The sequence below is a fragment of the Coptis chinensis genome, chromosome 9, assembly GCF_015680905.1.
Source record: "Coptis chinensis isolate HL-2020 chromosome 9, ASM1568090v1, whole genome shotgun sequence".
Classification (NCBI taxonomy): domain Eukaryota; kingdom Viridiplantae; phylum Streptophyta; class Magnoliopsida; order Ranunculales; family Ranunculaceae; genus Coptis; species Coptis chinensis.
This window is the reverse complement of record NC_141464.1, coordinates 39,205,554-39,277,642: the sequence shown is the minus strand read 5'-3', so window position 1 is coordinate 39,277,642 and position 72,089 is coordinate 39,205,554. Positions and strand designations below refer to the sequence as shown.

General features: G+C 37.6%; 2 protein-coding genes and 1 pseudogene across 2 annotated transcripts; all 3 read right to left on the bottom strand.

Annotated features, from left to right (window-relative positions):
* Positions 1 to 27,974: 27,974 nt before the first annotated feature.
* LOC147475928 (phosphoinositide phosphatase SAC8-like) lies at positions 27,975 to 36,643 on the bottom strand (annotated as a pseudogene).
* A 12,761-nt stretch (positions 36,644 to 49,404) lies between these two features.
* LOC147475927 (uncharacterized) lies at positions 49,405 to 49,812 on the bottom strand. The gene has a single exon (XM_086585580.1). It carries the CDS (start codon positions 49,810 to 49,812, stop codon positions 49,405 to 49,407), a length of 408 nt encoding a protein of 135 aa, XP_086441706.1.
* A 2,903-nt stretch (positions 49,813 to 52,715) lies between these two features.
* On the bottom strand, positions 52,716 to 54,242 carry LOC147475926 (uncharacterized). Its single transcript, XM_086585579.1, has 2 exons — positions 53,443 to 54,242; positions 52,716 to 53,358 (listed from the first exon to the last, which is right to left on the bottom strand). The coding sequence occupies exons 1-2, from the start codon at positions 54,240 to 54,242 to the stop codon at positions 52,716 to 52,718; spliced, it is 1,443 nt and encodes a 480-aa protein (XP_086441705.1).
* Positions 54,243 to 72,089: the final 17,847 nt, after the last annotated feature.

Below are 72,089 nucleotides of genomic sequence, written 5' to 3'. Positions count from 1 at the left end.
TTAGCTGATATATTATTTCAAGAAAATGAGGTAACAATTAATGTTTATTAATCTGATTTGCTATCAAATTTCAAAATATACATCTTTATTATCTAAGTTTATCCTAAATTTATTGTTCTATAACAGGGTAAATCATACATGTGCAATTCAAAGGTTTCGAAAGTTTTCAATAATGAAAGAATGCCATGTTACTATAAAGGTTGCCCAAGTTGTAAAAATAAGCTTGAAAAAATCAATTCAAGATATTGGTGCAAAAAGTGCAAAAACCATTCAGAATCTAAGCTCAGGTATCAATAAGGACAAATTTTACAAATATATCATATAAGGGATATGCAATCTTACATGTTTTTCTTTAATATGGAATGTACAGATACAAGTTAAACTTTGAAATCTCCGATGGCTTAAATTATGCAAGCACAATAGCATTTGGGAAAATTGCAGAAGTAATGATCAAACATACTGAAAAAGAAATTGCTGCCATCAAAGATAAAGTACAATGGCAAATGAGAAATCTACTATTTTTACAATTATATATTGTTGACTTTCAAATTTGCAACAGGACAATGGAAACGAATTGGTTAATTAGATTTTACAGAGTATAGTTGGAAAAGAATATTGCTTTCGCATTCTGAGAATCTGCAAATACTTGGTAACTATAGTAGAAAAGCGTACAATATTTTGTATGCGTCTCTACCATGAACACCAATGAAGAAGTAAGTATACTTAAAGTTAAAGTGATATTTCAATTTTATAAATTTACATACTACTACTTCCAAACAAATTTTCAGGTATTGCAGCAGACTATACAATCAACAATAAAGGAATCACAAATAGAAGAGTTTATACAAAATGTACAATTAAAAATACATATAAATATAATTCTATACATTTAAAATTCAATTCATAATATAAAATTCTAATAATTTTGTTTCTTAATACCAGGAAGCAAGTATAGAGAAATGTGTTACAGCTATATCAACACCAAGTGATCTAACAGAAAAGGTATATTTCTTACTTCACAATAATAAATACACATTAAAAAACATTTTTGTAATACTAAGGTACTGCTACTATTCATCTATACAGGAATATACATCCAAAATAAAAAAGAATCACAGCAACACCAATCTTTCAAATGAATCTCCAAAAGCCAAAAAAGCTTGCAAAAGTTTACATTTGAAGGTAACTTTTCAATTTCCCATCATTAAAAAAAAACCATTATTGGTGACATACATTGTTTATAGATGATACTAGGTACTAATGCTATTCCTTTTTCAATACAAGACAATGACTCTGAAGCATGATGCATTGGTTACGAAACTACTGTGGAAATTACCCAATTCTTAATAAATGGAAACTGTCGTTTTTAATATTAAAATTGCAAAGTCTACTTTCATTGTTTTCAATAGTTGGTTGGTTAACATTTTATCTATATAATTAAAAATTCAATGGTCTTTCATCTTAGCATAAAAATGAAACCACTAGGTATTAGCAGTTGCGTGTATTGATTTTACATTATATTGTCCACGTCATAGACTAGGCGACGTAATCAAATATTGATTGTGGATTGTGTTTTTCATACCGGACCGTTGGGGGCTGTTTTTAGCTAAATAAGGATTTGTGAGTTTGACACATAGAATGAGTGTCTGGAATTGCTGTGGCAGGAGTTATATGAGCTGGTGTTACTTGATGGGATGAGATTGATTTTGTAGGATAGGAGTTGTATGTTCATTTTGAGAAGTACTTATTTGCCTGAGTACTAGGAAGTTGTGCAGATTAGATATGTTGTTGATTATGAATATGAGATTATGATTGGGAGTGCGGAATGACATTAGAATGTGTGTCATGGAATCTGTCAGAATAATAAGGTTGAGAAGGTGTTAGAAAAGTATTATGAGTTTCAATGATAGGAGTTTGTTAAGTATTTGAAGTCTGAGGAATGTTGTTTTAATGTGAAAAAGTATGGGAAAAAGTGTTAGAGTTGAATGATGGTGGAAACAGAGGTATAGAAGTATTAGGTGTCGAAGACATGTCAGAGATGGGTGTTGTATGATGGTTGTTGGTTTGAGACTTTAATAGAAAATCTTTCTCATCAAATATGACATGCCTAAAGATATAAACTCTTCATGTTGTGATGTCTAAGCATATGTCCTTTAAAGGATGTACTATAACCAATAAAGTTGCAGGGCTTACTTACTAAACTCAAGTTTGTTCTTTGTATAGGGTTTCAACTTTCAACCATAGATAGTAAATGCATCCAAAAGCTTTTAAGAATGGATAGTCAAGTTTTTGTGCATTCAATCTCTAACTAGAGTGTCTTTATAGTTTATACCCTAAAAGACTAAGAAAATAGTTAATTAACATAGTTACAACTCCTTGATATGCCACTTTCATGGTTATTTATTAGTAAGGAGGCGTTTTGTAAGGTCTTGAGCCCAAGAATTAGTTGTGTAATTAAGGAATAGTACTATGTTTATTTTTAAATAGCTATGTCCCCGTGTCCTACTTATATAGGTCCCCGTGTAGGACACTCCGTATATGCGTCAGACACCTACATGCATATCAGAGTCAATGTGGCTTAGAGTAGGTGTAATATGTTATGGAACAGTGATTGTCTGTGACCAATTTGTGTACAGATAAAAGTTAATGAGCTATATGTGAAACATGTAAAACATCTTTTCACAGTTGTGTTGCTGAGGATGATGGTGTAGAATCTTTGGAAAGCATTTTCAAAGGGACTTGAGGAAGTAATTGATTGGGGTGGGAAGATTCAACGAGAAGGAAGGGAAAGTGATCTTTGAGAGAAATAGGAGAACCGATAGGGCTGGTAGATGATGGGTCCTACAGTGTTGTCTTTGGGTTAGAAATGGAAGTGTGTAGTACGGCAAGAAGGGGCAAGATGGTGGAGGTGGAAGGCAGATTGAGGAAGAATAAACTAAAGGAGGTGGAAGTAACGACACGTCCACTTCTTTGTGGAAAAAGGCAGTGATTACACAGGTTTCCACAGAAGTGCAAGGATGGGGTTGGGTTGTTGATTGGATAGCTAAGACACTTATCTTTGGCATTGCACCTTAACTGAGACCTTACGTTATAACTAAGGTTTAAGGCCATTTTTTCTCATCAATGACCAGAGTTAGAGAGAAACAATATGGATGAACAATACAGTTTATACCCAGATGGCTGCGATAGTCTACTTGGTGAATAATTTGAGATAAAAAAGAGATAGGTTCATAAACAAGCACCAAGGGACCACCTCACTCAGACTCGACAAATATTGATCGAGATACAACTCCCCACTAATCTTCAGAATTCTATTACAGTATTACGAGAAGAATCTCATAAACCTTCTTAGTATCCATATTCAGATAAAATTTAGCGAAAATATTGATCGGTCTTAACCAAATTTCTGCCTCCTCCAAAACACCAACAAGCAAAGCTACATTATAAAACCTCAAGCTATAAGACCGAACTTACCTGGACAAGAAGAGTAATCAAGCCACCCAAACAAACACCAGCGAAAAAGCAGTCATCAGATATCCCCTGCATAGATAAACTCATCCGTTTCAGCAGAAATGATTGATAGGACAAACATAGATGCCATAAGTCCACAACTCCAATAAAAATAGAACTAAAATAATCCAGAAGGGTATTAAAGGGAAAAGGAATATGTTTACGTAAAAGTTTGCTATGTGCTCTGATAAACTAATTTCGTCATTTTAGTGTAATGCAGATCATGTAACTTTACTGCAGTATGTGAACTCATCATTCGGTAACAAAAGTTCTTTTCCCATGTGAGCATAACTTACCAATGATCGTGCCAAGAACGCCGTTGGATTTCTCACTCAAATAGAAAACCGTTCCACTGCATGAGACGGTGAAATAAAAATCATCAACAAGCAATATCATAATGACGTCAACAAGTCAGATGTACAAATCACAAATAGTAACAAAAATTACTACCTTATTCACAAATAGCACAAACAAAAGGTAAAAACTGTACAAGACATCCCTTATTCACAAAGTGATCATAGCAACTCCAAACAAAATCTCCAACCTCTGACTTCAACCCATACTTTCACTTGAACCCAAAAGCTTTGTACGAGGGACTAGCAGTCGCATAATAGTAATAATTCTTCATCTTTACACTACCAGGCCCATCATGAACAACCAACCCAGACACCAGACCAAGTGAGGCATGAGCCGACTCTAGCGTCAACCACCCCATAAGTAGTCTTTCATTTTTGCCACCAGTGGAACTATAATATTATGTACAGTTTTTCTTAGGAGTCCTTATTATGGTTTCGTGATTGCTACTTGATTGCCAAATATTCTGATGTCCAAAGTCTTTTTTGTGTTCTAGATATCATGCAGAGGAAGGGGTTCCTATCCTGAAGATGAGTCTGTAAATGACTTCATGTATGAGGTTAGTTTCTTTTGCCTCATTGCGATGAGCTACTCATCATTTTCAAAGTTTTACATAGTCAGCATCCATATTCAGATAAAATTTAGCGAAAATATTGATCGGTCTTAACCAAATTTCTACCTCCTCCAAAACACCAACAAACAAAGCTACATTATAAAACCTCAAGCTATAAGACCGAACTTACCTGGACAGGAAGAGTAATCAACCCACCCAAACAAACACCAGCGAAAAAGCAGTCAGCAAATATCCCCTGCATAGATAAACTCATCCGTTTAAGCAAAAATGATTGATAGGACAAACATAGATGCCACAAGTCCACAACTCCAATAAAAATAGAACTAAAATAATCCAGAAGTGTATTAAAGGGAAAAGGAATCTGTATAAGTAAAAGTTTTGCTATGTGCTCTGATAAACTAATTTTGTCATTTTACTGCAATGCAGATCATGTAACTTTACTGCAGTATGTGAACTCAGAATTCGGCAACAGAAGTTCTTACCCCACGTGAGCATAACTTACCAATGATCCGGCCAAGAACGCCGTTAGGTTTCTCACTCTAATAGAAAACCGTTCCACTGCATGAGACGGTGAAATAAAAATCATCAACAAGCAATATCATAATGACGTCAACAAGTCAGATGTACAAATCACAAATAATAACAAAAATTACTACCTTATTCACAAATAGCACAAACAAAAGGTAAAAACTGTACAAGACCTCCCTTATTCACAAAGTGATCATAGCAACTCCAAACAAGTCTTCAACCTCTGACTTCAACCCATACTTTCACTAGACCACAAAAGCTCTGTACAAGGGACTAGCAGTCACATAATGGTTATAATTCTTCATCTTTACACTACCAGGCCCATTAAGAATAGCCAACCCAGACCCCAGACCAAGTGAGACATGAGCCGACTCTAGCGTGAAACACCCCATAAGTAGTCTTCATGAAGTCTTCACCCCAGCTCCTAATTCCTAACCTCGCCTCCCTCTATTACCTTGAGAGTGGCCTCACACCACTTCCTACTGATACAACTTGATAAAGATAGTATGCCACAGGAAGCAAATACACTATTCCACAGACATGATGATTAAGACTTCTTTCATCCCGTTTAACCTATCATTCATATCAATCCAACTCATTCCAACACTACCCACAACAAGTCCCGTACTGGAAGATTGTTGTAAGTCATATAGCCCCCGGTATAAAGAAATGCTAGGGAAAATCTCCATAACAATAACCGAGCTTCCTAAGAAACAGAGTACAATGTAGTACAAAACATTATATGTAAAACTATTTAACTAGATGAAGACTGATATAAGAACTTCTATTACCGAATGCTGAGTTCACATACTGCAGTACATTGCAGTAAAATGACGAAATCAGTTTATGAGAGCACATAGCAAACTTTTACGTATTTTTCTAAATAAGTAACTTGATTGCTTGATAGTCTATTAAAGTGGATAAGGAAGTTATAGGTTTTAAACTGTTCCCCTTTAATGATATAAAGAAGCTCACTTAAGATGTGCTTAGTTTATCACTATCTTTTTAGCACTTTAATACATTCTATTGTAGTCCTTAGACTTAGCATTTTCTATGAAAATTGAACCTTACACCTCGAACTACCCCAATATCCCTCACAAAGCCAAACTACCTTAGATACGAGTACGACTTAGGGGTCGAAACAACCTTTGCCTTGGAGTTATCTAAAAGAAATGGTGAGGGTGAAATTTAAAAAGAAACATTTACATTGCAACAACTATTTTCTCTTGATCTCTAACAACTACAAAGGCTTGATCCCCACTTCGTCGAATGGTTTATAGGACCTGAAACCAGTCTCTCTGCTGAAGCGTGCCCTGGAAATAATGGTTGACAAAACATTGTCAAGAGGATACCTGAAACACTGCTCGAGAGCATGCTCCCAAGAGATTTCCCCTATCTAATCTTCCGCCACGCCTTATCCAAACTCAACAACTTAGTGCGACACCCTAACCTTACACAAACGAAAGGTAAAAATTGTACAAGACCTCCCTTATTCACAAAGTGATCATAGCAACTCCAAAGAAAATCCTCAACCTCCGACTTCAACCTATACTTTAAATTGACCCCAAAAGCTCTGTACAAGGGACTAGCAGTCACATAATGGTTATAATTCTTCATCTTTACATTACCAGGCCCATTAGGAACAGCCAACTGATAAGATCCCAAAATTGTAGTTTTAACCCTGTAACAGACATACTTTTAGACCAATTATGTGAGTAATAATTAAGAGTTAACACTGATTACGTGTTTTTAGGCATTTCAGGCTTCAAAGTCCATTATTTGCAGAAATGTGCCACTTTAGCGAGATAAAGGAGCAAAGGTCGGTTACTAAGGAGTTCCGTGATTAAAGGCCAAGATTCAAGAAGACAAAGCCTTTCTAAAGCCCGGTCAAAAGCTGAAAAGTCGACGCGGGCAGAAACATCACACAAAGTTAGCAGAACTTCCGAAAGCCATATCTTTGGACTCAGACCTTGGAATGGGGCCTACCTTATGTCAAAACGACCGGCTCGGAAAGAGCTTTCCAATGGTCTAAGCTGTGATCTAATCAGAGGAGCAAAAGTGGACGAAAAGTTTGTTGAAGCCAACTACAGCTGAAGAGGCCTTTTTGGACTGAAAGAATTGGGTTTTAGGCCTGATTCTCTGGCCCAAAACATGGCTCCAAGCCCATGCACGATTTTTGGATCTGAAAGTATAAAAACAAAAGCTTACCTCTTTGTTAATGGTAGATTTTTTGGTAGAGAATAGTAGATTTTTAGGTTAGAAAATAAAGGAGCTTAGAATAGAAAGTAGCCATTAGAATAGCTTCTAGATCTAGATTTAATTGTTTTAATTAAGCTAATTTCAAATCCAATTCTTGTTTTAGATTAAAATATTAGAATCATTACTCTTAATTAGTTTGATTAATAAAATAGCTAGTTGTTAAATTTCGATTCTTGTCATTTACATTTGTGTTAGATCTGATTCATTTATTACTTGTTATTCAATTATTAGTTATTAATTAGATTTTAATTATTGTTTAATTTAGATTAGTAAATTTCAATTCTTTATATCATGTTTAGTTTAAATTTAATCGGAAATGATTGAGTAATAATTCTCGGCTAAACCTCCATTAGAGGGGGTTGAGAAGCCTTGATGAAAGCTTGGTTCCGACTATTGTAGAATCGTCGTAATTTCCTTTCCACTCTAGAAACGATTAGTTCACCATGAGAATAGGTTTAATCGTTGACATGCTAGTTATGAATTGGTAGGAATGCCATGTGTAATTAGGGATTAGGAAGAACCAATTGTTCTGCGAAGCAGTTCAATTCGGATTATGACGATTCGTCGTTAATAGGATTAAGTCGAGTTGAGGTGGAATCAATCCCCCTCTAACTCCTTATCATAGAATCAACGTAGCATTCTCTTAGTTGTTCTGATAGTTGACTAGTGCATCTTGTGGGTAGTTGCATCGTAGTCTAGTTGCCTTTTCTTAAATCTCTCATTAGACTTTAGAGTTAGAATACTTATACTTAGAGAACATTAACATGCGGAAGGACTAGGAGTGGAACGAATCACTCTACTCCACTATATCTCATAGGATTGAGAGTAGAATTCTTTGATAAAATATAGGCACGTAAATTATAGTTTTAGTTTACTTACGTTTTGAGTTTATCGTTCATTTCGTAGGTAAACTATTTCATTTTATGGTTTATCAAATGGCGCCGCTGCCATCTTAGTTTCACTTTCGCATTATTTTCATAGTGTAAGTACTTTTTTTTTAAAGTCCCATTAAACCCACCCACCCTTGTTTGATTCATACTGTGGTTTTTCGATTGAGAGTTGAAAAGTTCCGAAAAAATACATCGAAGCGACCGCCTATAAGAGCGCACACTGCCTCTATAGCCTGAACTTCGGCATGGAGACCGCGACCTAAAAACACTGTAATTTGAAAATTACTCGGAGCGCGACCGCGCCCTATGAGAGCGCACCCGCGCCCTTTGCTAATTTTTTCAGAATTCTACAGTTTTAACTCGAACTTTGATTTTTCAAGTTTTTCAGTGTTCTAACTTGTTATATACATTGAACACGCGTAAACAAGATACTATTCATAAGCGAAGCAAGGACGCAATCAGGTATTCCTTTCTTCCATACCTCGCATCTCCTGTTAGAGGTTTATACTAGTATATCAGAATTATTTGGAGTGTTGATGTGTTTAGCTAAATTTGGTTTTAGCCTTGTATGAGATTAAGGTGCGGCGAACAAAAACACCGAGCGTAATTACACAATAACGCGTCAACAAACAAGTCTATCTAGTATACCACCCACTACACCTCTAGCTACTATTTCACACACATCACGACCAATGCCCGACCGAAGAAGAGACTCCTCTCTCGACTTCTACAAAGCCTTGGCGATAGCCCCAAATTTTGCATCGTTCTAGCGGACCCGGTGGGGATTTCGAATCCCCCAAATATTTTAATTTGTTACGTTTTTTTCATGAAAAACCTTATCGGCACATCGTGGGATTGAACAAGTCCTAACAACATTCCACCATCCTACGGTTGGTGCGGAACAAATTAAACTCGTGGTATTCCCTTTCACCTTAACCCGATAAAGGCGTCTTGGTTAAGCGCCCAAACGCCTAATTCGTGGACTCGTGGGCAAAACTTGTTCAAATTGTTTATGGAACATTTTTACCCACCCCTAAAGACGGATGAGATGCTTTCCAAGATTCATTTCTTTTCGACAAAATCCTCATGAATCATTTCGAGAGGCTTGGAATCGTTTCACCAATCTCCTTATAGAGTGTCCACATCATAATTTAGCTTAAAGACACGTTAGTTCGTGCCTTTTTCAAAGGACTTCTACACCACCATAAAGAAGTCCTAGACATGATGAATGGGGGTAGTTTCTTAAGCAAAGGAGCCCCGGAGGCTTATAAATTTTTTAGAGGATCAAACTAAGCAAAATAACAATTTGGGGGTAGTGATGATATCCACCGCTCCGGCTAGTTCATCAAATACTGATTAAGGCGCATTTGGTATGTTTGAAATTAAACACGATGCCGAGCTTAAAACTCTAATCGAATCACTCACTAAAAGGTAGAGGCCATTTCTGTTCAACAAAAGCCTATCCCCGTCATGAATGTAAATTCAAATCCATGTAGTTTTTGTTGGAGCCACGAGCATCCCGACTCCCATCGTCCTATAGCCTATGAACAGGCTTGTTCCATTAATAGTGAACCTAACGCCCTTGGAGACAAAATCCCAACCGGTTGGAGAAATAACCAACACGCCACACCTCCGTGGTACAATAATCAATATGTTAGGCCAACACAAAGTTTTAACCAAGCTCCACCACGACAAGGGACGGTCGGGGTAATTTTAATAATTATAACAACCAAGTGCAACCTCGACAAGGTCAAGCACAAGGTCAAGGTAGTTATAATAATTATAATGCTAATAGAGGTATCATTAGATAAATAATAATTATCAAAATCCACCCATAAATAATTCCGTGAAATAGTTCAGTCCACACCACCCGTGACTACTACACCCACACAACCGGATCGTCTTGACACCTTCATACAAGTGAGCCAAAAACTTTTCCAAACCATGGCTCAATCTAACCAACGGCTTTTACAATCCGTTAATAATTTAACCCAACAGGTTGGCCCAAGATAAAGCCCAACCCAAAGGTGTGTTTCCAAGTCACGAAAAATACCTACTCCTAAAACAACAAAACACAGCCTTTGAGGTAACCGATAATACTAGTAATGAATATGAAAATGTAGGTGAGCTAAAGGCCATCACCCACTCCGATTCCGGCAGAGTGGTTGATAAAAAGTAACTATGCCTATAGTTACCCCACGATCCCCTACACCGCTATTTTACTAGATGCGAAATAGAAACCAAGAGCCTACAACTGTAGAGGTACCGGTTACAACACAACCTAAGAAACGAAAGCCACGGTTAAACATCCGGTGATACCATTGCTAAATATAAACGAAACCGCCGTTTCCACAAAAATTAGCCGTGTTAACTAGGGATACAAATTATGAGGAGATTAGAGATGTTTTCAAGAATCTAACTATAAACCTTCTCTTCCTCGAAGCTATTAAAAGCTACCACACCATGCTAAGTTTCTTAAGGAGTTGTGTAGTACTAGGCGTAAGACAAATATACCAAAAGATTTTTTTTTACGAGAACAATTCCCAACTCTATCGAACATAATGGAATTGTTAAGTACAAGGACCACGGTCGTCCCATCGCACAATGCACCTTAGGAGATTCCTATCTGACGACGGCGTTATTAGACTTGGGGGCTAGTGTTAACTTACTCCCGTTTTATTTGTATAGACAAATAGGTCTAGACGAGATGCAACCCACTAAAATGACGTTGCAATTAGCTGATTGGTCTATTAAGTATCCTAAGGGTGTCGTCAAAAATGTTCTGGTAAAAGTTTAGGATTTTTACTATCCGGCTGATTTTGTCATCCTCGACACAGAAGTCGACCAAGTGGATTAACGACTCGTCGATCATCTTAGGGCGTCCTTTCCTGGCAACTGCCAATGCGCTCATTAATTGCCGTGATGGTTCAATGTCCATGTCTTTTGGCCATCTTGCTGTTGAAGTCAATGTTTTTAAAACAAAGACACAGTTACCCGATTCGCCTATGGATGGAGAGGTTAGCATGATCGAGAGCTTTGCTCGAGATTATTTCAACAACACGTTCTCTGATAATCATATGCCCAAATTTCTTTCCTTTGGAAGTTCAGACTCCAACATTTCCATCCCTACACTAGTCGATACACATATTACGGATGAGGATGAGATAGATGACTTTCTCAAAGATGTAGAGGACTATCATAGTAACGAGGATATGACCAATCTAGATGAGCATTTCGATAAGTTTCTTAAAGCAGGTGATGATTCACCCTATCAAGAACTACTTTGCACAACATCCACTTCGACTCCCCTCCTTCCACCCTTTCAAAGGAATCTCGAGTTTGCACTCGATCCTGTTGTTTCATCTCTGCTTCATAATTTTTTAAATTCACCTAGTAAACAAATACTTCAGGAGACAAAAGAGTTTGACACCTTCATTTTCAGACTTGAGACAGTCCCTAACTACACCATGAATGAGTTTTGTGCTAAACCCACATCCTCATTGTTTACATGCTTTCCTTCTACAACTTACCCATATCCACCATATTCTCCACAACCATTCACTCTTCCACACTTATTCACTAGGACACTCTCTCGTTCAAAAATGAAAAAGAAGGTGCATGCTACGTTATGTACTAGGGTTATCTGACTTCGCTTTCATTTCACTAGGTTGCGTCATAGGAAATCTTGGTGATTGATTGTGTTTGGATATATTTTCTGTGATATTTATTTATGGAATGATCCACAATTATTTTGGTTGTTGATATATGATAAACTGCATGTTCATACATATGTTTAGATAAATTCTTGAGTATCTGACTATAAACGACTCAACTTTTGTGTTTGGTGCATTTCCTTTCATTTTCATATATTGGTGAGTGCACCATTAAGGTAACCGGACCCTCCCTACGGAGTGTGTGGCTGTAAGTACCGGATCCTAAGTCCACGTTTAACATAATTCACGTTTTCCACTCTTGCATATTTTCTCGGATTTTTGAGTCATGTTTCTCTACGGGGTGAATCATGTCTTTCTTGCTCATTGTTTTTCCTTAGAAAAGTAAAAAAATATTAAATAATAAACATAGTAAACTAGGAAGTCTCGAGAATCTGACTTTAAAAGACCCACTGCTAAAAACAAATTTTCTAAGCTTCGTTGTAAAAAATTTGTTTGGGGGTGGGGTGTTCGTGTTTTCGTCCTAAAATGTTTTATGTCCCTTTAGAATTGCTTAGGCCGTTTAATTGTATTCCGATTTGGGTTGACACAATCTATGAATTTAGAGTTCAGTCGTTCGCATAACGTACGTTATGCACGCACTTCAAGGCATTTTACACTATCTTATATGTCATCCACGGTTGGAATAGAGTGTTTTATGGATCATTGGATTGGAAATTCTCTCCTGATCATTTCCATATCTCATTCGCAAAAATCGGACCGGTAACGAAGCGGATTTTGATTTGAAGTTTCGCGAAAAAAAACCGCAAAAATTCACAAATTTCGATTTGGGCTTGGGCCCAACCCGTGCCCATAGGCAGCGCACCCACGCCCTTACCTTAGCCCAATAGTCGCGATCATCTTCCACAAACTGCCATTAACGCCAAAGCTTCAAACAAAACCTAAAAAAATTAAAAAAAATAAAAACAAAACCAAATTAACCCACGCCCCAGTTCAAATCGATTTCAAATCTAATCTAAAAGCTTTCCACCACCACCTCCACCAAATTAAATAAGCAAAAACCACCGAAAATTCCAAATTTTGGTGCTGCTGCGCCACCACGCCACCACCACCACTGTTTGCTTCAGTCGGTTGATTCAAATCCCACCACCACATCCCATTTAAACCCCACTACATTCCAAACTTCCAATGGCTCAACAACGCCAAATTTTACCAGAGCAAGCTTTTATAGGCGACCACTTCGCGCTGTTTTACGGTGACGAAATGATCAGTCGAGACTGGAATAGCTTGTGGTACTCGACTGAAGCCTATTACCACGAGGACTTAGTCCGACGGTTCTACAATACGAGGGAGTTGGAAGGGACTAGGATTTTGTTGTGGTGGCGAAGAGGAGGAAGGAAGTGACGATCGGGTTGTTGGTCGAGATTCTAGGCATTCCGCCTAGAATCCATCCGAATCACGCGTTGCAGGAGTCCCAACATAACGGGTAGAGCCATTGATGAGCGAGAGGCGATTCGAAGGGAACTACAATGCGAGGTCGCATTGTGTTCGTCAGGCTTCCCTTAGAACCAACCAGCTGGCTACAGCTCAGTGGATTGGTCGGAACGTCCTGGGGAAGGAGAAGGTCAGCGACATCGGCCTGAACTGCCTCCACATCTTATGGATACTCCAGGAGCAGAAGTATGAGTTCTGCATCTTGGAGATTTTACTTAGCATGATTAGGGGAGTAGGGAAGTCTGTTGCACCTCTCCCTGTGTTGATAACCAAGATCATGCTGAAGTTGAGAGCAGCTCAGGCGTCTGATAGGTCGTACATCACCCTACACCGAAACCCACGCATCTATAGGGAGTGTGTCCAACGAGTTTGGAGGTTGGCTGAGGATAGAGAAGAAGAAGAGGAGGACGGTGGAAATGAGAATGCCGAGGAGGATGGGGGAAATCAGAATGCCTCGGAGGATGAGGAGGATTTGACTTGTTTTGATGCGGATGCCTTGGAGAGGTGTTGGTCAGACGCAGAACGCATGGCTGTGATTCATCGTGGCATGCGTTCGCTCAACACTATCTGCGAAGACCTCCGGACTCGACAGGCAACGATTCATCATAACTTCGAGGTCCGTACCCAGAGAGAGGACGAGAGGTGGGAACAGATGAGGGCCGAGCTAGAAGCTCAGCGCCAGTTCCGGGCCGAGATGCTTACACGATTCCCACCTCACGGGGATTCCCCTTCTGAGGATACACCCTCGAGACACGAGCGCCGTCGCCGAAAGACGAATGGTGCTGGTCCATCAGGAGCTCAGGAGTAGTCTCCGGACCGTGTGCCCTCCGCTACCAGTACCGGAGTTGTTAGGGATAACATCATTTGATGTTCTATGTTTATTTGTAGTTTCATTACTGTCATTTATTTTAATGTAAGTTTTATTTCCGTAATTTGAATTTTGTAGTGAAATGTACTTCGAATGAAATTTTTAATATAATGCGGTTATTTTCATTATGGTGGTTGTTTAATATTGATCCCACCTTCCCAAATTGTTTGGGGGTGGTTTTATCTATTCCAGCATGATTTTTATATGACCCTCGTCTTAGAATTTATTGCGGAGTGAAGGTGAAAATATGGCCGTTTAGGCATATCTATGAATAAGTATCATGGTAGGATGAAATATCGATTAAATAGGTAGATTCTATCATAAATTCAACCTAAAAGATACTAGGTTTGATTTAGAATCAAGAAAATGATTTGTTTCCGTTTTCGGGTTTGGAAATTTTAGGATTTCCGGAAACTGCCGTAAATACTTTTTGGCAACTTCCCGATCCGTTTTTAGCAACTTAAAACCTATATAAACTTCATACATTCTACACTCACAACTCACACTACACCTAACCTCCATCACTCACCTTTCACTCCCCGTGATTCCCTCGTTTCGCTCATTTTCCGAAGTTTCAAGAACTCCGAAGCTTTTCGCCCTCTCTCGCAATTTTTTCTGATTTTTGTCGAGCCTTTCTTTTCAAGCTGGCGCGAGCGACCAGCGCTCAAACACTGGAATTTAAAACTTCCAGAGCGCGCGCGCTTCTAAGAGAGCGCTTTTCGGCATACGACTTCCACTGGACCAGAAAAATTCCGGTTTTTGCGGGTAGTTTTCGGATTATTCGTAGCTATTCCAGGCGTAATTTTGAGATGACATCTCCAACATTGATACCGAACAGTCTTTCGAAGATTTGTTCCAAAGCACTACTTATGGTGCTTGGTTTTGTGGCGATCACATACGTTGGTTGGGAGCCACTTATGGTAAGACTGATGCACTTTATTCTCCAACACTAGCATCTTATTTTACGATAACTGCATTTTCTTTGAAAGACCGGATGGAGAACAAATGTTCTCCATCAACATTGATAATGAACCAATGGAAATTACCAGGTTCTTGCTAGCATTTGTTCTTGGACTTGCTATGCCCGCTGAAATACAAGACCCATGGTGTTATTGGGTAGATAATATGTATGTCTACACTTATGAGTTTTTGCATGAGTCGTATGGGGCGGGCATTTTCCGTATCGAGGACCAAGGGGACTATAACGTCGCTTTTGGTAGCTTGTCCATGAACATAGGAACTGTTATGTTTTGGATCATGCTAAACATTTTAGGGGAATGGCGTTTTTCTTCTGTGAATGATGCCACTTGCAGCGTTTTCCTTGCTTTAGCCACGGGACGTATGTGTCATGACCTTCCCCAAACCTTGATGTCTAGTTTAGCTCGATCCCATAGCATGAGGCATAAGTTCCTTCTTATGCCTGTTCTAGTTCCCCGTATTATGCTATGTTTCTTTCTTGTTTTTTGTACACGTTTCACGGATTGGATTACGGTCGACACTGTACGACCCACCAATAGTATTATTCGATCCTTCCGTGCCATGACTTGGCAAGGGTGGAGGATACAACCTCATCAGGTGGCACCCTACAGCCCGTCAGACCAAATGGCTCTTAATAGGTTAGCAATAATAGATGATAAATGGCGGGAAGCCTGGCAAATTATCATGGCATGGCAGGACGCAAAGGAACCTCACTTCTTTATGGAAGAAGAGGATGAGGAAGATGATGTGTAATGCAGGAGATAAGGTAAGTTTTCATTCTAGTTAGTGTAATGCGCTTATGTCCCAAGCAATTTCATTCTTGTTAACCCCATAATGGGTAGAACTTCATTATAGAGTTCGTCGGTTTTATTTCCTTTATTAGATGCGTTCTAACTTTGTTTTGCAGATGTTCTGAATTTCACACGCGTTTCAATGGTATTTTTCCTACCCTCTTTATTTACAATGCTTTGAGGACAAAACATGCTTCTTTGTTTGGGGGCATAGAAACACATGTAATTAAGGCATCTGTTAGGATATAGATATGTATAATATGCATTTGTTTTCTAGTTAAAATTTCAAAAATTCAAAAATATAAATAAATAAGTTATGCTATACACTTAGGAATATTGGTATTGTTTTCCTTCTCTATGCTCTTAACAATCTAGAAGTCTCATGTAGCTGTTGCATCAGAATAATTGTTAGAAACTTAGGTTAATATATAGGTAATAATCTTTGCATCTATCTATAAATATATTACATGAGTATCTATGATTGTTAGTAGTAAGTTTCTGAAATCTAGGCTAGAGTACTTATTCTACAAATCCTGTGAGAATATAGCCTAAAGCCTTATATGAAAGTTTAAACATTTGAGAAATGACACAAGGGAGAAGTAAAATCCGGATAGAGAAATCACACGTCTACTTGCTTGATCATTATGCCATATCCTAAGCGAGAATTTAGGCCCTCTTTGGATCGATATAGCCAGAAATTCAAACCTATGAATTATTTTCCGCTAGTAAGCCCTCGTGGAACCTTTCTTTAGCCTTTCATAAACCACAAAACCCTTACCCCCTGTTACAAAACAAAACAAAATAAAAGAAATTCAACCTACCCAAATTAGATAAGTCTGAGAATAGAATGAGGAAGAAAGAAGAAGAGAAAACCTATGTATACAAAAGTTAGTTACTTGCTTCAGAAAATAAAGAGAAGAAGTTTCCATCCAAAGAAAAGAAAAATAAAAATAGAAATAAAATAAAAAATCCAAAAATAGAATAAAAGGGAGTTAAAAGCCGAAGAAAAGAAAAAATAAATATGGCTAAGGATGGAAACAAAGTATAGAAGCAAAAGAAAATAACAAGGTTTTCTCTAAGTTACATAATATGAAGACTCTATTATCTCAGACTTGTCCTTTTTGAATATCAATTTTTTTCCTTCTTAAACCATCTCCTAATCTCCGAAATACCTAATAAAGACCTCAAGCTCAACTAGGAATAGGTTAGTGTGATAGTAAGTGGCAGATGTGTTTGATCGACTCCGGCTTCCTTGTTGTTATTGAGATTTGTAAGGTAAAGTGTGCCCACTGCACACTGGAGTAGCGGAACTTGAATGGAAAAATCAGAGTGTTGTATCTTGACTATTATTGTGAGAACCTATTTAAGGACGCTATCCCGAGTTTCAGAAATGAACCTGCTAGGCATTTCATAGTATTACTCATTGTATATATGTTTATTATAGATGATTGAGTATTATGCATATATTAGCTTAGGTGTCGACTTGATTACTCTATATGCATTGCTAGTGAGAGGTATAGTATATTTAGAGCATGGATAAGGAAACAATAGTTTTATTTCTTAGTCGTTGTAGTATAGATGAAGTTTGTGAGTACCTTCACTGGAAAACTCTCACGAGGCTATAACTCGTCCACTAGGGAATTCATAGTGGTTTAAGGCCTTGTTGCATATGGTCAATGCAATCGCACTCAGTGAAACGAGAGTAGTTAGAACTCCATTTTTGGTCACTTATTCTAATTTCTCATCTTTGCTTGAGGACAAGCAAAATGCTGTTTGGGGGTGGTTTGATAAGAGCCCAAAACTATAGTTTTAACCCTCAGAATGGACATACTTTTAGACCAATTATGTGAGTAATAATTAAGAGTTAACACTGATTACGTGTTTTTATGCATTTCAGGCTTCAAAGTCCATTATGTGCAGAAATGTGCCACTTTAGTGAGATAAAGGAGCAAAGGTCGGTTACTAAGGAGTTCCATGATTAAAGGCCAAGATTAAAGAAGACAAAGCCTTTCTAAAGCCCGGTCAAAAGCTGAAAAGTCGACGGAAAAACAAAGACACAAAGTCAGCAGAACTTCCGAAGGCCATATCTTTGGACTCAGACCTCGGAATGGGGCCTACCTTATGTCAAAACGACCGGCTCAGAAAGAGATTTTCAATGGTTTAAGCCGTGATCCAATCAGAGGAGCAGAAGTGGACGAAAAGTCTGTTGAAGCCAACTGCAGCTGGAGAGGCCATTTTGGACTGAAAGAATTGGGTTTTGGGCCTGATTCTGGCCCAAAACATGGCTCCAAGCCCATGCACGATTTTTGGATCTAAAAGTATAAAAACAAAAGCTTAGCTCTTTGTTAATGGTAGATTTTTTGGTAGAGAATAGTAGATTTTTAGGTTAGAAAATAAAGGAGCTTAGAATAGAAAGTAGCCATTAGAATAGCTTCTAGATCTAGATTTAATTGTTTTAATTAAGTTAATTTCAAATCCAATTCTTGTTTTAGATTAAACTATTAGAATCATTACTCTTAATTAGTTTGATTAATAAAATAGCTAGTTGTTAAATTTCGATTCTTGTCATTTACATTTGTGTTAGATCTGATTCATTTATTACTTGTTATTCAATTCTTAGTTATTAATTAGATTTTAATTATTGTTTAATTTAGATTAGTAAATTTCAATTCTTTATATCATGTTTAGTTTAAACTTAATCGGAAATAATTGCATAATGATTCTCGGCTAAACCTCCATTAGAGGGAGTTGAGAAGCCTTGATGAAAGTTTGATTCCGACTATCGTAGAATCGTCGTAATTTCCTTTCCACTCTAGAAACGATTAGTTCACCATGAGAATGGGTTTAATCGTTCACATGCTAGTTATGAATTGGTAGGAATGCCATGTGTAATTAGGGATTAGGAAGAACCAATTGTTTTGAAGCGGATTCATTCGGATTCTGACGATTAAATCGTTAATAGGATTAAGTCGAGTTGAGGTGGAATCAATCCCCCTCTAACTCCTTATCATAGAATCAACGTAGCATTCCCTTAGTTGTTCTGATAGTTGACTAGTGCATCTTGTGGGTAGTTGCATCGTAGTCTAGTTGCCTTTTCGTAAATCTCTCATTAGGCTTTAGAGTTAGAATATTTATACTTAGAGAACATTAACATGCGGAAAGACTAGGAGTGGAACGAATCACTCTACTCCACTATATCTCATAGGATTGAGAGTAGAATTCTTTGATAAAATATAGGCAGCATAAGATAGTTTTAGTTTACTTACGTTTTGAGTTCATCGATCATTTCGTAGGTAAACTATTCAATTTTTATGGTTTATCACCAACCTAGACAGCGGACCAAGTGAGGCATGACCAGACTCTAGCATGAAGCACCCCATAAGTAGTCTTCATGGAGTCCTCATGCTAGCTCCTAATTCCTAACCTTGCTGTTTCGACCAGATATGATCAAAACATCAAGTGTTGATAAAAGAGACGAAGAACGTAGAAAAGTAATTAGAAAAATGATGGTGATCGGGGGAATGATGAGACTGTACCTTGCGGTTGCCTACGTCTATTTTATCATTGCGAGCCGCATATTATCATTCAAATTGGCTAACGACTAGCTTAGAATAATTAATCGTAACTTAGTCGCCTCCAGCTGAAGAGTTGTGCGTATACCACAAAAATGCAGTTCGGACTTCGGCCATATTATTTGACGCGTCGAATCCCCAATGTAGAGACCTCTCAATTATGTCTTCATTCAACTTCAAGATGACACAAACAAGACCGGAGGTAGACTTATTATGCAAACTATCGGTGTAAATCTAGCAAGTAGCTGATATATCCGATAAATATTTCAAGTCATTGCCCCTGGGAGGTAATGACAATTAGAGATCGACGTTTTCCTCATCGAGTAATGCTTTCGACATAGGAATATCATCAATAAGAAAATCAGTCATTAGCGAAACCAAAGTTTGTCTCTGTTTAATTGTATGAGTGTCAGAGACAATGTTGTAAACGCTAAGGTAACTTTTCCATTCTGCGACTCGATCTGTAGACGTTGCGAAAAAACTTGCGCAGCGGATATTCGACAAGTATAAACTTCGACTATTCCTTCTTTGAAATAAGCTTAAGACGTCTGACAGCATGAAACAAGGCCAGTGTAATATTTTCAATACAAGAATGCCTCAAGACATATGACAGACATTATCCACAACAAATGACAAAGAATCGTCAGAGGCAATAACTTCGTGCGTTGAATAATTTGGCGCATCGGTGGAACGGTAGCCGGGTCGTATGCAATCGGATGTTGAAAAGGAATAGGAAGGAGTAGTTTGATACCGCCAGGTTGACCTAGAACCGCACATTCGTGATGATCGTCAGTAAGTGCATCGAGAACTTAGGCTCGTCGAGTATTCGTCATAACTTTTAACCACGTGGTCGTGGGTTTTGAATAAGAACCGCAGACGGCGCCAATTATGTTTCGACCAGATATGATCAAAACATCAAGTGTTGATAAAAGAGACGAAGAATGTAGAAAAGTAATTGGAAAAATGATGGTGATCGGGGGAGTGATGAGACTGTACCTTGCGGTTGCCTACGTACCCAAATTATCAATGGGATCAAGTCTCAAGAACATAGTTCTGTATGAAAAATAGCTTGGTATTTATATAGGTATAGTAGAGAGTCCTTGTAGCTCAAGTAATCATGTAGTTTGAGTAATTGTGATAGACTATAACTTTCAACTGATAATTATCTCTTTGATAAGAAATGAATCTGTACATAAATCAATGTACATTAGTGGCAAGCCATGTGGCTAAGGTTCAGCCTTAGACACATGAGTTAATAGGCCTGTACATTGATCCATGGTATTGCAAATTAGGCTTTAGCCCTGTCGATTAAATGAATAAAATAGAGACTCCTACCAATGGACATTTGCCACATAGGTGGGGGTCGAAACACCGCCCCCTCTTTGGCATGTGAACGAAGTTCATATGGCAAAGAAGGTAAAAGAAAATCAATGAGGAAAAATAATGAGAAAAGAATAAGCGGAATGAATAACAAGGAAGTGTGTGACTTTAAGCGAATAATTATATGTAAAAATGTAATATCAATAAATATGCGTGAATCAGATGAATTATTGCAGCGATAGGATAATGATAAAAGAAAGTGTATTGATATATAGAAATGGAAAAGAAAATGACGTAGAACCGTGCATGTACACTAAATTAAGAGGTATTAGAAATTTAAAATGAATTGTACTTGCTTGGGAATAATGGGAGTTGGAAATAAACGAGGACTCCAGAAGAATTAGATGGTATTTGTGTGTCGACTTCGGTGTTATTATAACGCGCCTTTAGATAAGGGAGCTGCTATTGCTAACAAGCAAATAGTGTAATAAAAGGACTTGGACGTATTTGGTGAAAGAAAAGTCAACAAGGATACAAAGGAATGAAAGTAGGAATTAAAGTTGAACTTAACAGTATCGGTGAGCACATGCACGTCAACTAAAAGTCTAAAACAAGTACACCTCCAAAACAAGGTATGACTTGGAGTCTTGGACTACTAATAGGAATTCGATAGACAGAATAGGAACTTATTTGAATAAGTTCCAAAACGCATCCTGAACCACAAAAAACATGAGTGAAACAAAAAATAAAAAAACCAATTAGGAAGGAAGTTGCGAGAAAGTTACCGAACAATACACGAAGTACAGAAAAGAAACAAGTGAATGGGATGACAATCCTGGAATTTAAGACAGAAAAGCAGAAAAACAGATCTTGGGGGAGGTAGAAACTCGAGTTAGCACCGGCGGAATTGAAGCTTGGGCAAACCGAATTGGGAGAAGACGACATCACTGCTGGACTACAGTTTTATCTCTTCTTTTAACTTCGTTTTTCCCTTCATTGATATTGTTATGTGTAACTATACATCTGGATCACTAGCTCATGGTACTTGGTTCCTACAATCAAGAGTAAGGACTCGAAATCGAGTGGATTTATGAAAAATAAGACGATGCAAGAAGGTTGAGATCGAAAAAGATGAATTTAGTGATCGATTTAACCACGTAGATGAAACAAAGCGTGGTTGTACAATTAAGTCTATACTGAAATCTCACCCTATTACGAGATGGCGGTAATTTTGAATTGGATAGGAAGCTAAAGATTGACCGGCATAATCAAGCTCAGGATCGATCAGTTTCAAATTGGATTTGCGAGGCTATTTAAGCTCAAATTGTTTGGTTTCGATCAAAATTAAATTTGGCCTGCCGAAGAAGATGGAGAAAAGTTTAGAGAATATGACAAAGCGGTGTCAAAGATTTTTGACAGCATAAAACAGGTATGTTAGTATTTTTTATTTATTTTATTTTTATCAGTTATGATCAAATTTTGGTTAAGTCTGAAAGACTAACGAAAAGATTTGTATTTTTGTCACAGGTTGAAACGGCGGAATTACGAGCAAAAGATATTAACGAAAAGTTTCGAGTGAAAAGATCACAATGCCTTAGAAAAAATAAAGAAGCTGAAGAAAGTTTTCGATGAAAAAGTTGACATAATGCGAATTTTTGCCGCACGGAGAAACGGCGGTAGTTCGAGCAAAATATATTCATAAAGAGTTGACGGAGAAAAGTTTAGCGCAACAAGGTGTCAATGAATGCCATAGACGAATTAAAGAAGCTGACAGAAGTTTCGTTAAAATAATAATAATAATAATGAAGCTGACGGAAAGTTTAACTCGGAAAGTTATGCTCAGAAAGATTGGCTTAATCTTTGAAAAAAATAATGAAGTTTTGTCGAGAAAGTGTAACTTTCAGAAAGTTGTGCTCAGAAAGATTGGCTTAATGCCTTAGAAAAAAGAATGAAGCTGACGGAAAGTATTACTCGGAAAATTTCTCTTAGAAAGATCGACACAATACCTTAGAAAAAATAACGAAACTGTCAAAAAATTTCGGTCGGAAAATTTCGTGAAGAAAGATCAGCACAATGCCTTAGAAAAAATAATGAAACTGACGAAAATTTTCGCTCAGAAAATTTCTCGTAGAAAGACCGGCATAATGCCGTAAAAAAAATAATTGAGCTGTCAAAGATCTTCGCTTGGAAAATTTCTCGTAGAAAGATCGGCACAATGCCTTAGAAAAAATAATGAAACTGACGAAAATTTTAGCTCTGAAAATTTCTCGTAGAAAGATCGGCACAATGCCTTAGAAAATATAATGAAGTTGTCGGAAAGTTTCAATTCGCTCAGAAAAAGTGGCTCAATGCCTTAGAAAAAATAATGAAACTGCCGGAAATATTTTGCTCGAAAAATTTCTCGTAGAAAGATCGGCACAATGCCTTAGAAAAAATAATTAAGCTGGCCGATAGTGTCACTTGAAACGGAAATAGTTGCATGAGTTGTATAAGCAAAAAACTGATAAGGAACCATTGGAATTTCCCAAACCAATGATTATGTGATTGTGTGAACGTAATACCATAGAGTTAAAAATTCTTGTGATGAAAATAAAAATAAAGTATGGGCTTGCTATTAAATATTGTTGTTGTGTCAGAGAACGTACCTGCGGAAAACTGACAGTGTTGTTGATTTATATAATTGAAATGAAATAGAATGAGACGCCCCCATGTAGAGAAAAACCCCCCCAATGCTAACTTAACTTTGTAAAATTAGAGTAAGCGAAAAAATGCTCCGACGCAGAACTGACGAAACGAAATGGGGTAACTTCATCAGATATTGACATAGTGCGAGTAACCGACTAAGCGAGCGTAAAATCGTTCAATTTAGACTGACGAAATTAAATGTGGTAAGTTCGTCAGATTTTGTCGTAGCGATAATACGACTACGCCGAAACGCAACATTCAACTTAGACTACGAAATTAAACGTGGTAATTTCGTCGATTTTGTCTCGGGCGATATTAACGACTAAGCGGCGTAAAAGCGTTCAACTTAGGACTCCATCGAAATTAAATGTGGTAATTTCGCCAGATTTTGTTGTAGCAATAGTAACGACTAAGCGAGCGTAAAAGCGTTCAACTTAGACTGACGAAATTAAACGTAGTAATTTCGTCAGATTTTGTCGGAGCGATAGTAACGACTAAGCGAGCGTAAAAGCGTTCAACTTAGACTGACGAAATTAAACGTGGTAATTTCACCAGATTTTGTTATAATGATAGTAACGACTAAGCGAGGGTAAAAACGTTCAACTTAGACTGACGAAATTAAACGTGGTAATTTCGTCAGATTTTGTCGGAGTAATAGTAACAACTAAGCGAGCGTAAAAGCATTCAACTTAGACTGACGAAATTAAACGTGGTAATTTCATCAGATTTTGTCGGAGCGATAGTAACGACTAAGTGAGCGTAAAAGCGTTCAACTTAGACTGATGAAATTAAACGTGGTAATTTCGCCAGATTTTGTTGTAGTGATAGTAACGACTAAGCGAGCGTAAAAGCGTTCAACTTAGACCGACGAAATTAAACGTGGTAATTTCGTCAGATTTTGTCGGAGCGATAGTAACAACTAAGCGAGCGTAAAAGTGTTCAACTTAGACTGGCGAAATTAAATGTGGTAATTTCGTCAGATTTTGTCGTAGCGATAGTAACGAACTAAGTGAGCGTAACAGCGTTCAACTTAGACTGACGAAACTAAACGCGGTAACTTCGTCAGATTATGTCATAGCGATAATAATGTTGCGATGAAAACATAATTATACCATTATAACTAAAGTGAAAGAAAGACTGTATTGATCACCAAATCTTGAAAAGTGCAAAGATAATAACAGAAAAGAAACAATTGAATTGGAAACATACTAACAAATTTTTGTCCGGTATTTCGTTCAACTTGTTAATTTTGTCCGCTCACTTAATAAAATAATTTGTTGCGACAAGCAAGAAATGAACACTGTCAAAGGCTGTCAGAAATAAACCAAAAATGTCAAGGCCCCATTTTGCAAATGACCAAGGTTTATGGATTGGATGACGCTTCATCGCAAGAAGTTGACCCATATCATATATCATGTGTTTGACAAGGCACACACTTCTCGGACAAACGCTTAACATCCTTTGGCATGTATGGCCACCAATACCATTGGGTCATTGCTATGTGAGTGGGACTTCACCCCCGGGAATTCCTGAGCATCGTCAGCTGCATGATCATCGTCGGTAGATACCGAGACATTATCAGTGGCAAGCTCGTTGGAATCATCTGACAGCATAAGTGGTTAATCCAGTGTTGTCGTTACAGTGATGACTTGATTTTCCACGGATAAGTATGGGATAGAATCAGGATGCCTTACATCATAATGCGGATACTGTACAGTAATGATAGATGTAAAATTTCCTGCAATTCGTTGAATGAAGTCTAAATAAACGTCCATTTTATCATTGCGAGCCGCATATTATCATTCAAATTGGCTAACGACTAGCTTAGAATAATTAATCGTAACTTTATTAAGCCTCCGGTGAAGAGTTGTCGTGATACCACAAATGACGGTTTTCGGACTTCGGCCATATTATTTGACGCGTCGAATCCCCAATGTAGAGACCTCTCAATTATGTCTTCATTCAGCTTCAAGATGACACAAACAAGACCGGGGGCAGACTTATTATGTGAACTATCGGTATAAATCTAGCAAGTAGCTGATATATCCGATAAATATTTCAAGTCATTGCCCCTGGGAGGTAATGACAATTAGAGATCGACGTTTTCCTCATCGAGTAATGCTTTCGACATAGGAATATCATCAATAAGAAAATCAGTCATTAGCGAAACCAAAGTTTGTCTCTGTTTAATTGTATGAGTGTCAGAGACAATGTTGTAAACGCTAAGGTAACTTTTCCATTCTATGACTCGATCTGTAGACGTTGCGAAAAAACTTGCGCAGTGGATATTCGACAAGTATAAACTTCGACTATTCCTTCTTTGAAATAAGCTTAAGACGTCTGACAACATGAAACAAGGCCAATGTAATATTTTCAATACAAGAATGCCTCAAGACATATGACGGACATTATCCGTAAATGATGATGATGAAGAATCGTCAGAGGCAATAACTTAGTGCTGAATAATTTGGCGCATCGGTGGAACGGTAGCCGGGTCGTATGCAATCGGATGTTGAAAAGGAATAGGAAGGAGTAGTTTGATACCGCCAGCACTACTAAAAAAAGGGCTTATAAGCTTAGCTAAAAGGTGAGATGTTAGAGTTTTTATCTCGGTTTTCTAGGAAAAAACAACCGAGGTAAAATCCACTGAGGTAATAGAGTTCTACAAAACCGAGATAATAAGCTACTAAATTATCTCAGAAGTCTGACATCTTATCTAAATATATTATCTCGGTTTTCTAAATAAAACCGATATTATATAGAATAAAACCGAGATAAATTGTTGATTGAAACCAATTAGTATTGAAGAAAACTGAGATGTTTTTTTTTATTGAAATCGAGATAATATTAAAAAATAACCGTGATAAATTCTTTTGATAAAGGAGATTGTTGGACAACCTTTTATCTCACCCTTTGTCATTTTTTGTTGGTATTGCTTATAACAATTAACCAGAAAATAAAAACCTGTCCCAAACCACCACATTCCCTTTCATATTCATAAACATCAACACCAATTAACAAAAGCAACCCAACATAAATAAATTCTTTGAAGAACTTATTTCATTAAGATAAGAAAGAATAATGTCGAACATGAACGTAACTTTCAAAAAGTACTAGTGATCAGTCAATTATTTATAGAAACTCAAATATTGTATCAATTACTATTCTTCGAACTATAATAAGACATTTTTTAACCTTTCTCTATATATGCAGGAAAGGAGACAGATGGTTCCTGCTGAATTTCCTACTCAAAAAAAATTTGAGAATCCACAACTCCCAAGGTATATATTCACGTCGGTCATCAGCTGTGAAAAGTTATAGGCTCCAAGACTCTCTTCATCAACTTTAGTAAGTGGAGACGAATATCCAAAATGGTCCTGATCCATAAGAGAAACATCATTTCTAACAAACTCATCCTGTACTAACTTCTGAAAGAATGACCAATGTTTATGCTCAATCCAGTTCCATCATTGTACAACAGACTTATGTTAGAGGAGTCTTCAGTCAATCTTTCCTTTGAAAATATATCTGATAGGAAATCCCGAGGGAATCGGTCATTGATGTCAATAAGAATATCTCCACGCTTGGCAACCGAGGACTCAACTTGAGGTGCATCTTTAGTGGAGGCCCCTGCCTGAACAGAATTATTTGATTGCTCAAGAATCATTACTATATGTGTGTCACTGGAAGCTATATATCTCACCCCAATGAAGCTCTGGTAGGATAGATGTAGGGTCTTCACATTGCTTAGAAGTTACTTCTAAGCAATAGAACCACACAATAAGAGAGAATATAAACAAAAGAAGAATATCAAAAAAAAATGAAGGGTTGAACAAGTATAAAAATGTTGCAATAGTGACCTTACCATAAACTTTGGCAACCGTGGTCCCAGATTACTTACAAAATCTCCATCTTTCTTAAACCAATCGACCTAAGAGCGAAAAACGTTGTTAATAAATAGACGCTTTTGTGCATTTAAAATAATATAATAGAGATAGGAATTGCAGAAATAACATTTGTCTTCACGTAGACGATGAGGCACCATTGACTCTCAGCTTGACTTTAAGTCATAGTTCAAAGTCAACAATATAGTTCACTAATTGCAATTCATGATGATTTAACTGTCAACACTTTATATAAGAGCCTGATCGTATTTGGAGAAAAAGATGAGAGCTGATAAGACATTCAGCTTACTTGTTGGTGGTTGCCATACACTAGATAAGTCCCATATGTTCTGCCAGACGTGTTAGAGTCTGGAAGTGGATTGTAGCATACCCATATCCTTCAGAAATCTGACTTCCATAATATGTTCCACTCCACTGATTTCCACGATTCACCCTCAACTGGCAAACAAACATAAAAGAATCATCACAAAAACTGATAACAGAGTGAAGATCATAAACGGTGAAGAAAAAACAGCTTTGTAACCATTTTGTCAGTTTCATTTTATTTTCCTTCTCTCTCTTTGTAAACAAGAAAATCACCTAATCTGGGGAACCTTTTGCTTTTCAGTCGCAAATGCCATGCTTAGTTGACCTTCATCACCATGCTAAAACAATACATAAAAATTACTATAAGTTAAAACCGAGAAATATCACGAAATAAACCAATCACTTGATGACTACAGGATGAGATGACCTTTTTAAAACACCTACTGGCTCTATACTGGATACAATAAGTTAATAACAGTGCATACAAGTGAGACTTGCCTGAGAAACATGTTCCAGATAAATCCCAGTTTTGGGACAAAAACTGTCATCATCCCAATAAAAGAGAGAGCTCGAAAACCCTTGCAGCATTTGAAGGACAGCTTGAACCTAACAAGTTGAAAAAAAAAAACCTTATTTAAGAGAGAGTCTTGAGTATCAACAAGCAATCATAATTCAAATAGTGTACCAGTTCAACTTCATTTGTTCTCAATGTGGAGATTGGTCCCGCAAATGGAAGTCCCTTGGAATATAAATTATGGAGTCTATATATTAGACTTACAGGAACTTCATCCTTTTTCCCACCTGGGGAACAAAAAATACAACTGATTACTAGTATTTCCACACTCAATAACATCAACTATAATAATAATAGTAATAATAATAAATAGACGTACATTCATAGTCCGAATTCAGGTAGGAATGTGGGATCCCATATATAGACAGTAGCGCTGGGACTGGCTATATCACACTCACTTCATTTATATATGAATTGCATTATTATATCAGTTAATGACATTAGCCATCAATAACCAATGATTATTTAGAGCGTCAAAATATCATCAGAAGTTTGCAGATCAAGTCCAACAAAACTCTGACAACCATAAGCTTTTCTAGCACATCCAAAATTAGTGAACTACTATTTTGAGAGTGGTCTGACGTTTTGTGAAGATCATAAGAATGGTAAGGAATGTTACCTCAATACCTCATTACCTCCTGTACATTCAAAATGTAAGACAGCCCATTGGGCTAGCCAAAAACTTTTGAATTTTGCCCCAACCAGTGTTAAAGTTGAAATCCAATACTCAATATAAGCCCATGAAAATTCAAGTAGGTTTGAACTTGAAAGTTGAACAGTTGTCTGTAACATGTCAAAAGTGCAGACACTGTACTCAATGTAGCACAACTCACATAGGAAGCTTTCGAACTTTCAAGAGCTCAAAACACTTTGTAAAAAATTTCAAACCAAATTGTTGCTGCTGATATGAAAAACGTCTCACCACCCCCCTCATCTTTCAAAGGAACCATTTCACATCCAAAAGTGAACAATTCTAAATTTCCAACAGAACCACCGATATCCGACACAACTATGAATAATGTTCGAAACCTTCACCATCTAACTATCCCCAAATGATCCCAATACCACCATTCAACGGTGGTCACCTTAAAAGGAATATCACTTCTACCCATTCAACTCTTTCCAGCCTCTACCAAATCATTCCCCATAATTTCTATTTTAGTGTTCCCTCTCTTATCCAAACCAATCAACTAAAAAAACCAAATGACAATACTACATTAAAAATTAATTGGCAATAAAATATAATGTCCAAGGAATGACAACAGTATCAAGAATTTAAGGCATTAAAATTAGAATGTCATGAATCGAGGAGATGAATTGTGTTGTTTTTATCCACAACTTGAACCTTGCCCCTGGGGGATATGAAGGTTTTCTTAAATTGCTCCTGCTATGTTAAGTATATCACACGCAGGGGTAAATACAAGGTCCAAACGGACACATTACAAAATAATATACAACGAACAAGTTGATGTAAAATACCTTGTAATCTAAATTTCTCAGCCCAGGTTTGACTTGATTGGTTGACATCCCGATCTTTCAAATTCGATAAGGTCAAATCTATGTCAACCAAGGCATCTCAAAGAAAAGATGGAGAAAGAAATGGACAAAATTGAGAACAAACATATACAAATAACTCTCTCTCTCCCTGAGTTCGCTCACTCCCCAATTGCATTGAAAGATTCTAGTAGTAAGTCGGTGTGACAAAGATATGACAACAAAATAAGTCCCAATTCCCAACAAGATATGGACCCAAATCAAGACTTGCAATGTACTTTCATGAGTAGCATACATAATACAGATATGATAAGCCAAAAGAAAAGTAGTGTACCTTGATAAGAGCAGCATATCTAGAGTTGAATGAGCTAGGTGGTTTTTTAGGCTGGTCATCACCAAACCTGATAATTTTATCCAGTACAATCGCTGCTACAATACACATAAGAGAACAAACCCCTAGTGCAATCAATCAATATATTAGTGGCATCTAACATAAGTACCTTGATAAGATATGGTCCTGATCAACATAGTATACATTTCTTGATTTTTATCAGATCAATCAGTAGAGCTAGAAGAAGATAATTGGAGTCCAGTGATATCACCAGTTCGATTAAAATCTGATGATTCTGATTTGGTCTATGTTTTGGAAATACTCAAAGCTTTTGATTTGATCGATGATTCGATTTGTATTCCTTTGCTTGAAAGACAATGCTACAAGACTAATTCCTCTTATTTATCCAAAGTGCATAGGAAGCTAATCTTTGATACAATTACAGAAATTCTAGATAGAAAGAAGTAATTACCACCTTGGAAGGCGGTTTCTTGCATAAATCCCACAACAACGGGGAAAGCTTTTCGTTTCGCAAATATGGTCGAGTTCTCAAGAATACGAGAGCCATCTTTTGGCGTAAGACTTGTCCAAGTCATCGTGGTGTGGTTAAAAAGGATTTGGCCGATGAAACCATCAATGGATGGGAAGATTGTGCAATACAGACATCGGAGGTGGTATTAGACATTGAACGCTCAATATTCAAGAATAATCAATTAATCATTGACAGCTTGGGATATTTGAGGTTTCCCAAGCTTGGGATATTATTTGAGGTTTCACATCTAAATATCCCCAAATGGATTTCAATGTCTGAGTGGAAAGGTAAAATAAAAGTCTGCGAGTGGGTATTTCAGAAAAGGGACAATAGTAGTAGGCAAAATAATCAATTGTTAGACATCAGATCCAGGTTCAATTATGATGTTCACTGAAGGCTGATAAAACTTCACCTTCAATCATTTAAATTGATAAAGTTTGAAAGAAGAGGTAAATGACACAATAAAAATAGAAAATACATGAACACAAAACCTTACTTTGTCAGTAAAATCAACAACCATGGCCTCTCCGTATCTTTGAATGAGATCATTAAAATGGCGTTGAACGATTTTAGGCTAGAAAGAAAAGATTACTGCATATCATTATAGAAGCACTGTGTTGGAAATACTACAACATTCATATAACAAAAAAATAAATAGTCACATACTGTTTATTCATGATTGACGATTTTGATCCGTGGCTTGTAGCTCAAATCCACGATTTGCTCCCAAAGAAGTGGAATTGATCCTCGAACCTGAAACACATATTCTCAGCATCCGTTATGAAGAGAGGAACTTATCTATCCAGGAAAAAAGACAATGGAAATCTAGTATATCTTCTGTTGCAAATGACCCGCATATGTAAAGAAAGTTTGGAGCAATTTCTCATGTGTGAGGTATGGACAGCTTTATCCCAAAAAAATTCTGAAGTCACCAATGCTTAAGGTGGAACTGTTAGATAGTATACATGTAGTTACCGGGAACCATTTCCCAATCAACTAGCGGTTTCCTAGGAAACCCCCTCCGGTTTCCCAGAAGATCTCATATCACAAATAGTTAGGAAACGTATTTCCCTAACCTAAGGAGCTAACAGAAAGCTTATACTTCATTAAAATATAAAGATTGCAAGAATTTACACTGTGTGCAAATAACAGTAGAGTTTGCAAGAGGTACAAAAAAAGTACCTGCAAAAATGAATACCTAAAACCTTCAATCTCCAACAATTGCTCTGTCTTAATAAAGTTAGTAGTGTCCCCTTCAAGGTTAGCTCCTCGTCTCCACATTCTTGTTCCTAAAATTCCGCTAACCATGTCAAGATTAACTAAGTTTAGGAGTGCTTCTATATAGCCATAAGACTTTAATGTATATCAACAGGTTTCACTCCTTGTACCTAAACGCCTTGTGCACCTCCTCGAGATTAAAGTAATTTTAGCAGGAGTTCTTTAAGATTTTATCTGCAGACACGAAAACCTAAGACTTGGTTAAGTGAAACAACTCTTTCTCGTGTGGCGATAGCTCCACTGGTTTTGACTGCAATCTTAAAGACCAACATTTATAGCAACTACAGAAGTACAAAAGTGGAAAGCAAAATACTTGGAATCATAACCAGTAATACTCTTTAGGATACTTCCTTGTACTAGAGGAATGATGAATGCATCAAGCTACAAAAACAAAAAAAGAAAAGTACTTTTTTAGTCCTATATAAGAATAATTGCATTCTTAGCTCACCCATATGAGAATAATTTATAACTTTATACTAAAAATATGTATAACCTTACACTCGATTAGCTCTTCCAACAAACTCCTGTTCCAAACAAATCGAGGATCAGCCTGGTATGATACCAAACGTTAGCTCCTCAAGCAAATCAATAAATGGTGAATTTATCATGTGTCGGCGAGTGAGCACGGATTGTCGGGTTGAATGAAAGAAATTGTGACCGACTATGAGATCATTGCAATAGACTATACCAAGACTGTTTCCAAAGTGGTTTCCTTGCCCTTCCTTACGCTAACTTCCCCTGTTAGCTGCAAGTCGGTAGACATCGAAGCCGCGACACCATCGATTTGCAGTTTGACACAATATAAACACGAATCTGAACCTAATAAGTGAAAATATTCTCATACTAGTTGCAGTCTACTTTAAAATGCTGCTTAAAGGACTCACTTTAATGTAAGGTCTGTTTCATACGAATAATACAACCCTAGTGTTGATTCCATTGTCCTTAACAGGCTCATAAAGTAAGCTTCATCTCTTTTCTGTAGAAAAGCAGTGCTCGCTTCTTATTCAAATAATTGTCCAATCAAACTACAGGAACGATTGAATTTAAATGCACACAGAATACAGATATAAACCTAGACTTTTGTCTCCCCCTCTTCTGAAAGGGAATTAAACCATGAAGTATGAAGTGGAAGTAAGGAGGCCTTTTTCCACAAATACAAAAGTTCTTACTTCTTGACAAGATGAAAGCCTCAAAATCCCATTGCAGGCCATAAACTTCATAGACATTACTCGGAAAACGGGGAAACCAAGATAAGTGCCAACCTCCTTGCGAGAAGTTATTACAAGTAAATATGTTCCTGTACAAAAAATATTATTAAAAAGTTCTTTTTTCAACTGACTTCACCAATATGACTAGGCACATATCACCCCATCCATCTTACTACCATAATAGCATAAAGAATCTAAAGTAACAATATGGCAGAGAGATTGCATTAATGTAAGACGATAAGAACTATAATAGCACACTAGCCTAGTAGTCTCCCATTATACTATTGCAATTTTTCCAGTGGACTACAAGATAAAAAATTAACTAATATAAGCAACCCAAGTTGGAGCAAAGCAATCAGGACCTTCTCTTGTCCAATTCGATTCTAACAAGGACTGGGAAGTGATAAAAGATCTGCAAATAAATAAATAAAATGTTTAGCCGCTAATTCACTACTCAGGATATAACAATGGCAATAAACAAGCTGAAAAAACAAGAGTGAACCTATTTACAATTGAGAAAGCATATCAAATGGTTCTACTACCCAAATACAAAATTTCATGACGAAAACCTTGCATTCTCAACTTACGTAAAACCAAGTTGCAAGGGCAGAAGTTTACCCTGAAAGCTAAACTTATGAGGGTTGCAATTTTAACAGATTGCAATAAAGTAACATAGATTGCAAAGCTATGAATTACCAAGCAAAATGAGGTAAACTACTGATATTCCAATGAGAAGATTAATGAAAGCAAACATATTACAGAAAGGGTAATCTTCTTTGCTCCCAAATAAGATGTAGGAAACATAAGGACTAGCAAGTATGAACCACTGGAATTATGCTTAAGATTTACCATTGGGGATGATCTCATAAGTCCAATTTCCATCTCAAATATAAGTTTTCAATTTACAGATTCAAACATTAATTTCTTGGAAGTACTTAAACTGATTACTACCATATAATGAAGATTTTTATGTTTCGAAATCCATCATTGATGCTACAATAAAACTATTCTGAAAAAAATCAAATGTAAAACTGTTACCCGAAATGACAAGTCTTACAAGTAGTTTAGAGTCAAGTTCCAGGATCTGCTTCCCCACTTTGTTTGAGCCTATATATAAAAGTATAATTAGAGACATTAGAGTTGTACTGAATATCAAATGAAGGGGGTCTGATACTTGCCAAAAAAGAACCATAGCCTCATTGTGTGGTCTGAAATCCAAGACCACATAAGAAGACTAGGGGGTTGTGCAAAAGGTAGCTTTCGATATTTAAAAGTAGTATTTGACTTTGGGTGGCCAGAACTCTAAATTCTCAGGTGACCGACCATTTGTACATCAATGCCTCATTGCTTCCACTAGCAGCCAATGTTTATGTTAATCATGTTATTAGACACAAAGTTCGTTTCATCTTATGGAGGGCAACTCGTTAACAAGCTTATCGATAGCACTATTTGTTCTAATACTATAGGCCTGGATCTATTCTTAACTCCAGTGGGTGTTACAGAAACTGCGAGTTCAAATACCAAGGAAAAGGCACAGACGAACTGGAAATAGAATGAATGATTCTTATTTTAAGTAATGAAGACAATCCAGCAGGTGGAATAAGTTCAATTCTGGTTAATCGGAAGAATCTGTTTGGTCTCATACTCTCATCAGCTATTTGTGTGCAATCACGTTACCTTAAATAATAACACTAGCTTGATATAGTCATAGATACAAGAAAAAAGCTCGCTATGTACAAGAAGGCCTTATCTGAAAAAAGATAAGAGTAATACCTGCTCAAAAGCAAATCAAGTTGAGGCAGGACGACCAAAACCTCCTCAGATCCAATTTGTTTTAACAAGGAATGAATAGCTGATGGAAAAACTGCAAATCAGTTTATAAAGGTTAGGCACTAACTTATTTATACATGAATTTTCAAAAATCTGACTAGTTTTGAACACTATATAATCTCCTAGCTTAATCTAAGATAATTTTAGTACCTGAAAACCCAGAAGAGTTGTTAAACTGCTGAGTTGAAATGGGTAGTGGAACATGAATTATTTCTGAGTCGTGCGAGAGGTGAAGAGGGCAAAATACACGGATAGTGGAGAGCGCGCGAGATAGCTGGATTAAAAATACACGAAGAGATATATAGTGGCCATGGAGATCGAGCGAGATAGTTAGCGAGATAGTTGGGATTAAAAATAAACGAACAGATAGCAAAGAGCGAGATACTTGGGATTAGAATGGCAGTTGCCATTATCGTGAGTTCGTGAATGATATCGATATTCCTGATCGAGATAAAGAGTACTGTAGAGCGGGAGTTCAATTTTTTTTGGACTTATATTTTTTTTGGGATTTATGTTTTCTTTAATTTATTCCGAGATATTTGGTATAATAGCTATTATATCATTTTAGTGCCGAGATATTTTGTATAATAGCTATTATATCATTTGAGTGCCGAGATATTTGGTTTAATATCAATTATATCAGTTCAATGTGAGATAAATTAAATTTCCTATTATATCAGTTTTAGAATGGTGAGATAAATGAAATTTCCTATTATATCCGTTCCACAATGGTGAGATAAATGAAATTTCCTATTATATCAGTTCCTATCCACCAGTGGTAAAATCCATATATTTTATCTCGGTTAAGTAAGAGGTGAGATAACAAATTTATACTCATAGTTAGTACCTAAATTACAGGACATATTATCTCATTTACAGGACATATTATCTCTCTTATCAGCAGAACCGAGATAAGGCTAATTTTAGAACCGAGATAAAAACCCTTTTTTTTAGTAGTGCAGGTTGACCTGGAACCGCACATTCGCGATGATCGTCAGTAAGTGCATCGAGAACTTAGGCTCGTCGAGTATTCGTCATAACTTTTAACCACGTGGTCGTGGGTTTTGAATAAGAACCGCAGACGGCGCCAATTATGTTTCGACCAGATATGATCAAAACATCAAGTGTTGATAAAAGAGACGAAGAATGTAGAAAAGTAATTGGAAAAATGATGGTGATCGGGGGAATGATGAGACTGTACCTTGCGGTTGCCTACGTACCCAAATTATCAATGGGATCAAGTCTCAAGAACATAGTTTTGTATGAAAAATAGCTTGGTATTTATATAGGTATAGTGGAGAGTCCTTGTAGCTCAAGTAATCTTGTAGCTTGTGTAATTGTGATAGACTATAACTTTCAACTGATAATTATCTCTTTGATAAGAAATGAATCTGTACATAAATCAATGTACATTAGTGGCAAGCCATGTGGCTAAGGTTCAGCCTTAGACACATGAGTTAATGAGTATGTACATTGATCCATGGTATTGCAAATTGGGTTTTAGTATTGTCGATTAAATGAATAAAATTGAGACTCCTACCAATGGACATTTGCCACGTAGGTGGGGGTCGAAACACTCGCCTCCCTCCATTACCTTTCGAGTGGCCTCCTTGAATTGGCTGCAAGCTACTGGGATGCTGCCCCCCGCATGCCCCTTCAAAAAGAAGTTTTTTAGTTTGGGAAAATGCCATCCTGACTTCAGTTTAGATTAAACCATTTATTTGAACTTCCTAAGAAACAGAGAACAATGTAGTACAAAACATTATATATAAAGCTAGGTTACATTGACACGGGTAGGTGTGTCCGTATCGGACACAAATACTAATTGTCGGACACGGCAAAATATCAAAATTCGAGGTAAATTACATACATTAGGTGTCCGACACGGACACGTGGATATGTATCTGACATGGATTTTTTTCAAAATATGGCGTGTCCATGTAACCTAGATATAAAGCAAGACGATTGTCACATGCATGGCCATCATTTGTAATTCTTCTCAGATTTACTGACAAGGCCAGCTGTCATTTGTAAGACTTGATCATGGATATTTTAGGCCAGCAGAGGGTTGCTTCCAAGTTCAAAAGAAACAGTTACATAACAACAATTTGAAAAAACTGCAGAGCTCTTATAGGATCTTGAATATAATGATATTAGGCATTGCGATGGTTTATATAAAATGTCAATGTTTGAACATGGGGTATCCTTTGCGGCAAGTTTCTAATTTATCAAATGCATGTATGTTGATCTCATTATAGTAGTTACACTAACACTTAGAATCTGCTTTTAGTGTATTTCCAAGGATCGGTATCTAATAGATTCAATGGCTACTCTGCGTTGTAGTCTTAAATATTTGAAGTTTGATATCCCACGAAGTAAAAACGTAAAACAAGTGCTAAGTCTCTTACTGAGGGGTTATCCCAACCTGCAATCTCTGCACATACGTATACAGGTACCACTATAGCATAACAACTTATTCGTGGGTCAAACACATGTGTGCATATAGATAATTATCTAACTCATGAACTGTTGATAGGGATGATATCCGACGCACAAAGTGCATAACATTGAAGGATATAGGCAACCAGAATAACTTTCTGATGAAGATATATTGGAGCACCTCACACAAGTCGAACTGGAAATATACCAACAAAATGAGATTAAACTAGACGTTGTTACATACTTGCTAAAGAAGGAAGGCTTTCTGTCGAAAATGAATATCGATTACAAATGCTGTCGTGGAAGAGATTATGATATAAAAGACTTTATTCAATTTAGAAAGAAATTGATGAGATTGTCCAAAGGTTCTACCTGTTTAGTCACTGTTAATGGACCAAATCTAAATATTATATGTACATAACTTTATGTCTTCCCTAGCAGATTAATATGACTCGATCCTATTTTTTAAACACCTAGTTGCTTGGGTTGTTCTTTAATTTTCACTAAAGTCAATTTAATCAACCAAATAAGAATATCAAGGTCCAAGTCAGCCCTGGACATGAAAGGAGTTCAAGCTAAGTTAACTCATTCAACTTTAATCACACATATATTACCGAAAGGAAGATACTAAAACTAATCAGACTAAGTTCTGGAAAAAAACAATTAGCCAACATTTTAAAAATGCCTACTCTGTAAGAAAAATTACAGCATTCGTATTGTTATTATGAAAAGATTACATCATAAAAAATGCCTCAATAGCTCCTTATCTAACGCATTTCGAATTTGTCCATCTCTAGCCTTTGAAATCTATCATAATCCTCTTATCTTCAGTTCTTAGACAATTAGAAGTCTTATACAATTAAAAGTCTAAAACTAATACAAGACTGAGAGACTTAGAAATCTTAAAACTCTATTACTATCTCAATACCTACGAATCTTTATCCAAAAAAAACTATAAATCACAAACAAACACCGTACTCCACTAATCTCCAAACCTTCTCTCCTCCAAACAAAGGTATTATTAGAAAACGCAACTACTATACATATAATAAATTCTACAATTTATCAAAATATTTTGACAGTTTTTGAATTCTTCATTTGTATATTGCAGGCTATTCTATAATTCCAGTAAAGCAATCGTACAGGTACAACATTTTCCTCTTATTTACAAAATTTATAAAATAACAGATCATATTAAATTAAGAAAATTAATTGATTGCTTCTTTCATGTTTGTCAATTGGGAATGTCATTTTTTTATAGACACAACTAATGTTCAAGAAGAGAGCAATCTGTTATGTTTCTCTCACATTAATGTCATGGCTTTTCTGTACATGATATGCCAAATACTCCTACTCCCTATCAGACTATATATAACTTATGGGTACTACTTTCGCTTGATACATTTTATCACACATTAATGTAAATTATCATTAGCTAACATTAAAAGTCTGTGTCTTATCATAAGGGTGTAATCATAATTAGTCAAGTGCATAAATTTAAAGAACCATATATTAAATATCATAAGTTTACCCTTGATATATATTTTTTTGACATTTATTATTATTAAATATTGCAGGATATGGATTACGAATATAAATACTCTACGTCACAAAAAAAAAATGCTTGAGGAAATACTTGATTCACTTCACATAGAAGAAGCAACTTACACCTCAAAATTTGAAGACAATCTACATATATCTCAGGTTACCATATTAGATGACTCCAAAACAGAAACCATATCTGGAATTCCATCAACAACAAAAGAAAAGTCTGAAAACTCAGCAGCATGGAGTGCAATCAATTACCTAAAAGACAAAAACCTTTTTGAAATTGAAGACTTCAACTACAAGGAGCTGAATGAAAAACGCCAAGAGATTGAAGAACAACAAAATCAAATCTCAGAACTACGTAAACTAATACTATCATTATGGGTGAAAGAAAAACTACAAGAAGAAGAATGATAAAGCTCCGTCAAGGGATAAAAGACTCGAGGAAGAGAAAGCAATATATTATAGATTTATGCATTGACAAAAATAATTGATAATTCATACAACATTTATGATTAATTTATTATTGCAAACAAAATTTGTTTCTTATTTATAGATTTATTTTTAATTCATTTGTACTTATTATTAAATTTTGGGTCTATAAATTTCCCCTCACAGGTAAATTATTTAATGTTACTAGCCTCCTTTTTAGGCTGAAAAATAATTGCAAAGAAAATGGATTATCAAAGTGACAATGAAATTGATGGATATTCGTATGTTCACTTTCCAACGCAATATGTTTGGAACAACAATAATAAGGTTTGTGATATTTAATTTTACATATTACATGTTTATTTGTAAAAAAAATATTCATTAATAACTTCTCAAACATGTTTATATTTTCAATACCTCTTCAATTGTGACTTAAACATTCAGATATGGAAAAAGAAAAAGATCATTCCGTCTGGTAGAAACATATACTATATTGAGGAAATTCAAGGTAATAAAATTTATTTTTTAAATTTACAATATGGATTCAAATTTATACATTCAATTTTATAGGTACAACAGGTCAGTACAACAACACAAGGGCTATCAAGTATCTGTTTGAATACATTAAACAAGGGACAAACAAAGCAACTCTGAAAAATCAATGAGCTCTTTGAAAACAAAGAAACAAACGATAAAGGAACATAGTAAGGAAGAAGGAAGAAAAAAAGGGAGCGACAAAAGAGCAGTACTTCAAAATAATGCCATCATTTTTTTTTAATTGTGATCAATCACATTTTCTACATAGAATTTTCCTTCTCAAAGATGTTTTGTTTATTTTTCATATTTTATTTTATTAGTTTACACCTACTCTTCTTATTCATTTTATGTTTGAGAAAATTAAATAAAAAATTATTACAGGTCAACTACATGGATAGTCTAGATGACGATGGAAATTGTAACGGAAGCACAATCATCAAGAGTGAATCTCCACTACAACATTATGCAATTACACTTGCACAGAAAAAAAATTTGATATATCTATCAAATTAGAGCAGAATCGATTGCAATACTACACAATGAAGAAAAATACAATTCTCAAAGAAGACTATATGGGATTATCAAATGTGCAGGAAGATATATTCTGAAAAGAAGAGATTGAATATGTCAAGGGAATTATGAATAGGGAATGGGAATAGTTTTTAGAATTAGTTTAGTTATTTTAATATTGTTAGTCAATATTTATGTGAACTTGCTTCAAGTATCAACAAATTTATTTTATCTCCTGATTGTTTAGAAGGACTTTCGTCCGCCTAAGCCTGAGTTCAACACCTCCGCAACCAGCGATGGCACCTATGTCCAATTTTCAGTATTTTATATAGATATGAGTTCATGTGAAAATAATATTACCTCAAGATCCTCAAGAGTTAAAGCGCCCTGTTTTGGAATTGTGCCTGCCTCCAAATTAGACATCTTTGAGAATCTACAAATTCACTTTCCAATGGTGGCTTTAGAAATATGACGGGATATTAGTATATATGAATATTAATATACAGGTTTCAACTTTAGATACGCATAAAATTGTGAATTAGGGGCTCCAAGAAATACCAGTATGTAACGATATAGATTCAGGATGAACTAGTCCTCTTCATGACTCATACCACTTCGGAAATGGGTTACTCCAACATCTGTCTGTTGGTTGTATCTGAGGTCACTTTGTGGAATCAATATGTGACCCATTTACAGCATACCCAGTCCTCCAATTTCTTTTGGTGTATAAAAGATGACGGGAGGGAACCTACATAACAAATTATTAATTAGGACCTACCTAAAAATTCAAGAAATTCAATTAGTAAGAAGGTAACCATATTTCCTACCTGCTAGGCATCTTTGAATTCAATACAATTTTAATACGTGTTTGGATTTTATTTCCACATTTGACCACCAAATCTAACAGTTCTTGCGTATGTACAATTGCCTCATGGAAGTATGTCATAAGACCTGCCAAAGGCAATCAAAAGTACTTGAGTCTCTGTGATATCTCAAATTCTACATCTACAAATAAAAAAAGAAAGAAAATACAAGAAAAGAAAACTGAAAATTAAATGAAAACCAAAGGTAACAATGTTACCTATGAGTGCTGTATTCCATTTATTGACGATCTTTGTAAATGTTGTTGACCTTGACAACATAAGAATCTGGCTGACACGATTTTCAAATACTTTCATGTGTTCATCATCAATTATTAAATGGGCCACTGTAGTATGCTATTTTGTTTGCTCATTCTGCAAGTTCCAAACCCCATCTTTTGTGTTGCTGAAAATGTGTTTGTGGTTGGGGATAAATCTCATAGTGGGTCTAAGTTAATTTATTTATTGCTCCATGATCCGCATTACAAGATGTGGAGGCCGGGTTGGGTATGTACCGCGTAAAGACAACAGAGTGGAAGAATAATCAACAGTTCTGTAACATGGGAATATGAGTGACACAGCCAATAGTATGATGGACCAACTACCTACATACAATCAAACAATCGAGGCATGTGTGGGGTTCCATGGTACATTCTCAACAAGGAAACAAGTAAAATTCAAAAAGGATAACTGGATAACCATATGCCAATTGGAGATTTTGGGGCAGAAGAGAGGACACCACAAGTTCTGGAACTAAGTGAGTGCGTAATAAAAAATCGAAATGCTTGGAGAAGGTACATAGCTTGCGGGGTTCAACAAGTGAGGCACGACAAAGAAAGGCATTGTCCACATGCAAAAGATGTAAGATATCAGGATTTATACAGAGACATTTATGTCGTTTGTCAACGATGGGTTCAAAATCAGAAATCAGAAATTGAACAAAAAACAAAGAACATATCGCATTTCGTTAAAATGGTACCTGAAACAGAGAGTGAACAATGAACAAACTAACAACATTTTCTTTCGTAGATAAAACCCTACGCCTGAACAACCTTACATCAAGCTACCATTGAATGAGAAAGAACTACATATTCAATTTTCAGCAACAATTTTGAACAAATTTATTGTACCTTGATGTCACTTCCACGGAAGAGTATGTACTAGGCTGACTCTTGCAACTCATTTGCCAGCTCCCCCAATCTCCTTACTTAAGTTAAAGTCTCCGATCTTGGGTCGTGGGAGTGTGTTCTGTAACTTAATTTGAATATAAGTTGACGATACAAATACCCGCTTAAAATTTGAATATAAAATATGTTGGGCCTAGGCCCAATAGTACACGTAGAACTAAAACTAATGTGAGACATTTCCATTCTTACTAAAAATGAGAGAGTTTACTGACTACGCTCTCGGAGTGAAACTCTGATTGTGAGATGGGGAGAGGATTAAAAGAAGGTCTCCGATTTTCTTTGGAGTGGGACTGTTTAAAAAAATGCAATGCAAGGGGTTGAAACATACAATTGTTAATTACACTACACTGTTGGGTGGGCTGGGGAAAGTTGGTAGAGCTCAATCTGTTCAAGAGCTCTTTGAAGAAATGATGGGCAAAGGAATATCTCCAGATGTTGTTACTTACACTTCCATAATTCATGGACTTTGTGTTTCTGGCTTTTTTAAGGAAGCCACATGGTTTCTGAATGATATGTTGAATAGGGGAATTCCACCAAATGTCAGAACCTATAGTTCTCGATTTACGGTCATTGCAATTCGGAGCATTGGCAAGCAGCCAGTAAATTTGTCAATCAAATGGTGGTTTGAAGAATTCCACCTGATGTTGTGATATTGAACATATTGATTAATGGTCTATGCAAAGCAGGAAAACCTGATGACGCACATGGACTATTAGAAAATATGATTCAAAGAGGTATTGAGCCTAACAAGGTCACATATAACACACTAGTACATGGATATCATTTGGCGGGGAAACTGGATACTGCTTTGAAGCTCATTGATTCAATGGTGGTTAAAGGTCTTCAGCATGATGATGTGAGTTTGTTGTTCTTTTCATGGCTTACTTTGACCCTTGGCAGATTTAGTATAATGCCTCTATGGCTTCACTCTTTTGTCATCAGGAGCGGATCAAAATGTTTATCAACTCTTATTTTTATTTTTGTTCTTTGTTATTCAGTTCACTTTACATCTTTTGTTCTACTTATTTGTTTTATTCGGGCAGACATTGTGGCCCCTTGTCGGTTTGCAATATCAGATTTCAAAATTTAAATGCAATTTGAGGATAATTTATAGGAAAAAAAACTTTAAACTTGAGGGTTCCAAGAGACTTCCAGTCAAATTATCACATTCAGCCATTGAGACTATCAATTATTTGGGTGTTAGGTAAGGTGTTTCTCTATGTTGAAAGAGGGATCACGTCATGAAACTGAGCTCAACCAATTGTTGCATGAGTGGAGTCAGTTGGGATATAAAGTAATTGGATCAGTTTGCAATGTCTCGGTGCGAGCCCAAAGAGATAAATTAATGGAAGAGACCTCATCAGTGTTCAATGGGAAGCTTAACATATTGGTGAGTTTCACACTTACACTCAAATAATTTTTAATTTTCTTTATCCAGCCTATCCTCACCCAATGTAATAATGCCTAAGAGGAGATGATACAAAAAATACGGTGAAAAAATAAGCATTTAACAAAATTACTCGCGGATATGATGAACAAAGAGCAAACGGTAGACATATACAATAATGTCAAAACGGTCATAGGTTTGGTAGCCTCTTCATATCATGTAGTCTTTGATGAAATAATAGTATATACTTCCTATATACTTACTATATGACAAGATTTAGTCAAAAAAAATTGACACAATAAAACCAATATGACGTTCCATATATATTCATTAATTGAAGGATCTATATTTGAATATTCTTATATGTTTTTGTGTCTAGGATAACCCCTGCACTAAAAAGTTACTAAAGCTTGAGGGCAAGGATATGACATCATCAGCCCATTCAGTAAGTATACAACTGAGGTGACCATGGGTTTACCATGATGAAGTCCAACTGAAGTGAAGTAGCAGCTTATATTCAAGAGTAAGCTATGGGTTTAAGAACTCTTCTTCTTCTTCCCCTTTCAACCAGGTATGTCTTTCAAATCGTTTTTTGTTTGCATAATGATAATACCCCTATGGTGATATTGGTGTATTTGATTGATGATTGTTTTTGATTGATTTCTAGATATTTTAGGACACAAATTTCTAATTTTGTTGATTTAAGAGACACCTGAGTTAATAATGATAGTATCCATTTGCCTGGTAATATAGTTTTTGAAACTGAAGCAATATTGTTGAACCCAGAACAAAGAAAGTAACCAAATTTCGATTTCTCCAACAAAAAAATCTTAAACTATCAGTGACAGTTTGTTGTTGTCAGCCAGATCACCTCACAGTCCGATAAATTAGTCTCAAGTAGCTGAATGCTTTAACTATCTTCGAAATTGGATTCCGTTATAGAACTCATCTGCCTTTTAAACATCCAACTTCCTGATGCATTTTCTTATACGATGTCCTACAACAGCAACACTACTAAGGGATTATCTTAGATGGACACCTCACTTTTTATAATGATTCGGACAAAAAAAACAAACTCACGCCCAGTTTGGGGAACTGTTCGCGTAACAATCCGAAGTAAAAGAAAAAAGAGAAATAAACCTTTCGTCAAAACAGACGAACTCTGAAGATCTAGAGAAAAAAGAAAAACTTTCCAAAAAACAATAATGAAAGTTGTTATTAATTTGTGCTTTAGAGTTTCTGAAGCGAAAACAACAAAATTGATATTGAGAGTTGAACTCTATACTGTATGCACAATGTCACAATTCAATTTCCACGGATCAAGATTATGGAATCTTTTAAAAGTCCAAGATTGTGGGTGCGTGGATCCCTCTTTTAAAGGTTCTCCACATCAATTTCCTCCTTTAAACTTGCCTTGAAAAGATGGGTGTGGCCCTCAATTTTGAGGGCAATGCATTGATAGCTAACTTTAAAAAAACACGAAAACAAATGAATTTTGGGGAAAGATTTTGAGCTTGGTTAGGTTTAGTGAGGCAAGAATTTTGGTTCCATTTTTTATGAAGGTCAAGTCTATTGTTTGAATGGGCTTTCTACTTGCTTAGAACACCTAAACCACATTATCTATGCAACCACCTAAGATACAATGCTCCTCATGGCTAATGTTCATGTATAATACACTGGCAGCTATAGTAGTAGACATTGTAACATTGAGCCTGTTCTACTATGGGTCGTGTATTTGATTGCTTTGATGATTCAGGCTGATTCATCAACAAAAACAGGATGTTTTGATCTAATCTGCTCAGGATTTGTTCAAACTAGCCTTGAGATAGTTCTTTGTGCCAGCATTGATACTGTTTTGTCGTAATTTGACGACTAATATAAAATATCCATTTATCTCTAGCAGGAAAGACTCTTTACTCTTTAAACCTGTATCGACCTAAAAACTCCTTCTCTTATAAGTCTCCAAAGGATCTATCCTTATCCTCTTTCTCTTCCTCTTTTTCTCTTTTTTTCTCTCTCATTTTCTCTCCTTTCCTTTCACTGTGCGGCCCCCCTTGTTCCTTCCTCTCTCTTTCTTTTTATACCCCTTCCTCTCGCTTCCTGGCCGTCCAGCTATCCCCCATCCAACCATTCCTCTGTCGGCCGTACCCCTGACACGCCCGCTCTAGGGTTTCCCGGCTATGATCGTCTACCTCTCGGGTGGCCTCACTAAGCTGCACTCCATTCGGTGCCCTGCGGACCTAGTCCTCCTCTAGGTTCAATTCCTATGCTCTTGCTCTATCACGCTATCCTACCTCCTTCATGATGTCCGCTGACCTGGCATCATTTCCTCAATTAAGCCCATACAAATGCCCCTTCTCGATTCCGCGGTCCTATTTATGGACCCGGGGTCGAGAACCCATTTCTCCTCGTTCTCTGCGCCCCCTGGTGCACTCCTTGGGTTGCGTGTGAGAATGATTGTACTCATCACGCACGCTCTTCGCCGCCTCTTGTACCTCGTGCTGCCAAGTGTCTCCTTTAGACTGACTCGCTGTCTTGTCGCCTCGGTTTCCTCATCCCTTCCAATTACTCTTCTACCCAGTCCCTTCGATTTTCCCACTCTTTCAAATGATGCCTTTACCCCTCCACTATATAATCCCCTATACTTCTTCTTCCTCTCCCACTTCACCTTCTTCCTCTCTCTCCAGCTTCTCTTTATTTTCTTTTTTGTTTTCTTCTCACTGCTCTCTTTATTCACTCCGGCCAACCTCCAGCTAGTGATCACCCTTCCCCTCTTTTTTTGGTGAACTTCTTCCTTCTTGAGCATTCCACTCGGGCTACACTCTTCCTTGGTAAGTCTCTCTGTGCTTAAATCTCTTTAATTTCCACTTTTATTTGAAATAATCACCTTCTCGAACCTGTTCGTCTTCCTTCGATGTCGGTCTTTGAACCCTCTAACTCTTCGTCCTCCCAATCCGGTGGGGGTAGCGTCTCCGCCCTCTCCTGTTTCGGCTGTGGTCCCTTCCACCTCTGGCCGTCCAGCCTCTTTACTGCTGCCCCCTTCTCGATTCTGTAAACCTAATTTGGCCGCAATTAGGGCTGCCTATGGTATTCCAGCCGACATAGTTTTAGAGCACGTGCCCTCCATCACCCATTACCCTCACCTGGTTCCCCGACGTTCGGGGTATCTTGTAGTCACGGTGGGTCAAATTGTAGTCGGCTTGCGACTACCTCTTACTCTGTTAGATGTCGAGGTATGTAACTATTTCAACATTCCTCCCTGCCAAGGCATAGGAAACTTTTGGAGAATTATGTATGCTGCGAACTCTTATAATAAGACCGGGGACCCCAAAATCACGAGCCGCGACATCTTTTCTCAGTATTACATCAAAAAGAGCACCAAAGATGTCGGGGTTGGGTACTAGTCTTTCTGTGTGCGTCCTTGAAAGAAGTTTTTCTACTTCATGTTACCACCTCGGATAAAGTATGGCACCACTACCCGTTGTATGTGTCAGGCCACTTTCTATCCGCGGATCTTCCCAATGATTTGACTCTTAACCATCTCGCCTTCAAATCCCGCGGTGCGTATCTCAGTTCTCCCTTTCTCTCCTGATGTATTATTTCACTTTTTTCTAATTGCGGTTTCTCTTCCTTGCATAGGGTGGCGACTAGATTCCAAGTCCCAAATCTACTCTGGTATTTCCAATCCTATCTTCCAACGACTCTGCGACCTCGGACCTGACCAAGCCGCCCACCTAGGTATTCACCCTACCACAGCGACCCCACTTCTACAAGTTCCTGAACTCCAACATATAGGTAGTTTTTCTGCCCCCTTTTACCGCCCTCCCCCTCCCAAAGAACGCAAACCCCGAGCCTCCCCTAAGAAAAGGTCCCGCTCCCACGCCCCACGCCGCAACCGAACCCGGTCTGCTACCCCTACAACTGTCTCCCCCAGATCCCAAGATAATTCCGCCTCCTCCGCTCCGGAAGGCGTCCATTCATTCCGCTCCATCTCTGACTGGGACGATCAATACCACAACTCTCCTACCGACGATATGGATGTACGCACGCAGAAGTTGTTTGACAATGACTCTGACGATGAGGAAGTTATTGAAGTTCCATCCGGGAGGTCCCGACTTCCATTGAACAACCGCCCTCCAAGAAGCCGCGGACCTCAGTACCTGCCAAGCCCGAGCTCTCCACACAACATGACCCTATTTCTGGTGACCCCGCCCCCAACCCTGCTACCCGGCCCCTAGTCGTTTCATCACCCCACTCGCACCGGGCTGGCAAGGGACCTACTTTTGCGCCCGTACCCACAGATGCCCCGGCATCCTCCCTGCCAACCTCCGTGTAAAAAGAATTCGCCCGAACGTCTTCAATCAAAGGTACATGGACCAACCACCCGAAGTGAATATGGACGATTCAAAGACCATCAACGACAATGCCGTGGTTGCCTCTTCTTTATTTTACAACTCTCACTTACCCCGCGACATCGCGTATGCAGACGGCGACACGTTCGACTCGCATTGCACTTTATTGTACACTAACTGGGAAAGGGTACATTTTTTTTTTTTTTTTAATCTTCTTCTCAACTTGTGGAATCCTATTAACGTGTCTCGAGGGTCATAAGATATTTTTGGATATCTCTCCTCATCTTTTATGATTACACGGCTTCATCAAAGGTCCCGAATCAAACTTCTCTTTACCTTTGAAGAGGGAGCTAGATGGACATTTACTGAGATGTGCTGAAACATGCCGAGGACATTCTTTTTGCCCCCGTGTTTCTCGAGGGTAGGTCCACGGGACGAATATGGCTCTTACGCTACCCATCTCTGGTCCACGAGGAACTCCTCCCGCCCCATGGTTTGCTCAGGCTACCGCACCTGTAGGGAACACTCTATTGCCCCACGTGTCTCTGACCTCTCTGGTCCGCGAGGGGCTCATCCCGCCCCGCGGGTTGCTTAGTCTCTTACACTTGCTAAGAATACTCTACTGCCCCACGCATCTCTAACATCCTTGATCCGCGAGGGGCTCATCCCACCCCGCTCGCTCAGTCTCTCACACTTGTTGGGAACACTCCATTGCCCCACGTATCTCCGACACCTTTGATCCGCGAGGGGCTCAGCCCGCCCCGCGTCTCTGACATCTCTGATCCGCAAGGGGCTCATCCCGCCCCACAGCTCGCTCAGTCTCTTACACTTGCTGGGATCACTCTATTGCCCCACGTGTCTCTGACCTTTCTGATCCGCGAGGGGCTCATCCCACCCCACGGGTCGCTCAGTCTCTTACACTTGCTGGGAACTCTCTGTTGCCCTATGTGTCTCTGCCCTCTCTGATCCGCGAGGGGCTCAGCCCGCTCCACGGCTCGCTTAGTCTCTTACACTTATTGGACACACTCTTTTTGTCCATATCCATATTCGTTCCGCTGATCCCTGGTTTGCATTATTCCCTACAACATTGCAGATAACAAACACAATTCCATTCCCAAAAGTGTTGTGGTTTTATACATTTACATTCAGTTGTTGTCCTCTATTTTGGACCTCCTTACATTGCTCAAGATTTCCTTACATTCAATTGTAAAACTTTTTCAACAGTCTTATATTCCATGGCTTCTCTATCAGCTTACCATTCGTGATCCGCAACTTGTAGGTTCCTGACCGTCCTGTCTCTACTACGGTGTATGGCCCCTCCCAAGTTGGACCCAACTTCCCATCCTTCTCTTCTTTAGTGCTCAGAGTCACTCGACGCAGCACCAATTCCCCAATCTTGAAACGTAGTGGCCTGACCCTTTGGTTGTACTGTCTCTGTAGTCTCCGGTGATATTCTTCCAGCCAGATGCGAGTGGCGTCTCTTTTCTCTTCTACCAGGTTCAAGTCCCCCGCCAGTATGTGCCAATTCAACCCATCCTCCACCGCCTTGGTTCTCATCGTGGCCGCGATCATCTCCGAAGGAATCACGGCTTCAACTCCGTATGCCATGGCAAATGGTGTTTCCTTGGTGCTTGTCCTCGGGGTGGTTCGGTAGGCCCATAGCACATGATTTAACTCATCGGCTCAGGTGCCTTTTTTATCCTCCAATTTCCTTTTCAAGTTGTTCACTATCGTTTTGTTGAAAGATTCCGCCTGTCCGTTGCCCTCTGGGTTGTAAAGGGCTGAGAATCCTTGTTTCACCTGGTATGTCTGTAGAAACGCTGCCACTTTAGCTCCCGTGAACTGTGTCCCATTATCTGTGATGATAGCATACGACAACCCAAACCTACATATGATGTTCTCCCATAGAAATTTAATCACTTGAGTTTCTTTGACCTGCTGCAAAGGGACGGTCTCAGTCCATTTCGTGAAGTAGTCTATGGCCACCAGCATGTATGTCCTCTTGCCACTTGCCATAGGCAATGGCCCCACGATATCCATTACCCACATGGAAAATGGCCACGGACTCGACACATTATGCAGGGGTTCTGCGGGTGCGAATATCTGTTGTGAGAACCTCTGGCACTTGTCGCATTTCTTGGCAAAGTCCACCGCATCCTTTTTTATATGGGGCCAAAAGTAACCCTGCGTCAACAGCCGGTGCGTGGTGGTCCTTCTCGCAGAATGGCTCCCACAGTCTCCTTCGTCCAATTCACCTAACACCTCTTTCGCCGACCGCTGGCCCTAGACATTTTAACAAGGGCCTGTTGAAGTTTTTCCGGTACAACTCCCCTTCCACTAGGACGTACCTCCATGACGTCTGTTCCAACCTTCTCTTTTCTTTTTTATTGGTCACCTCCCTTCCCCTTAAGAAATCGATGATGGGATCCCTCCAGCATTCCTCTTCCTTTGTAACCTGATACACCTCCACCCCTTCTTCTGTACTAGGCCTGTCCAACCTGCCTACCTGTATCATCCTTTCCTCTGACCCCAGCATTGCTGCCGCCACGTATGCCAATGCGTCTACGTGTCTATTCTCTCCGCGACCCAAGTGTACAAATTGGATCTTTGCGAACTTGTTGGCCCTCTCACGCACCACCTTCAGATATTTTGCGATTCTCGGGCATCGAGCTGCAAACCCTCCATTAACTTGGCAAACCACAAGATTCGAATCCGAGTACACTATCAGTTCTCTGACCCCCACATCCTCAGCCATCCTTAGTCCCGCTATTCACTGCCTCGTACTCTGCTTCATTGCTGGATGCCGCAAACCCCAATTTTGTGGTTAACTCAATTCTATGGTTATCGGGTGTAACCAATACCACCCCTATGTCACTACTTTCATCAGTGGCTGACCCGTCCGCGAATATCCTCCATCCATTTCTTTTATCCCAAGGGTCCAGTAAATTGGGCTCCCTATCTCTCTCTGGTTCCATAACCATCTCTTCTCCCTAATTGGGATCCTCGGTTGGGAACTCCGCTAGAAATTCTGCCACTCCGCGGTCCTCACTTGATACTGTATCTCGTACGCACTAAGCATCACAGTCCATTTCAACATTCTCCCAGAACTTTCCGTCCTTAATGCCTGCTTGAGTGGGAGGTTGGTGACCACCACGACGGAGTGAGACTCGTAGTATGGCATCAGCTTCAGAGCCGAGAAGATTAGGGCCAGGGCATATCTCTCGATTCTGCTATATCTCGTCTCTATGTCCTAGTAATGTTTTACTCTGAAAATACACCGGTTTTTCCACCCTATCCACGAGGCGGATCAATACTGAACTCACCACATAATCGGATGCTCCCAAATACAAGTACAACTTCTCCCCTTCTTCTGGCCGGGAAAACAAAGGTGCTTTGCCCAAATACCCCTTAAACTCTTGAAATGCCTCTTCGCACTCCACCGTCCACAAGAAATCTGGAGTACTTCTCAACAGTCGATACAGCGGTCTGCATTTCTCGGATGATTTGGAAATGAACCTGTTCAATGCCACCACCCTTCCTGCTAGCCGCTGTACCTCCTTTACATTCTGCGGGGATGACATTTCTATCAAGGCTCTTATCTGCTCAGGGTTGGCCTTTATCCCTCGATGTGTCACCATGTAGCCCAAGAACTTACTCGTGGTCACTCCAAAGGTACACTTCTCTGGGTTCAACTTCAAGTTATACTTCCGCAATATACTGAATGTCTCCCGTAAACCCTCCAAATGCTCTTCCTCCGACATGCTCTTTTCCACCATATCATCTATGTATATTTCAATTCCTTTTTGAATCTTGCTTTCAAACATTTTCTCCCCCAACCTTTGGAACGTGGCTCCTGCATTCTTCAGACCGAATGACATCCTTGTATAGCAATATGTGCCGCCTTCCACCACAAATGCTATTTTCTCTTGATCTGGCCCATACATTGCCACCTAATTGTACCCCATAGACGCGTCCATGAACGAGAACACCTTGTACCCCGCAGTCCTATCTACAAACTCATCTACTCGCGGCATGGGGTAACTATCTTTCGGGCACTCCTTATTCACATCCGTGAAATCGACGCACATGCGCACTTTGCCATTCTTTTTAGGTACCGCGACTACATTGGACAACCACTCGGTGAATTCTGTCTCCCGTATTATGCCCGCTCCCTTCAACCGTGACACCTCTTCGCGGATGCTCTCCGCATACTTTGGTATAATACTCCGCATCCTCTGTCTCACTAGCTTGGTATCTTCCTTTATGTGCAACCTATGGCATGCAAATTATGGGTCTAATCCCGTAACGTCCTTAATAGTCCATGCAAACACATCCCTATTTTCTGACAATAATTGTATCAACTTATTCTTCCAATCATCCGGCAGACTGGATCCTACAGATGTGAACCTCTCTTCCTCTCCATCCCCTATATTCATCACTTTAATTTCATCTAGTGTCTTCGGACCCTCCGCAGGTTGCCCCTTACTCTCCACAGAGGCGATCTGTAACTGCTATGCCTGCCTCTTCCTTGGGTGGGAGCTTTCTTCTTCTGTTTCGTGCACAAATCGCTTCACTATTCCCCTATGACTATTCTTAGCTGTCACCTGATCACCGCGGACTTCATATGTGCCCGTTGGAGTTGGGAACCGTATCACTTGATAGTAGGTAGACGGGACGGCCTTCATCTCATGAATCCACCTCCTCCCCAAGATAGCGTTGTATTGGGAGGCGGAATCCACCACCATGAACCGCGCGAATACCGTCACAGGACCCGTGGTTACCGGCAACAAAAGTTCTCCCATAGGCTGTGTCATACTTCCATTGAACCCATATAAATTAGTGCGGGGAGGCCTCAATTGACTAGGATCCACTCCCATTTCTTCTAAAGCTCCCTTGAACAACAGATCCACCGCGTTACCACAATCCACTAACACTCTCTTCACCAGGTAATTGCCCATCGGCACCGTGATCACCAACGCGTCCTCATGTGGGGAGTCCACTGCTCGCAAGTCCGCCTTGTTGAAGACGATCATGTCTCTGTCCTTAGCTGACCCCACCCTTGGTCGCGGAATAGTAGTCCGGTCATTGATCTGTTGGATGCTCGCAGTCCTCCTCACCTTATCTCTATGTGCATTATGACTTAGTACCTCTCCACTGAAAATCACATGTATAGTCCCCAACAACTGATCCTGCCGTGTCAGGCGCTCATCATTCTGTGCTTCCCTCACAAACTCCTACATCTTACCCCTCTCCACCAATCTCTGGACCATCCACTTTAAAGCATAGCAGTCATCCATCTCATGGTTTCGCATCTGGTGGTATGCGCAGAACGGTCTGTATGGCAGCTCTACTGGTGTAGTCTGCGGACCTTCATACCCCTGCAAGTTTTTAATCAACGGTAATATTTCTCTCAATGGTCTATTCATCGGTGTCACCTCTATCTCCCGATATGGCTTCCTTTCTCTATTCTCCCGTCGAATTCCTACCCGTGCTCTTTCGATCTTTAATGGGTAACTGCGGTATCCACCGCTTCCTTTATCCAAAGCCCTTTCTCTGTGGTGCTCCCTATCCTTATCCAAAGACAAAACAGCTTTCCCTGATCTCTTTGATTCCCTCGGTAAAGTATCCTCATACCTGATGTATTTCTCTACCCGCAGATATAACTCGTGCAACGTTGCAATTTCATTCTTCATGACGGACTGATGCACTCCTGTCCCCGGCCGCAACCCTCGCTCAAAGGCGATAACCGCGATCCTCTCATCCAAATTCTCGACTTTAAGTGTCTCAGCCTTGAACCGGCATAAATACTCCCTTATAGTCTCTGCAGACTTTTGTCTCACATTGAACAGGGCCGCGATGTCCACCGCCCGCTTCTTCTGGTGTATGAAATGATCTACAAAGGCTTGTTCCAACTCTTGGAAATTCCTTATGCTCCCCGCTGGCAACTGATAGTACCAATCCGACGCCCCGCCTTTCAAACTGGCCGGAAACATCATGCATCGTAATCCATCGTACCGCGATTCCTGCCATAATAGCATTTGTTGCCTGAAGTGGTGGATATGATCCGCTGGGTCTCCTTTTCCATCGTATCTCTCGAATCAGGGCTGGTTAAAGCACTTTGGGACCTCAGAAGCCCAAATGCCATCCACCAAAAGGTTGCAGTTTAGCCCCGCCACCACCTGGCTAGCCGCTCCTCCATGACTTTTCCCCTTATGTTGGTTCGCTTCTCTATCCTTGTCTATCATATCTTGCACTTGTTCAATTGTCAAGCCGGCCACCGGATTTTCCACCAAGTTAGGCTCCTCCCCTTCTTCCCCCGAGATATCATTTGCTTCTTCGTCCAGTCCTTCCTCTTCTCTTTCCTTCTCTCTCCTCAACCTGTCGTTCTCCTCCCTTAGCCTCCCGATCTCCTCCCTCATAAGCCATGTCTCTTCTGTCTCCAGATCTACTCTCCCGCCTCTTTCTTCCTCTACCCCCGCCTCTGGTGTCGTTTCCCGCACTGGTACTTTCTTTGGTCTGCCTATCTATCTCTTTGGTGCCATCTCTACTCCGCTTTTGCTCTTTTCCCCACAGACGGCGCCAAATGTATCGACCTAAAAACTCCTTCTCTTATAAGTCTCCAAGGATCTATCCTTATCCTCTTTCTCTTCCTCTTTTTCTCTTTTTTTCTCTCTCCTTTTCTCTCCTTTCACTGTGCGGCCCCCCTTGTTCCTTCCTCTCTCTTTCTTTTTATACCCCTTCCTCTCATTTCCTGGCTGTCCAGCTGTCCCCCCCCATCCAACCATTCCTCTGTCGGCCGTACCCCTGACACGTCCGCGCTCTAGGGTTTCCCGGCTATGATCGCCTACCTCTCGGGTAGCCTCACTAAGCTGCCCTCCATTCGATGCCCCGCGGACCTGGTCCTCCTCTAGGTTCAATTCCTATGCTCTTGCTCTATCACACTATCCTACCTCCTTCATGATGTCCGCTGACCTGACATCTTTTCCTCAATTGAGCCCATACAAAACCCCTATTTGATGGTTGATGGTCTCTACTCTGATATAATGGCTCAAACACTAAAATCTGAATGAATTTTTTGTTTGTCATCAAACCCGTGTGTTGAATTCATCCTAGAAGACCACTAAACCAGTGAGGATGCACAAGTGCTAATTAACCAAAATTTACTCGAGTACCTGCGCGTTGTGAATAGTTTCTTACTTGGTTAGCGTAAGGAGAGGTTAACTAGAATAAGTAGTTTTCTAGACAAGACAAATAAGTTTCAGAATCACTATGATACTTGCTGTTGATGCCCTTTTTTACAAAAATGCACCGTAAAGCGTGATTATGTTAAAGTTTAAACCCAATCAGATAGGCATGCCAATGTTGAACAATTTTCTCGACACCAGAATTACCTACCACAAATTCTAGATTAATGTGTGGCCTTTGTCAAATGCAATCTGGACGATATACAAGAGCACCCACAAACAAATAGTTAGTTATAGACTTATAGGAAAAGGATGATGGATGTCAAAAGTCTTAAGTTAATGCAGATTGATCATAAATAAACATTGTTCCTCAGTAAATTAAAACTTTGGAATTGTTCATTTGTAATGGTTTTTTGCAATTCATGTTGCATTTTTAGGTCTGGGTATAACCTTGGGTATGCATTTGTCAACTTCACAAGTGGTGTTGGCAAATGAGTTTTCTCTCCTCCTATAGTATCCCCTAAAACACCAAAAGCTTCAACTCCAAGCCCATCTCTGCAATGTAGAAGGGATTCCGAACCCCTCTTGCGCCTTTTATCTGAACGTATAACTACTACCGTTTCTACTTTGTTGCTTGTAACGCCTCGGTTGGTAAATGATTCAAGCATCAGTCCAGCAGATTCTGACGGCGAAATGACAGTGAGTTCCACCCACATTCATATTTATCTATCCTAATTTGAGGACTTATCTATGGTGTAGTTAATTTGAGCACTAATGTGTCCACGGGCCACCAACATAGTCATGAGATCTTCAATTTGTGCTTCTTTTTTTCATTTGTCTTCTTTAGCTTTAATCTTTCACATCTCCATGAACGGAAGAAAAGTTGCAGAAAGAATTCCAGTTTTGGAAGGACTTCAAGTTTTGAAAATAACACACAAATACTAGAGAATAGGTTAGAGTTTGATTACACAAGTTTCAAAGTTGCATATTTACATGTTAAGTAATACTTCTTTGTACTTTTATCAAATTTGATGTATGAGTGATTCCTCATCAGCAATGCATGTTCTTTCGATTCTTCAGTTATCATAATGAAAGTGAAGATGAAGAAAGCCAGAGCAGCAGGCTTCCATTCCATCGGGGAAGTTGACCCTCTCTCAATCGACCACTAAAGGATTATATTTGTCCCATAACAAGCCAGCTTTAAGTGATCTAGCTTGAAACTGGTCAAACATATGAAAGGAGAGCAATTCAAGAATGGCTGCAAAGGGAAACACGACATGCCCTATTTGCATAAAATTACCCAAAACCAATTATGTTGAAGAGACTAATAACCTCATGGAGAGATCAGTATCCTGATTTTGCGCAAGCTCCGAGAGCTTCAATCAGCAGCACCTCTTCTAGAGAACCTCAACTAGAGTCATATATATCAAGCGCATACACTCTTATTCACTTTATAACCCAATATCTTTTTTTCATTTGATGAAATTAAAACTTTGGAATTGTTCATCTGTAATGGTTTTTGCAATTCATGTTGTATAACCTTGGGTATGCATTTGTCAACTTCACAAGTGGTGTTTGCAGTCGAGTTGTAACTAGACAATTCCATTCTTGATGGATTTCACTCTCAAGAATCAAATGGAAATGGCTTTTTGGGCTAACCGGTGGGATTTGGACCCATTATTTTCTACTTTGGAATATCCGACTTGGCGGGGTACTAAGCACACCGAGTAAGTCTCATCTTGCATAATGGTAATATGCTATTGACCTTTTGTTCATATTCTGATTTTTGCTAGAACACATTTCATTTTTCAAGGCTTTAATAATGGCAAGGACTGGTTGAGGTCTTGGGAGAGATATTTAGAGCATGATGACACAGATTCGGTGAACAAAAGGACGTATTCGGATCTTGGATTTTCGGAACTACTATGCAGTGGGAAAACACATTTGGTTCTAGGTATTGGAGCCGAGAGAATGTATAGGGGTGTTGCTCCATCTCCAAAGTGATCATTCCTCAATTGTCAAAAATTGAGAGCAAGGCGATAGTTTCATCCACCGTGTCTCAAAAACTACTTCAGCTTCCCAAGATGAAAGTTGTAGAGGTATCTCTTAAATAACTCATAGAACCTTTTTTTCTTATGCTTCTGCTTGATACTCTGCCATGGTTCTAGCCATGGATGGCTAGTTATGACGGACCAGAATTATAGAGATGTTCGATTATTTAACCCGTTTTTGGTTGTCAATAATGAGATTAAGCTCCCTGAATTTAAACTTGATACGACTTGCCTATACAAAGTTGTTTTCTCTCCCAACCCTGCGTCAAATGCCAATTGTGTAGTTATGGCTGTTTATGGTGGTTGTAGTAGATTGGCCTTCTTTATGCCTGGAGACACGACTTGGACTTGCGACATAAGTTTCGATGGTTACCATTTTTCTGACTATGACTGTGTGTTTGAAAATGTTATATGGTATAAAGATCTACTATATGTTGTCACTTGGGGAGGGACACTGTTCTCCTGTGATGTGTATCGCCCTCAACCACAGTTATCCCGGGTAGCAGCTTCCCCTAAGGCTAGATTCCATTCGATGAAGATATATCTGGTGGAGTCATCTGGAGATTTGTTGCAAGTCAGAAGGATATTGGACAGTAAGGGCTCAACTTACTTCACTGCTGAGTTTGAAATCTTCAAACTAGACTCGATGGCCTTTAAATAGGATGAAGTGAAGAGTCTTTGTGGACGACCATTGTTTTTGGGTGATAATTCTTCAATATGTCTATCTCCATCAGACTTCCTTGGGTGCAAGACGAATTGCATATACTTCACATAGATGATTATTTTGAAGTACATGACGTAAGCGGGACCAGATGTATTTTATGATCACGGGTGTCTTCAGCTTGGAAGATGGCAGCATTGAGAGACAACTTTGTCCAATTCAAACCAATATGAAATTCCCTCCCCATTTGGATCGAGCCAACTCTGCTGGGGCACTTTGGTTGAATTGTCTCTTTTGCGTTTTGGTGCTGAGGTTTGGACTAATTTTTTTGTTGTATTATTGTTTGTATAATTTAAATTACTATTCTAAGGAATGTGCTTCCTGTCACTGGGTTCAGTTCTCTCTTAAATATTGTAGCTTATAATTCACGACAATGGGAGATCCTTTGTAGCATATATTTAACTTCAGTTTATTTTAACCAAATGAATATTATATTCTTGGTTCTTTGGAAACTTGCCTTAATCTACGGATCTCAAGAGTTCCTTTTAATAGTCGAGACATATTCTGTCCTTCTAAACCATCTCATCTCTTATACGACTCAACCATGGCTACAATTCATCTCCCATGTCCTATCATAAGTCGGTCTTTTCGTACTTCGAAAACTATGTGCCCTATTCACCAAACTCAAACAAGAATAGCTTATCCAAGTTTTAGTTGGAAGAAAGAGAATGTGATGCACAAAGGATGCAGTAATAAGCAAGGGTTGGTCATGGCAGCAAGCAGCAGAGACGATCAGCTTCAGCCGGGTAGACTTACAACATCTGACAGAATTCAGCTGCTCTATGATTGTATTAATGACAAGAATGTAAAAAAGATTAAGGAGTTCATCTCTGATGATTTTTGCTTTGAAGATTACTTATTTGTTAAGCCTCTTCAAGGAAAAAAAGAGGTTATGAGTTTCTTTGAACAATTAACATAAAACATGGGAAAGAATGTGAAGTTCATAATTCAAAGTGTTTTCCAAGGATACCAATAGTATGTGACAACATTCTCAAACAACGCCAAAAAACTTACTAACTGGAGCAATTACAGAATAACAAAAAATCAACATAAGCTAGAAAATATTTAATCTGACTGAAACACATAAACTTGCAAAGTATTAAGACAAATTACAATTCAAAACGAAAAAAAAAGTCATCCAAACACTAAAAAACTAACACCAAATTTCTAAAACTAACAAAACATCAGGTCTTTCTTAAAAATATCCACAGCTACCCCTTCAGCCTTCAACTTTCCTATCCATTTATGTGTTCGCAATAGCGACACATTTGTTTTCCCTATACATACTCTGCCATTTTACTCCTAACGCAGGTTAACTACCAAACCTGTCAATCAAACATAAAATATTCAATTCAACCAAAATAAAAATTAGGAGAAAAACAAAAAACGACGAGTAGATGATATAAAGGGAACAACCTCTTCATCAGATTCATCCAAATCAATATACTTCGTAAGAACTTCAACCAAATATTCCATACAGTTCAAGAAACTTAATCCTTCAAAGTTTTTCCTATAATACGCGCATAAATTATCTGCTTCATTATTTAACCAGAACATCTTTATAGCATACGAACAAACACCAACACTTCACAAAATAGAAAAAAAAAATTAAAAAAAATTAAAAATAAAAAACATCAAATTAATAACATTATAAGTAAATAAATTACAAATAAAATAAATAAATAAAACTTACTCATCTAATTTGTTCCTCATCCTTAGAACCAACTGATGAGTTTCACTATTCGCATAAACATTAGATTCACCACGGTGTATACAACACCTCTTCTGCTTGATTTTTTTAATGAGATATTAAAAAAAACCAAAAACAGTCATGCACTCATAATTATATCGAGCATGCGATTTGGCAGACCATTTGTCTTTTGGAGAACAAAAAAAATTACAAAATTTACAAGAACAATCTCTACAAAACATAAAAAAAAAAAGAGAAATTAGTAATCATAACAAATATAAACATGTAAACATAAAGCAAAAATAACTCAACTTACACTTCCATTTTGAACAAATTGCAAGAAAACCAGGAAAAAAAATAGTACATTCAATATATCATGTATCAACATAAACACATACATTTAGTTTAGGATTCAGGAAAATGTTTTATAATGCTCATACATAAATATTCTGACACACACACAATATACCTTCACATATACAAGTATAGGCATGTAGTAACAACTTACATATAGTTTTTTGAGAAATAAAACAAAATATGTATTGAAGATTTGAACAAAACCGAGTTGGGTAGAAATCAAGCCCCAAACCCACTAGAGTCTTATTCAAAAATACAATATAGAGTGCATGTTTGCCATTCAAGTTACCTTGTGTTTGATTCAGCCTGTTATAATTCGGACATTCAAACTGTGAAACTGTGAACCTGTCAACACAACGCTTCACCTCAAACAACTACAAGTCAACACATTATATTTGAACAACAAAGAAACACAAAATTTCAAAATCCACTTTTCTTACTATATATATATATATATATATATTCTTATAGTTCTAATATTCCATCACTCTCATCATCATCATCTCAAAGCTTGATCAGCCTAAAAAATAAAAGAAAACCCTAGCTCCATTCAAGAACAGTACCTGAAAGAGATTGAGTTATTTGGTCAAGGATATACTGACGAGAAGAATAGAAGATAGAGGAAACCGGAAGAGAGACTCCCAACAATATTTGCTTTAGACGACTAATGGGCTTTTCATGGGTTTTTTTGAAAAATAAACAATGAGGTCCAAACAATTTAAAAAGTTCAACAAATTAATGGACTATATACGCTATTCGCTTTTACTATAAACTACTGTGGAAATTTATGCACACTTTATTAACTGGACACGTTGTTCGTTATTACTAGAAACTCCAGTGCAAGTTTATACATGAACAAAAACTTATTAATAAATAATACTCTGACCAAACACTTGCAAAGATGCAATCACATTTTTTCTTCATGCTTTAAAACTTCAATTTGATACACCTAACTAGAAAACTTCAGGCTTTTAACGTTCTTTCTACATTTTTTTTAACTGGATACACCGTTCATTTTCACTATAAACTACACATGCGTTGATAAATAATAGTAGATAAATAATAGTTCAATTAATAATAAAAAAAATCGTTCTAATTCGTTGATTCTTCTTCCATCACAACTTAACGTTTTGAACTAAAAGTTCTTAATGGCTTTCATAAAATACATACATATTTAGAAAATTTATTCAACCATATATTCATCTATCAAGGTAGCAGGTCCGACTATAGGTCGGGCTTAATGGCTAGTATATACAAGAAATTGGGCTAAAGACCCATTTTTGGGTTAAAATTGCCTTTAAGGGCATCCTGGATTGGACATATTCTAAATGAAAATAATCAAAAAATTAAAACCATATTTGATGCTAATATAACCCGAATAATATTGACTGAGTTGTTTTTATGATAATTTAATTTCACAAGAAATTGGTATAGAGGACCAACTCCGAGCCAAAATCACTCTCAAGGACATTTTTTTTTCGAAATCACTTACAAACCTAACTTTCAGGTGAAAATAACCCTTAAAGACAAATAGCCCGGATTTGAAATTAATATCTTCCGATTTTACCATTTCTATCGTTTTATTGTTCATACCCCAAATAAGTTAGCATACCTCATACATTATGTTGAGGTATGAACAATAATTATCCATACCACAAATATGTATGAACATACTCGAATAGGTGTTCGTACTGATCATACATTATGTTGAGGTATGAATAGTTATTGTTCATAGCTCATGTTGAGATATGAACAGTACGTGATTCTTCATACCTCAAATATGTATGAACAATGATTATTCAAACTGATCATACATTATGTTGAGGTATGAACAATGATCGCTCATACTCCAATAGGTGTTCTCACTAATCATATATTATGTTAAGGTATGAACAAAGATTGTTCATAGCTCATGCTGAGGTATGAACAACGATTGTTCATACTACATATGTCAGGTCGTTTTGTTGGGTTGGGCAGTTTTTTATTTTATTTTTATTTTTTTATTTTATTTTATTTTATTTTATTTTGCGTCAAGGGTAAACTTGACTTTGTACCACCCGGGCCATTTTTTATTTTGCATCAGGGGTATACTTGTCCTAAAATCTACCCGGTCTTTGTGATTTATAACAAAATAAAGGTGGATTTGAGAGTGATTTTTTCTTCCTTTTTGTCCTTGAGAGTTGCTCTTTGTTAATTCAAATTAAATCCCATACAAAATTTTGAGTCCTACAACGAGGGCTGGCTCTGGGGCAAGGCCCTGGGGCAAGGCCAACTAGGCGACCGCCTAGGGCTTCCAAGCTTCAGCCCAACTAAAAGGCCCCCATCCATACCACAACTAGTATGATTTTGTTGGTATGGGCCTAGTCGGTTTGCATTTCGTTAGGCCCAAAGTCAATTTTTGGCAATAAAATGCATAATAGTCCTTTGAAAATATTGTTGACTCAAACCCTCATTACAACCACCGAAATTGGATACACAACCACTACACTACACAATTCTTATGTTATAAAATGGTGCAAAAAAAAATTATGGGCTTTTTTGTTATGGCAATGTCTATAGGCCCCATGTAAAAGTTCGTCTAGAGCCTCCACAATCTCAGAGGCGGCCCTGCATACAACTATATATTTTCCATTGAAATGACATTTTTTTACAGCAGAGACATTTAATAACTCACTACGAACTAAGGCATAGGATGAAAACCCTTTTAATCTACCTACACAGAGTTGAAGTTGAATATAACATGATAAGGGGGAAAGCTTTGGTGAGAGTAAAACCTCCAATCCTCCACCAAAATAATGGTCATGCTATAGAGAGGGCAATTTTTTTTTTCTATTTTTTTGGGTTACATTGGGATTAACCCCCATTATTAGTTGCAATTAAAGTTGCAAGTTCCAATCCACTCTACCAATGTTTGTGAAAGTTTGCGCATGTTTTCCATTGGCTACAGAAACATCTTGTACATTCTCCAATTATCAAGAACACTCTAAGAGCATCATCAACGCATTTCTAAATTTTGTTGTGACACCTCAGCATTTTTTGTGGATAAAAATGGTTAAAAACGAGTCAAGTACCAACGCAAAATCCAAAAATTTCTTGTTTCGATTTCGCACAGCACAAGTTGCCCCATCCAAACAATTTTTTTTATAAACGGCAAAAGTTGTCCCGTCCATCATTTCCCTCCATTTCTATGGCGCCAAACCATTTTTGTGCCTATTGTTTCCCTCCATTTTCTACGCTATATATCAGATCAATCACAGGTGAAGCATCCATATATTTTTTCTATTTGTTCATCTCCTCTCATTAGTCATAAACTTTTTATATTTTGTCATGGGTTCTAGTAGTCATAATAGCAATTGATGCGAAAGAGTAAGTGAACTAATTTTCGACGACGATGATGAAAATGCCGCAATCGTTCAACAAATGCAAAGTGATGCAGTTGTAGTGGCGTCAATGATTCCGGCTTTATCTATATCAAAATGGGATGGATCTGTTGATGGTAAAGAATACACTAACAGCGATCATGTTAATGCGCATGAACGGTTGGTGGCAGATTATTTTGCTGCTAGACCAACATATAAAGCAGGTAAGTTTCGTCGTAGGTTTCCTATGAGAATACCACTTTTTAATAGTATATTGGAAGTTGTCACTAATTTTGATCCATATTTTAAGCCTTCTTGTGATGCTCTTGGTTTGCTTGGGGTTTCGGGTTTGGTAAAAATGATAGCTGCAATACAGATGCTTGCTTATGGCTGTCCGCTGATTCAATGGATCACTGGATAAAACTTGCTAAGAGTACGGCTCGAGAATCACTTCATCATTTCTGCAATGCAGTTGTCAACTGTTTTGAAGAACAATACTTGAGAAGCCAAACTAAAAAAGATGTAACACGCTTGCTTGCAGTACGTGTAAGAACGCGGTTGGCCAAGTATGTTGGATAGTTTAGACTGTATGCATTGGGTATGGAAAAATTGTCCAACTGTGTGGCATGGAACTCATTTGGGCCATGCTAGAAAAGCGACTGTGATTTTGGAAGCAATTGTAGACCAAGAGCTATGGTTTTGGCACACATACTTTGGAATGGCTGGATCGTGTAATGATCTTAATGTGTTAGATAATTCTCATTTATTTGATAATTTAGTCAGAGGAACAGCTCTAGTTTGTGTTTATCAAGTTAATAACAATCCTTACAAAATGAGTTACTACCTTGTTGGTGGAATATATCGACCATGGGCTACACTGATCCAAACAATCTCATCTCCTGCTACTCCCATGGATACTAACTTTGCAAAATGGCAAGAAGCAGCTCGTAAAGATGTGGAATGTGGTTTTGGTGTTTTACAGGTTAGATTTGCAATTATTAGCAGGCCTGCTTGTCAGTGGGACACAAGAGCTCTATCTCGTATAATGAAGACATATATTATACTTCACAACATGATTGTTGAGAATGAATGTAATGTACAACTTCCAAAGTGGAAACCACCTTCAGATGAACGGTTGTGCCATGAAGTTGAGATGTAGAGTAATGACCATCTGTTTGTGCAAAACATGGTAGCTAGAACATTAAGTATTCGTTGTGGAGCTACTAATCAACAATTGAAAAATGATCTGGCTGAACATCATTGGGCACGTTATGGTGCACGCCACAACCAAAGGAACAACTAATAAGTTTGTTTAAGTTTGATTTGTCTTAGTTGAATTTTCTATTAACTATGTTTTTTAAGTGTGCTTTTTGTATTTTCTATTAAGTGTACTTTCATCAAGTTTGTTTTGTTTAAATAAGATTGTGATTTGTTGAATAAGATTTGCACATACTTGAAATTAAAAACGTTACAACATACTTAAAATTAAAAACGTTACAACATACTTGGAATTAAAAACGTTACAACATACTTAAAATTAAAAACATTACAACATAAGCTTATGAAATCTAGGCTAGAGTATTTATTCTACAAATCCTGTGAGAATATAGCCTAAAGCCTTATATGAGCGAAACATTTGAGAAATGACACAAGGGAGAAGTAAAATCCGGATAGGAAATCACACGTCCACTTGCTTGATCACTATGCCATATCCTAAGCGAGAATTTAGGCCCTATTTGGATCGATATAGCCAGAAATTCAAACCTATGAATTATTAAATGCTAATTAAGCCCCTCGAGCCTTTCTTTAGCCTTCCATAAACCATAATTCCTTTACCTGTTACAAAAAAACAAAACAAAATAAAAAATTCAACTTACCCAATCTAGAATAAGTCCGAGAATAGAAGAATGAGTGAAGAAAGAAGAAGAAAAAAACGTGTAAAAACAAAATTAGTTAGTTAGCTTGAGGAAAAGAAAAGAATTTTCCATCCAAGGAAAAGAAAAAGAAAAATAGAAATAAATAAAACCTCCAAAAATAGAATAAAAGGGAGTCAAAAGCCAAAGAAAAGAAAAAGAAAAATATGGCTAAGGATGGAAACAAAGTATAGAAGAAAAATAAAATAACAAGGTTTTCTCTAAGTTACATAATATGAAGACTCTATTATCTCAGACTTGTCCTTTTGAATATCCATTTCCTTCCTTCTTAAACCATCTCCTAATCCCTGCAATACCTAATAAAGACCTCTAGCTCAATTAGGAATATGTTAGTGTGATAGTAAGTGGCAGATGTGTTTGATCGACTCCGGCTTTCTTGTTTGTCATTGAGATTGTAAGATAAAGTGTGCCCATCTTGCTTTGGAGTAGTGAAAACTTGAGTGGAAAAATCAGAGTGTTGTATCTTGACTATTATTGTGAGAACCTACTTAAGGATGCTATTCCGAGTTTCAGAAACGGACATGTTAATGCATTTCATAGTATTACTCATTGTATATATGTTTATTCATAGATGATCGATTATTATGCATATATTAACTTAGGTTTCGACTGATATTTCTGTATGCGTTACTAGTGAGATGTATAGATAATTGGGAGCATGAATAATGAAACAATAGTTTTATTTCTTAGTCGTTGTAGTATAAATGAAGTTTGTGAGTACCTTCTCTGGAAAACTCCCACGAGGCTATAACTCGTCCACTAGGGAATTCCTAGTGGTTTAAGGCCTTGTTGCATATGCTCAATGCAATCACACTTACCAAAACGAGAGTAGTTAGAACTCCATTTTTGGTCACTTATTCTAATTTCTCATATTTGCTTGAGGACAAGCAAAATGCTGTTTGGGGGTGGTTTGATAAGAGCCCAAAACTGTAGTTTTAACCCCTTAATAATCATACTCTTAGACCAATTATGTGAGTAATAATTAAGAGTTAATACCGATTCACGTGTTTTATCGTTTAGGGCTTCAAAGTCAATTATGTGCAGAAATGTGCCACTTTGATGATATAGAGGAGCAATGGCTGGTTGCTAAGGAGTTCTGTGATTAAAGGCCAAGATTCAAGAAGACAAAGCCTTTGTAAAGCCTGGTCAAAAGGTGAAAAGTCAAAGTCCACGCTGGAAGCTTGATTGCACAAAGTCGTGAGAACCGAAGACCGTATATTTGGACTCAGACCTCGGATTTGGGCTTACCTTATGTCCAATCAGAGGAGCAGAAGTGGACGAAAAGTCTATTGAAGCCGAATCCAACTAAAAAGGGGTCTGTAGACTAAAGGAATTGGGTTTTGGGCCTGATTCTCTGGCCCAAAACATGGCTCCAAGCCCATGAACGATTTTGGATCTGATTTCCTCCATATCAACAAAGAAGACTTAACTCTTAAGATATCTGGGAGCTTAGGATAGAAAGTAGCCATTAGAATAGCTTCTAGATCTACTTTTAATGGTTTTTAATTAAGTTTAGTTTCATTTTCATTCCTTGTTTTAGATTAAACCTTTAAAATATTGTTATTCATTTGATTAGATTAATAAAATAGTTTATTATTATTTAATTCGTTTTCTGTCATTACATTTATAGATCTAGTTTAATTTCTTGTTGATATCATTTCTTAATTATTAATTAGATTTCAATTATTGTTTGTTAAATTAGTAAAGTTAGAACCTTGATATTATGTTTAGTTTAGATTCTTATGGAAATGATTGCGGAATGATTCTCGGCTAAACCTCCATTAGAGGGGGTTGAGAAGCCTTAATGAAAGCTTGATTCCAATTATCGTAGAGTCATTGTAATTTTTATTCCACTCTAGAAACGATTAATTCACCATGAGAATGGATTTAATCGTTCACATGCTAGTTACGAATTGGTAGAAGTGCCATGTGTAATTAGGGATTAGGAAGAACCAATTGTTCTGCGTAGTAGTTCAATTCGGATTACGACGATTCGTCTTTAGTAAGTTAAGTTGAGTTAAGGTGGAATCAATCCCCCCTAATTCCTTATCATAGAATCAACGCAGCATTCCCTAGTTAATTAGTCGTATCTTGCGGGTAGTTGCATCGTAGTTTATAATTCGTAAATCTCTCATTAGACTTTAGTTAAGATTATTTATACTTAGAGAACATTACTATGTGAAAGAACTAGGAGTGGAACAAACTTCCTACTCCACTATATCTGTTCAATAGATAGAGAGTAGAACAATCTTTGATAAACTAGACACGTAATCTCGTTTAGTTTTACTTATGTTTTGAGTTTTATCGTTCATTTCATAGGTAAACTATCATTTTTACCCTTATCAAGCATTCATGTCTTATCAATATGCATCTCAACCGTCATGGAATTACAATGCAAACCTATAACCTTGTTCTTGTTGTGGTAGTCCATATCATTGGGCGTCTCAATGCACATCTTATACCGAGTTCGAGCCTCCTATGGAATATTCTTACGATTATGAACCTCAATTTTCAAATTTCCTTAGTACCCAATACAACCCAGAGTTTTCTAATCATGCAAACAATTCATGGAATTCCACCACAAATAGTCAACTATCATTCATATATCCACGCGGTCAGTCAGAATATGGGTTCACTAACAGTCCATTACCATTCATATCACCATCCATTTCAAATTCATATTCCACTCCACCATCTATCAGAGACCAACTTTACCAAGCAATGGTCGAGCAAACAATTCAAATACAACAAATAGCAATGACCTTCTATTCTCTCCAATCTATTTTAATTGATACCACCTCTGAAACTAATATTCTTCCCACTAGTCCAAAACCCAACCAAAAAGAGGAACAACGTGTTGCTATAACATAGCCAATTGTTGAAGCCCATCCTGATATATATGACCAATTAAAACCACATCACCATCCACTTGACTATCGTATGAATTCCATATTTTTTTATGATAACTATATGCATGAGAACATTTCAACAAAAGAAACTCTAGAACCTATGTTGGAGAGTAACTCGACAAACTTGGACGATGACATTGAGAAAATTTATGAAGTTCTAGATAAAGAGGACAAAGAAAATAAAGTGCCTAGATGATAAAAGTAAAAACGATAGTTTTACCCCGAATAAGTAACAAAACTCAAATGTAAGTAAAACTAAAGCTAATTTCAGCTTAATTATCAAAGTTTTCTACTCTCGATGCTATTCCAATATAGTTGGAATAGAAAGTTTGTTCCACTCCTAGTTCTTTAGAATTCAATGTTAACTACGATAATTAGTCTATCCAAAGTCAATGAGAGTAGCGATGGAAGTTATACTAAACATGATACGATAATTCAAATTACGGAATTACTAAATTGACAATATGATAATGAATTAGGGGAATTTGATTCCACCTTGATTCAACTTCAATTAACTATCGAAGAATTTGTCGTAATCCGAATTGAAATGTTTTCGCATAACAATTGGATCTATCTAATCTCTAATCATTCATGCTAATCTCTACCAACTAACAATTAGCAAGTGAAGCAATCAAACCCATTTTCATGGGGAGCTAATTACTTTCTAGAATGGAATAGATTACTACGACGGTTTCTACGCCAATCGAAATCAAGTTTCATCAATGCTTCCTCAAACCCCTCTAATGGAGGTTTTAGTCTTGAATCATTACACTATCATTTATAATACAAGAACACATAGAACAACTCATTATTGAATAAATGATTAAACTTATAAATCTAATTGAACAATAATAATAATGATTCAAAATGAATTAAAATTGAAATTAAAACTAAGATTATGAATAACTAATTATCAATTTAAGACAAACTAAATGAAATGAACTAAGTAATGGATTCCAAAACTAAATTTATTGTTCTAACTAATTTACTGATAATTCACTAGATAAACAATAAGTTATATGATTCTACAAACTAATTTCTTGTTCTAAAAACTAAATATATGAAAATTAACTAGATTAATCTATAACAACTAATTTAATGAATTAAACAAAGTATTTAGATCATTCACTAAAACAAAATTAACTAGAAACTAATTGCTAAGTAAAAATTGATTCCAAACTAACTAGAACTAAGTGACTAAGTAAAAAAACTAAGTCAAAAACTAATTTCTCTGATCTAAATCTCCGTAGCTTAAGAGCTAAGTCTTGTGTCTTCATATGGAGGAGACCAGATCCACAAATTCGTGCATTAGCTGAGGAGCCTATTTTGGGCCGGAAAAATCGAGCCCAAAACCTCATTACTTCAGTCCATGAAGGAGTTTTCAAGCTGGAAATGACTTCAATAGTCTTTTCATCCACTTTTCCTCCTCTGATTGGGTCAAACCTTGGACCATTGGAAAGTGCTTTCTGAGCCGGTCGTTTTGACATAAGGTAGGCCTAATTCTGAGGTCTGAGTCCAAATATACGGCCTTCGGAAGTTCAGTTGACTTTTGTGCGCTATTTCTGCCCACGTTGACTTTGACTTTTCAGCTTTGACTGGGCTTTAAAAAGGCTTTTTCTCCTTGAATCTTGGCCTTTAATCATAGAACTTCTTAGCAACCAACATTTGCTCCTTCATCTCGCAAAAGAGACGCATTTCTGCACATATTCGACTCCAATGCCTGAAATACATAAGAACACGATAAAAAGCACTAACTCTTACTTATTAATCACATAATTGGTCAAAAATGATATTGTTAAAGGGGGTAAAACTACAGTTTTGGGCTCTTATCAAACCACCCATAAACAACATTTTGCTTGTCCTCAAGCAAATATGAGAAATTGGCATAAGTGACCAAAAGTGGAGTTCTAACTAATCTCGTTTCGTTGAGTGTGATTGCATTGACCATATGCAACAAGGCCTTAAACCACTAGGAATTCCCTAGCGGACGAGTTTTAGCCTCGTGAGAGTTTTCCAGTGAAAGTACTCATAAACTTCATCTATATTACAACGACTAAGGAATAAAACTATTGTTGCTTTATTTATGTCTCAATGATCTATACATCTCAATAGCAATGAATACAGAATAATCAAGTTGAAACCTAAGTTAGTATATGCATACTAATGAATCATCTACGAATAAACATATATACAATGAGTAATACTATGAAATGTAGTAACATGTCCGTTTCTGAAACTGTAGAATAACATCCTTAAGTAGGTCCTCACATAAAAGTCAAGACAAAAATACTCTGATTTTTCCGCTCAAGTTTCGCTACTCTAGTGTGCAGTGGGCACACTTTACCTTACAATCTCAATGACACACAAAGAGCCAAAATCGATCAAACACATCTACCACTTACTATCACACTAATCTATTCCTAATTGAGCTAGAGGTCTTTATTAGGTGTTGCGGGGATTAGGAGATGGTTTAAGAAGGAAGGAAATGGATATTCAAAAAAGATAAGTCTGAGAAAATGGAGTCTTCATATTATGTAACTAGAGAAAACCTTGTTCTTTACTTTTACTTCTACACTTTGTTTCCATCCTTATCCATATTTTTCTTTTTCTTTGGCTTTTGACTCATTTGATTCTATTTTTGGAGTTCTAACTCTTTATTTTATTTATTTATTTATTTTTTATTTGGATGGAAACTTTCTTTTCTTATTTGAAGCGACTAACAAATTATTGATTTCGAAGGTCTTTCTCTTTTCTATTCTCCATCTCTATTCTCAGACTCATTCAAAGAATGAGTAGGCTGATTTTTATTTTTGTTTTATTTTGTAAAAGGTTAAAGGATTTGCGGTTTATGAAAGGCTAACAAAAGGCTCAGAGGGGCGACTAGTGGAAAATAATTTATAGGTTTGAATTTTTGGCCATATCGATCCAAAAAGGGCCTAAATTCTCGCTTAGGATATGGTATAGTGATCAAGCAAGTGGACGTGTGATTTCTCTATCCGGAATTTACTTCTCCCTTGTGTCATTTCTCAAATATTTCACTCATATAAGGCTTTAGGCTATATTCTCACAAGATTTGTAGAATAAGTACTCTAGCCTAGATTTCATAAACTTACTGCCAAACAAACATAGATACTCATGCAATATATTTATAGAAAGATGCAAAGATTATTATCTACATATTAACCTAAGTTCCTAAAAACTATTATAATACAAAAGCTAACGTGAGATTTCTAGATTATTAAGAGCATAGGGAAAGAAAACAATACCAATATTCCTAAGTATATAGCATAACCTTTTTATTTATATTTTTGAAATTTTGAAATTTTCCCTAGTAAACAAGTGCATATTGTACATATCTATATTCTAACAGATGCCTTAATTTATGTGTGCTTTTATGCCACCCCCAAACAAAAACATGCTTTTCCTAAAAGTAAAGAATTAAGGAGGATAGGAGTTACCATTGAAACTCGTGAAAATTTAGAGCATCTGCAAAACAAAGTTAAAACATACTAATATAGATAAAGGAAAATAGACGTAAATCTATATGAGTTCAACCCGTTATGGGGATAACAAAATCAAATTGCTTGGGACATAAGCAGACATTAACTGAAACTAAAAACTTACCTTATCTCCAGCGTTTAAGCGTCATCCTCCTCCTCTTCTATAAAGAAATGAGATTC

What these genes read in the sequence shown, in the direction of transcription:
- LOC147475926 (XM_086585579.1), bottom strand. Translation starts at nt 54,242, where the DNA reads ATGCTATTATGGCAGGAATCGCGGTACGATGGATTACGATGCATGATG. An exon ending in TTGGTGGAGAGGGGTAAGAT is followed by an intron (nt 53,359 to 53,442) that starts GTAGGAGTTTGT and finishes TGTGATTTTCAG; the next exon opens with TGGAGAGGTACTAAGTCATA.
- LOC147475927 (XM_086585580.1), bottom strand. Translation starts at nt 49,812, where the DNA reads ATGGCATACGGAGTTGAAGCCGTGATTCCTTCGGAGATGATCGCGGCC.